This window comes from Garra rufa, chromosome 1, assembly GCF_049309525.1.
Source record: "Garra rufa chromosome 1, GarRuf1.0, whole genome shotgun sequence".
In the NCBI taxonomy this organism is placed as follows: Eukaryota; Metazoa; Chordata; class Actinopteri; order Cypriniformes; family Cyprinidae; genus Garra; species Garra rufa.
The window spans coordinates 55,751,493-55,823,581 of NC_133361.1; the positions used below are offsets into that span (position 1 = coordinate 55,751,493).

At 36.9% G+C, this 72,089-nt stretch overlaps 1 protein-coding gene across 2 annotated transcripts; it reads left to right on the plus strand.

Annotated features, from left to right (window-relative positions):
- The first annotated feature begins 8,972 nt into the window (after positions 1-8,972).
- Positions 8,973-34,827, plus strand: nptx2a (neuronal pentraxin 2a). Of its 2 annotated transcripts, none has more exons than XM_073833822.1 (5): positions 8,973-9,799; positions 12,211-12,427; positions 14,826-15,070; positions 23,898-24,077; positions 32,179-34,827. In XM_073833822.1, exons 1-5 carry the CDS (start codon positions 9,359-9,361, stop codon positions 32,404-32,406), a joined length of 1,311 nt encoding a protein of 436 aa, XP_073689923.1. In that variant the 5' UTR covers positions 8,973-9,358; the 3' UTR covers positions 32,407-34,827. The 2 variants fall into 2 exon arrangements, with proteins under 2 accessions (XP_073689923.1, XP_073689931.1); XM_073833830.1 differs by having other exon boundaries at positions 12,214-12,427.
- Positions 34,828-72,089: the final 37,262 nt, after the last annotated feature.

The following is a 72,089-nucleotide window of genomic DNA, read 5'->3' on the forward strand; positions in this document are numbered from 1 at the left end:
GAGAAAAACAAGAAAGAATTTTGATTTTGTACCTTATGGTTCAAAAGTTACTAGCATAAACAAATTGAAACTTTGGACAAGTGGTGGCGCTAGAGAGTTTGAGATAGAGACTCCAACTTTGCTATGGTTAATGTTGAGACTGTCCTCTATCAATGCTTCAAATTTCACAGCTTTCCCGCAAGCGGTTCTATGGGCTGCCATAGACTCAAGAGTGAAAGAAACGGAAGAAAAAGAATAAGTCAACGTCAACGGATACAGTTTATTTGAATTTATAAGTAAAATTTGATGCTCAAAAACATGTATTATTATTATAATGTTCAAAACAGTTGTTCTGCTTTATAGTTTTTTGTGAAAATTTTTCTGGTTTCACCCAAAAAGAGGAATTAACAGCATGGAATAATAAATGTTCTGTGGTGCATTTTAAGCTGAAACTTGAAATAAGACTTATATTGCGTCTTTGAAAATGGCATAATAGGACCCCTTTAATGTGTCATTGCTTAAAAAATGAAAATTCTTCTATATCCTTTCAAAAAAAATAAATAGTTAAATTTTACTGACTCCAAATCTTTGGGGGTGGCACAGTGACTCAGTGAGTAGCACTGGATAATTCCTGACAGATATTTATTTATTTATTTACATTTTAAGCAAACAGAAGCTCTTTGGAATGCATAAATTGATCAAATGTATACGCTGAATGCAATATCACTTTGGATGAAAGCATCTGCCAAATGCATAAATGCAAATGTAGATTATTGAAGCTGAAAGAACTAATTTATTTATGCTGATGATGTCACCACAAAAAAAGTGATAAAGCATTTTTTCCACAATACACTTCTTGCTGGAAAACAGCAGAAGCAGAAGAGAAATTCTACTGAAACTATTACTACTGAAAAAATGCTAGAGTTACTTGAGCTGCTACTTTTAGTTACTCTCCAACAGTGCATACTATATGTGGAAATAGTAAGCGGCGTATGCTGTTACAAGCACAGCTTTTTCTCTCTCTCACACATACACATGCGCTCAAACACACACTCACTTCAACCAAGCTTGACACACTGTGCCCAAAAGCATTGCATCATGTCTTTGTTGAGATCTCTGGGTCTCTAATCCAAATCTCACCCGAACCAACCCAGCATTTGCAGAAAGGCAGCACCCTCAGGAACTAAAGGGTTATTTGATCTAGTTCTTTCTCAAATAACCCCGAGCAAATTCATATGTATATTGTAGGAGTTCATCTTAAGAGCCAAGAATGAATGTTTGAATACAAATCAGTGTCTTTTAACAGATGAGATTGGCGCTTGAGTATTTACCTAATAAAACTGACAGTACAGCTGCTGGGGAGGATGATTGGCAAGAAATCGCAACAGACAGCTCGTCTCTGTTTACCTGTCAAAGTTTGGATGATTTTTGCTCAAGGGGACACATAGTTCTGCTGTAAATGAGAAAGCATCAGCATGTTGCGTGCATCTGTGAGCCCTGAGTCACACTTGTGACGCGGAGCACTGATGATCATAGGTCGTGACAATACGCACGCGACACCACAGAGCTGTTATATGACACAGCTGAATGCCAATAACAGATTAATGCCGCAGATGTGATGTCAGATGGAAGACCTTGGGACCGCTTTTGCAGAGATGCATCGCTAACTTTAGTTATGTGCTTAAAATAGATTGAAGTACAACCGCAAGTAGCAAACGTTAAAGTGATAGTTGATTTTAAATAAAAGACTTCACGAGGCACGAAAATTGAATGGCATGAACATGAATGTGGAGGAGATATTATGTAATCTTCAGAAGACAGATTGTCACACATAAAACCCTAATTTATGGCATTTTCAGGCTGTTTCTTGGCATTTTGGGGCAGTTCTTCAAAATATATTGGTTTGTTCACAGGAGAAAACCATATACAGACAAGCCCGAAAATTCTGATTTAAAGTTACTTTTATTCAACCAGAAAGTTTTTTTTTTTTTTGACAGGAAATGACACAGGTTTCTCCCAAAAGATAATTCACAAGTTTGCCCTTACAACTAATCTGCTCGAGCAAGTAAAGTGCATATTTTGGCGTGCTGTCCTGGGGGAGGGCTCCGGGCCCGGAATACAGGCCGAACCCAGAGAACTCCCCCATTCCTAGCATGGGATAAAAACAGATTAGAAGTGGGGAGCTGGGGAGGAGGAGGGATGCCAAGAAACAGTCCCTGGACGGAGGTAAGACGGCTGTCTATATATGTTTGTTGTGCTAATTGGATGATTGGCTAAACGAGTTACACCTGTGCCAAATTGATTGATTATCTGATCATGCTCCTCCCGAACCTTGCTAATATAACATCAAGATGATGTACAAGAGGCATCATTGTGGAAAAAAAATATTACTCATCTTTTATTTACATTTGAACAAAAAGTGGCATGCCCAAAATTATTAATACCCTTCTCAATAATCAATGGAAAAGCCTTTATTGGCTATTACAGCAATCAAATGCTTCCTATAATTGCTGACCAGCTTTTTGCATGTCTCCACTGATATTTTTGCCCATTCATCTTTAGCAATGAGCTCCAACTCTTTCAGGTTGAAGGGTCTCCTTGCCATCACCCTGATCTTTAGCTCCCTCCACAGATTCTAAATTGGATTTAGGTCAGGACTTTGGCTGGGCCACTGCAAAACGTTAATGTTTTCGTCTACTGTTTTGGGTCGCTGTTGTACTGAAATGTCCACTGGTGCCCAAGGCCAAGTTTCTCTGCAGACTGCCTGATGTTGTTGTTTTTCATGGTGCCGTTTACTGTGATTAGGTTCCCTGGTCCACCGGCTGAAAAACACCCCCAAAACATTAGGTTCCCACCACCATGTTTGGCAGTGGGGATGGTGTTCTTAGGGTAAAGTCTTCTCCTTTTTTACGCCAAATGAAGGCATCATCATTGGCTACATCAAGACCAGAAGTCTTCTTCTTTGTCCAGATGAGCATTTGCAAAGGCCAAGCAGGCTTTTGTGTGCCTTAGTTGATTACAACAGCTGTTCCCAATGAATCAGGGTAATTAGGATGCTTTAGAACAGCTTGGACTATTTGGAATGGTATAGAACTTTGGATTTTCCCATAAACTGTTTGCAAAGGGTATGAATAATTATGGACATGCCACTTTTTGTTCAAATATAAATAAAAGCTGAGAAATATTTTTTTCCACAATGATGCCTCTTGTACTTCATCTTATTATCTTTTGGGAGAAGCCTGTGTCATTTCCGGTCAAAAAAAATTGCTGGTTGAATAAAAGTAACTTTAAGTCAGAATTTGCCAGGGGTATGAATAATTTTGGCCTTGACTGTATGTACTTAATATTTGCTGGTGAATTTTTACTCAGAAAATGCTAATCAATTGTACCAATAATTATTCAGAAGCAAGTAACACATTGAATTAAACATAAATTTGTGAAGTAAAAAGACTTTCTGCCAAAAAAAAAAAAACTGATTTGAAACAACATTATGGTGAGTAAAATAATAATTTCAGCATAAATAATTGAGTGAACATGCCTTTAAATCGGTAACTGAGAATGAATGGGGGGGAACACGTAAGATAATCATATCGTATCATACACAATATGATTGGATATGACTGATTTTGTTCGGCTGTGATTGGTTCATGCGATAAATCCCGCTTCTTGTGTTTTTGATATAATGACGACTAATTTAAAGTAAGTAAACAACTCACACACTTAGATATAACCTCTTTGTTACTCCAAAATAAGTCTTAAATAGCATGAAAACATGATCTGTGAGAGTTTTTTAAGTGAGTAATCCACTCAGTAAATCTCTGTGGCTGTGACCAATATTGACTGAGCTTTGACTGATGATATGTAAAATTCAAAAATAGATGTAGTTAAAATTTAACTATTAAAAACATAAGTTCACAAATAAAATGTTTAAATCGTTGAGTTATTATTGTAATAAATGTAAAATGCCTAAAAACACTTACTTGATGAGATGCATACTTGGTTTTAATAATTAGAATATTGATTACATTGTTAATATAAAAATATAAAATAGATTTGTTTTTGATTGTCTGATAGTGTAATGTTTATTTAACCAAGAAAATGTGACTGGGACATGAATTTAAATTCTATAAAAAAAAAAAAAAAAATTAAAAAAAAAACACTACACACCAGTGATATACAGATGAGGTCAAAAGTTTACATACACTTTGTAGAATCTCTAAAATGTGAATTATTTTACCAAAATTCAAAACATCTTTTACTGTATGTGAAATATCTTATTCAGGTCAGTACTAAATAAAAAATCCCATGCATTTTGTATGATCTCTCTTATTTTGGTGAAATAATTAACATTTAGCAGATTCTGCAAGGTGTATGTAAACTTTTGACTTCAACTGCATCTAGTGGTGTAAAAACAATTTTTACTCATCTACTTTTAAATTGCTTTTAAATCTCACAAATAATTAGAATTAAGAATAAGCAGGTAACACATTGAATTAAACATGAAAGACTGAAAAGGTATTTTCTTGTACGCTCTCCAATAATCTGTTTAATTTAACTTTGAAAAATCAATTTTTCATTGCAAGCTCTGCCACTGGGACTAATTCTTACACAGGAATTACAATTAATTGTTGCTGCGTTGTGTACACATTTACCAGTCTCTGTCAATAATTTAGTTTTGGCTCAAGCTGAAAGACTTAGTGTCACGAATTGAGTCGTCCTGTCATCATAAACTCTTGCACTACACATCATCCGCTCGTCTCTGACTGTCCCTGTGACACTTAGAGTCCTTTTTGGGGGGGGCTTTGGAGAATAAGCTGTGTTGAATACTAAGCTTCCAGCAGCCACCTGGATTAGAAAGGAAAGACAAGAGCGAGAGAGAAACTCGAATGTGTTTTCCAATTTGGGTGGAGTCACTGGAGAGGTGGCAACCGCCCGCTGCGTGTGTCTCAACGAACATGGAAACTGTCACCAAACCCGTGACCCGAGCCGCCCCCCGCAGTATTACTGCCAGCAACAGGCCATTAAGCCTCTGCCTCTGAAGCCGCATAGGAAGAAGACGGCGGCCACATATAAACTAGGTGTGAGAAAAAAACAACAACAACATCAGTTGTTCATACAGTGGCCCCTAAAAATAATTGGACGCTCAAAAAACAGTTCACCCTACAGCACTCAAGATGATATTTTAAACAATCTACAGATAGGCCTTTTCCATGCAATGATAATACCTGCCTGATCTCATGACAAAAACGTACCTATGGGAACTTTCGCAAGACAGGAAATATATACTAATAAGTACATACCACTGCAGTTTCCAACAGAAATAAACACTAGAGGCTGTAAAACAGCAAGCACTTGTAATCAGTTTTGTACACAATTATGATTACGGCTTCATATGTTTCGCTTTCCGAACGTAACATGTTTTCTCTTAAGCTCAGATGGCATGGAATTGGATTTAGGATGCGGAACACAAACATTTTAAGCAATAAAAAATTCTGGCCAGGACATATCCAGTACAAAGAGCGTTTACAGTAACCGTTTTCTATATAGTTTATACAGTGTGAGAAGTGTGTTCACTCTGAAAATTTCAACAAGAATAAGCATAATAGTTACCAATTTAACATAATACATAATAGTTGAATTCTATAGCATATAGTACATAATTTGGGATGAAACTATTCTTGTTATTTTAGCAGACGTACAAGACAAACAGTTCTCTGTATGCGAAAGTATTCATTTTTTTAGCATTGCTGCTGCCTTATGTTAAACTGCTTTAAAATGGCTTTTTTTTCCCACATTAAACTACACTCTATACACCATAATGACAAAGCAAAAACAGAACTGTCTCAACTTTGTGAATTTATTACAAATAAAAAACTGAAATAAGTACTTTGCATAAGTATTCATACTCCTAACTCAGTACTTAGCTGAAGCACCTTTAAGACTTTTTGGGTATTATGTGACAAGTTTTGCACATCAGCATTTGGGAATTATCTGCCATTCTTCTCCCCACCTCTTCACCTCTGTCAGCTTGGATGGGGGTAGACGGACATTTTCAGGTTTCTTCAGAAATATTTGATTGGGTTCAAGCCCAGTCTCTGGCTGGGTCACTCAAGGACATTCACAGAATGTCTATAAGCCACTCTTGCTGTGTGCCTAGGGTCATTGTCCTGATGGAAGGTGAACATTGTGCCCAGTCTGAATTCTCTGGACTGGGTTTTCATTATGGCTATCTCTATATTTTGCTGTGTTGAGCTTTCGTTCCACTCTGATGAGTCCTTCAGTCTCTGCTGGTTAAAACAGCCCCACAGGATGAGGCTGCTACCACCACACTTTACTGTTGGGATGCTACTGATGCAGGTGATGATCATAGACTGAGGCTCATCAGAACAGAGAATCTTGTTTCTCAGAGTCTGAGGGTCCTTTAGGTGCTTTTTTGCAAATTCCAAGTGTGTTTTCATGTGTGTTCACTGAGGAGAGAATTGAGCTTAACTAGAGTGACCATCAGCTTCTTGATCACCACTGTAAACAAAGTCCTTCTCCATCAGTTGCTCAGTTTGGCCAGGAGGCCAGCTCTAGGAAGAGTCGTAGTTGTTTCAAACTTCTTCCATTAAGGGTAACAGAGACTACATGCTTATGTGAACCTTCAATGCAACCGGATTTATTTCTAAACTCTTCTTCAGATCTGTGCTATGACGCAATCCTGTTTCTGAGCTCTACAGGCAGATCTTTTGACCTCAGGGCTTGGTTTTTGCTCTGATATGCATTTTCAACTGTTAGATCTTTCCAATACCCATTTAATTAAATTTGCCACAAGTTAACTTCACTCGAAGTGTAGTAACATGTACAAGTGATATGAATTTTCCTTTTTGCAACTAATTTCAACTGTCCCAGATAAAGGTATGAATACTTATGCAATGGAATCAATTAAGAGTTTTATTTTTAATACATGTGCAAAAATGTTTAAAAAACTTTTTTTGCTTTGCCGTTATGGTGTACAGAGCATAAATTAAGTCAGCAACATGAAAACCACACACCAATGATATACTGTTGAAGTCAAAAGTTTGCATACACCTTGCAAAATGTTAATTATTTTAACTAAATTCATTCTGTTTAAAAGTTTTCACCCCTGGCTTTTAATGTATTGTCTTTCCTTCTGAAGCATCAGTGAGCATTTATACCTTCTGTAATAGTTGCATATGAGTCCCACAGTAGTCCTCAGTGTAAAAAGATGGATCTCAAAATCATACAGTCATTGTTGGAAAGGGTTCAAATACACAAAAATGCTGAAAAACAAATAATGTTTTTTTGCTCTGATATGCATTTTCAGTTATCATACCTTTCCAGTTCATGCCCATTTAATTCAATTTGCCACAAGTTAACTTTACTTGAAGTGTAGTAACATCTACAAGTGATTTGTATGCTCCTGAGCTAAACTGTCCCAGATAAGGTTATGAATACTTATGCAATGGAATCATTTAAGTTTTTTCAATTTTTAATAAATGTGCAAAGATGTTTAAAAACTGTTTTTTGATTTGTCATTATGGTGTACAGAACATAAATTGATGTGGAAAAAAGTAATATAAAGCAGTTTAACATAAGGCAGCAACTTCACAAAATGTTAAAAATGACCAATTATAAGGCTGAGAACCACCTGACCCAGAATTAAGTTTACTTTTCTAAACCTTTTCACATTTAACCAACTGTTTTTTAAGTGAGTAATCAGCTTGGTAATATTTAGAATAAATCTCCATGTCTGTGACCAATATTTACTGAGCTTTGATGACCGATGATACGAAAAATTCAAAAATAGGCCTAGTTAGAAAGTTAACCATTAAAAAGAATAGCTGAAAATAAATTTGTATTGTTTAACCAAGAAGATGTGACTGAATTATGAATTTACATTTGATTTGGGGAAAAAAACACCACCATACACCTCTGATATACAGTTGAAGTCAAAAGTTTACATACACCTTGAATAATCTGCAAAATGTTAATTATTTTAACAAAGTTCATTGTTCTAAAGTTTTCACCCCTGGCTCTTAATGCATTGTATTTCCTTCTGAAGCATCAGTGAGCATTTAAACCTTCTATAATAGTTGCATATGAGTCCCTCAGTTGTCATCGGTGTGAAAAGATGTATCTCAAAATCATACAGTCATTGTTGGAAAGGGTACAAATACACAAAATGCTGAAAAGCCCAAAAATGATTTATTTATTTTTTACCTCAGGGCTTGGTTTTTGCTCTGATATGCATTTTCAACTGTTAGACCTTTCCAATTCATACCCATTTAATTCAATTTGCCACAAGTTAACTTTACTCAAAGTGTAGAAACATCTACAAGTGATATTAATGCTCCTGAGCTAAATTTCAACTGTCCTAGATAAGGGTATAAATACTTATGCAACGGAATCATTTAAGTTTTGTTTTTGTTTTTGTTTTTTTTTAAATGTGCATAGATGTTTAAAAAAACAGTTTTTTGATTTGCCATTATGGTGTATGGAGCATAAATTGATTTGAGAAAAAAGGTAATTTAAAGCAGTTTAACATAAGGCAGCAACTTAACAAAAGTTAAAAATGACCAATTAAAAGGCTGAGAACCACCTGACCCAGAATTAAGTTCACTTTTCTAAACCTTTTTACGTTTAACCAACTGTTGTCAAGGTGGTTTAACTTGACGTATGAATCATCTTTGGACCCAAAGAACATTAAAGAACGTTATCTCAGCAGAGCATGAGGGTTAAATTGGCCGAGAAGCATTTTCCTGGCTGCAATTGCTGCTTATTAAAGAGCTCTGTGCATCTGCTCAGCGCACTGTTTATTCAACGCGACATTCACAGAGGGCCAGAAAAAGCCACGGCAATATCATTTACAAGCGTGACTCGCATCAAGCGTGAGTAAGTGACGTAGATGAAGCTCAGTCAATCGGCGCGCTCCTCTAGCGGAGCCAAACTGCGCGCTCCTGAGTCTCTATATTAATCCAGTAAAGCGCCGCTGTCCGTTCAGCACCACTGACTGTGTGAAGAGAGTTAAACCGCTGGCATTCGACGTTTAACGGCGGAAAGCTCTGGAAATCGCTCTTCGTTGGGACAGCGACTTGTTTTTGAGTGATTTTGTTCAAGTGACAGAGAGTTAAATGCGTTAGACGCGTCTGTGAGAAGGACTCCAACAGTTTGTTGAACATATCCACTGACTGTTCTCACTCGGACTCGGACTTGGTTCTCACGGGGAAAAGCTTTGCATTTCCACTAACTACAGATAATCTCATGCTTGTTTTGAGTGGTTTTTTTATTTGCGTGTCGTCGAGGAGACCTGTTTTATTGTGGAATTCGCGCTCAACGTCTTTTTTACTCCAATTAACTGATTTTACTCAAGTTTTTGATGATCATGAGAGCTCTTTTTGTGGCACTGCTGCTTATATACGCGTCAGGGAGCGGGAAAGTGGCTGGTGCAAGTGGCGCAAAAGGAAACCGCTTCGTGTGCACAGCCGTGCCCGCGGGCACCGACCTCAGTTGCCCGGTGGAAACGACCAACCGGGTCCAAAGCACAAGTCCCCAGGAGGAAGAGTTGCGGAATACTATCATTCAGCTTCGAGAGACCATCCTGCAGCAGAAGGAAACTATCGTCAGTCAGCAGGGCACCATCAAAGAGCTCAACTCCAAACTGGCGCGCTGCGAGGCGGACGCCAAGTCGCGGGGCAGCCCGCGCAGGAAGGATTATAGTAAAAACACGATGGGCGATCTGCCGCGTGACCCCACTGAGACTGTGGAGCAGCTGGGTAAGACCATGCAGAGTCTCAAAGACCGACTGGAGAACCTGGAGGTGAGAGTTTATTCGTATGGGCACTTAAGAGTCATCTATGATGCTTTTAGGGAAAACTGAGCTCTAATGATGTGTGAAAATTGGTCTTGCCGATTAGTGATGCTTAATTTACGCCTTGGTCAAAACAAGGTCAAGTGAACCATGTTACGCGGAGGGAGGGACTTTTTTCTCTTTCAATTCCCGCTTTGAATTAAATATTAATAATACGCATATATAAGATGGGAAGCAGTGACCAGACACACATCCAGCCTTTATTTTAAGGATGTACTGATGTGTAAAGTGCAAAGAACTTTGCTCGATAGTTCTTAATTGGAATCAATGGCTCGGGAGAGCCTTTGACATCCATGGAACCACTAAAGGTTCTTTTCAGTTCTTTAGATTATGTAAACTAAGAGGGTCTTTGGTGAGCCCAAAATGGTTCTTCACTGGCATCGATGCAAAAACCCCCATTTTAGAACCTTATTTTAACAGTGTTACATGCATTTTTCAAAGACTCATGCACTCATGTAATAGATTACAGATTACAAGGTACCCTATTTAAAATGTATTGAGTAGTGTAACTATTTCAGTTACTTTATTTAAGTAATTTAACTGATTACAACTGATTACTTTTTGATTACTTCTAAATGTAAGTTTCTAAATTTCTACATTTTCAAATATGTGACCCTGAATCAATCTACACTCCATGCACCAAAATGACAAGGCAAAAACAGAACAACTTCGGAAATGTATTAAAAACTGAAATAAGTACATTGCATAATTATTCATACACTTAACTCAGTACAATACCTGAAGCACCTTTACAGCCTCAAGTATTTTTGGGTATTATGCGACAAGTTTTGCACATCTGCATTTGGCAATTATCTGCCATTTTTCTCCTCACCTCTTAACCTCTTAAGCTCTGACAGCTTGGATGGGGCAGACGCACATTTTCAGGTTTCTCCAAAAATATTTGATTGGGTTCAAGCCCAGGCTCAGTCACTCAAGGACATTCACAGAATGTACCTTAAGTAATGTAACTGATTACATCTGATTACTTTTTTGAATCATTTCTAAATTTAAATTTCTATCTTTTAAATTTTATCTAAATTTTTCTAAACCACTAATCATTTTAAAATATGCGACCCTTGTAATATGTGACCACAAATATTAGCTGAAAGCTGAATAAATAAGCTTTTTTAATCTGAGGGTGCAAAATAATCAAAATATCGAGAAAATCCCCTTCAAAGTTGTCCAAATGAAGTCATTAATAATGCATATTACTAATCAAAAATTAAGTTTCGATATATTTATGGTAGGAAATGTACTAAATATCTTCATGGAACATGATTTGTACTTAATATCCTAATGATTTTTGGCATAAAAGAAAAATCGATCATTTTGACCCATACAATGTACTTTTATATTTTGCTACAAATATATCCATGCTACTTAAGACTGGTTTTGTGGTTCAGGGTCATATAATTAAAGCAGGCAGGGTTACTGGGTTACTGTCAGACTTTCAAAATCCTTCATAACTTGAATTACGATATAAAAAATAATAATTTTAAAGCACAGCCACAAAATCTCATTTTAGCATCATGCTTATGCAGTATAATGCAGATTTTGATGTATTACTCAAATGACACATCACTTCTGTTAATAGCCAAGTGGAAATGAATGGTTACAATATAAAAACCTGAATTCATACAGGGACATTGGGTCAAAATGGATATTAATTTTCATTCTGGTAGCTCTACATGAAATAAACCAATTTAACAAAATTACAAACTGAATAACAACCCATTTTGATTAAAAAAATGTACCCACATGGTGGCTTCAGCTACTAAACAGTTGTGACCCTGGATTACAAAACCATTCATAAGGGTCTTTTTTTTTAATTTATACATCTGAAAGCTGAATAAATAGGCTTTCCGTTGATGTATGATTTGATAGGATAGGATATTTGGTTGAGATACAACTATTTGAATCACCTTTAAAGTTTTCCAAATTAAGTTCTTAGTTATGCATACTACTAATCAAAAATTAGTAGTTTTTTTAACCTTACATGCTTCACACCTCAATAGTCGTACATTTTGCAGTACAGCATTTAACACAGTACATTGTACCTACAATTGTTAACATAAATAGATATTTCTACCTGATTTAACCCATAAAAATTAGTTTTGTTGGTATAAATGAATGTAATTAAGTTGATTCAGTGATCTTAAATTACATTTTGATTTAGATGTTACATTTAGATGTTACATACAATGCTAAATAAAATTTGAGCTATGCACATAGTTGGGGACCCCTTTAAAGCATTCAAGATTAATTCAATATCTCACAAACCACCAGCAGTTTCATTATGAGCAATTTCTGGCTGTAACAGCATGAGGCAGATTAATATTTTGGTGTCTTTTGTCCTTCAGCAGCAGCTGCGTGCCAACACATCAGGTGGAATGTTTCCCAACGAGCTGAGAGACCTGCTGAAGCGTCGTCTGACGGACCTGGAGAGCCAGCTGCTGACCAGAGTTGCAGAATTGGAGGAGGAAAAAAGCCAGCTGTACAACGAGACGACCGCTCACCGCCAGCGCACCGAGAACACCCTCAACTCGCTGCTGGAGAGGATCACTGAGCTGGAGAAAAGTATGGCTGCTATCAGACATGAATTATTCAGCCAGTCATGTCAAATGAGATTTTTTCCTTACTGATGTGGTGCCCAACCAGTTCAAAACATTTCTTTTACCTGCTGTCCCCAGTATGGGATAGGTAGACTAGTCAAAGCCCTTTCACAGTCAATGTAAGCGCCATACACCGCTTTGAACTCCACATGAAACCGTTGCAGAAAGCGCCACCGAAGGGCAACCAGCTGGCAAAGAAAGCTAGCATGAGATATACACATATTCACAGCGAAAATATGTATTTGAGCTTGGAAAACAAAAAAATCCCGCCGATTGTTTTGATATACTGTATCACACAACAAAAGCAGTCCTTGAGGAGAATGCATACTAAACAAACATCACATGACAGCAAGGATGAGAACGTACTGAAAAGAAAACAATAAAACAAACTATAAATAAAGAATTAAATAAATACCATTCAACACTTTGAAGTCGGTAGGAGTATGTAATGGTTTTGAAAGATGTCTTTTTTGATCATCAAGGCTGCATTCAATTGATCAAAAACACAGTAAAAATGGTAATAGTAATGTTTTGTTTCTTAATAATGTTTTCGGCACTTTTACTTAATTCAGTGCTAAAAGCATTCATTAATAAAAAAAAAAAAAACTGACCCCAGGATTTGCTAATGTACAGTTGAGGTCAAAAGTTTACATACACCTAATTCTTTAACCAAAATAAGAGGTATTATACAAAATGCATGTTATTTTTTTGTATTTAGTACTGACCTGAATAAGATATTTCACATAAAAGATGTTTACATATAGTCCACAAGAGACAATAGTTGAAATAAATAAATAGTTGAATTTATAAAAATGGCCCCGCTCAAAAGTTTACATACTCTGGATTCTTAATACTTTGTTGTTACCTGAATGATCCACAGCTGTGTTTTTTGTTTTTTAGTGATAGTTGTTCACGAGTGTTCTTGATTGTCCTGAAAAGTTAAAATGCTTGCTGTTCTTTAGAAAGATCTTTCAGGTCCACAAATTCTTAGGTTTTTCAGCATTTTTGTGTATTTGAACCCTTTGAGATCCATCTTTTCACACTGAGGACAACTGAGGGACTCATACAGGTATGCAACTATTACAGAAGGTTCAAACACTCACTGATGCTTCAGAAGGAAACACAATGCATTAAGAGACAGGGGGTGAAAACTATTTGAATTTGAAGATCAGGGTAAATTTAACTTATTTTGTCTTCTGGGAGACATGCAAGTATTTTCTGTAGCTTCTAAAGGCCAGTACTAAATAAAAAAAATATGATATTAAAGCAAAATAAGAAAAAATTACACATCAAAAGTTCAAAAGTTTTCACCCCTGGCTCCTAATGCATTGTTTTTCGTTCTGGAGCATCAGATAGTGTTTGAACCTTCTGTAATAGTTGCATATATATACAGGCATTGTTGGAGAGGGTTCAAATAAATAACAATGCTGAAAAACCAAAGAATTTGTGGGACCTGAAGGATTTTTCTGAAGAACAGCAGGCAGCTTAACTGTTCAGGACTCATGAACAACTATCACTAAACAAAAAAAAAAAAAAAAAAAAAAAAAACAGCTGTGGATCGTTCAGGTAACAACACAGTATTAAGAATCTTTTGAACGGGGGTCGTTATTTTCTTCAAGGTGTTCAGATTCTGCAAGGTATGTGTAAACTTTTGACTTCAACTGTAAATGTAAAAATGTGTAAAATTAGACCAGGCATGGCAAAGACATTGCATACATCATGCAGATTGCTTGTAAATCATTGGCTGCACTTTGAAAGGTCATTGTTAAAACTTTGAATGCTTGACCAGTTCTCAGCACAGCGTCAGGGGAAACCTTTAAATGCCGCTTCACTGCATAGAGTTCAATGCTTTGAGCCATTTTTTATGTTGAAAATGTTGTCGAATGAAACAAAAGTACTATTGTGGCAGAATTTGTTGACTGCGGCAGTTTTAGTTTGGTGTGAGAATGTCTGCATGTAAATGAACTTGCTATTTACAATCATTTGTTTGCCATTACTGCTCCTTTTGGCCTTTCTGGACATGGGATTTATGCAGGCCCCATCTGTTAGCACTCAGTGGCCACATCCTCCTGTTGTATTCAGAATTCAGAGCAGTGTTAGCACAAATCAAGCCATTTTCGAAGCGCCTGATTAGCACCAATGCATCAGCAGCAGCTACATCATTATTTCACCTTACATAGCCCCAGCACGTCATTTCATATTAGTACAATTACATGAGCCTGCATGGATCGCTCATTTCATTAATTGAGCCTGAAAGCCTTACCCAGATTCGATTTGCCAAAATCAAATTAACACAATCTCAGGTCAGCAGTTTGCATCTTCCCGTCCTTCAACGCAAACCTCTCCCTCGATTCTCTTCGCAGGTAACAGTGCATTCAAATCTCCAGAGGACTTTAAGGTGTCTCTGCCTCTGCGCACCAACTACCTGTACGGCCGCATCAAAAAGAGTCTGCCAGAGATGTACGCCTTCACCGTGTGTATGTGGCTCAAGTCCAGCGCCAGTCCTGGAATCGGAACCCCGTTCTCTTATGGCGTCCCAGGACAGGCCAATGAGATTGTGCTGATAGAGTGGGGAAACAGCCCTATGGAGCTCCTCGTCAATGATAAGGTGAGCCTGTCTTTGTTTTTATTGATTGTGTTTCTTTGGAGCAACGTCAGCACTCCCTAGTATTGAATATATAACAATCTCATTAAAGGATTAGTTCACTTTCAAAAATGTACAGATCATATACTCACCGCTTGTCATCCAAGATGTTCATGTCTTTCTTCCTTCAGTTGTGAAGAAATTGTTTTTTGCGGAATACATTTCAGAAATTTTCTTCGTATAGTGGACTTCTACGGTGCTCACAAGTTTGAACTTCCAAAATGCAGTTTAATTTGCTGCTTCAAAGAGCTCCAAATGATCCCAGTCAAGGAAGAAGGGTCTTATCTAGCAAAACGATCAGTTATTTTCTAAAAAAAAATTACAATTTATATACTTTTTAACCTCAAATGCTCGTCAAGAGTATTTCGAAAAACTCCCATCTCATTTTCTCCTCCAACTTCAAAATCGCTTACATCACTGCAGAAGCACTGACCCAGTGTTAACAAAGTGAATGTGCAAAAAAGGTCAAACGGCCTACAAACTACAAACAAAGTGAAACAGTGATGTAGGGCGATTTTGAAGTTGGAGGAGAACATGAGATGGGAGTTTTCGACATACCCTAACTGTTTTGAACAGGAATACACAGATTACACAAATGCATCACAGAGCTAGATAAGACGAGCATTTGAGGTTAAAAAGTCTAAATTGTTTTTTTTTTTAGAAAATAAGCAATTGTTTCGCTAGATAAGACCCTTCTTCCTCGGCTGGGATCGTTTAGAGCCCTTTGAAGCTGCATTTAAACTGCATTTTGGAAGTTCAAACCCGTAGGCACCATAGAAGTCCACTATATGAAGATAATTCCTGAAATGTTTTCCTCAAAAAACATAATTTCTTTATGTCTGAAGAAAGAAAGATATGAACATCTTGGATGACAAAGGGGTGAGTAAATTATCTGTCATTTTTTGTTTTGGAAGTGGACTAATTGTTTAAATTAATAATAGTTTTGCTCATAATGAAGAGGTGTCGTAGGTGTCTTAAAAATAACACTTGTTCAAAAATGATTCATAGAAAAATATGGTAGTTAATTTCAAATGGTACCCAGAGATTTCTCATATAAAAGGTTTTCACAGTCTTATATTAATACAAATTACATGAAGGGGCTTGAAGATCACATACTCATTAAACTGCCGGGTATAAGATGTTAAATTCCATCTAAAACAGCATGCATTGTATCAAATGTATAATTATTGTATGGTTTTCTTGAACTTATGATAACTGAGAGGCTACATTAATAAATTTGTACCTTTTAAAATTCATTTGTCACAGCTTTTTAAAAGAACTTATGTGCACACACACACAAGTACAGTAATACAAAATTTAGCTCAGAGACAAATATAAATTTGGAAAATTGCTCATTAGGATGAACTGGATCTATAGTAGCTTACATGAGCACATCACATGAGCACATATTAGTCACTGCATGAAATCGCTCACCATTTGTTTAATGTTAACAGTAAAACATTAAAAACTGAACAGGATACTCTGAACAGGAACTCTGCTTGTTGATTCATGGCACCCATAGTTAGATGTAGTGGTTTTACCTTTACTGCGGGTGGAAATGGGCAGTCAAAAAAAATGTAATACGACGCCTGCAATCGATTGTAATTTGGCTCATACCAAGAACGTTGGAGTTAAACAAGTGTTTACACGGTGTTTGTTCATACACCGATTATTTGCTTGCCCACTGGTCCCACTGTTGTTTTGCTTTTTAAATAGAAATCAGAAAATTTAAACAGCTATTCAGATGGAAAATGTTTGCTACACTAAACTGACAGCGTCTGCTCCATACAGACAGGGTTGCCAGGTGTGCATGAAACAACTAGCACGTGCCAGTCAAAAACAGCCCGGAGTTGCGCAATGAACATAACCTAATATCAAAGCTCAAACTGACATGTTATTTCCATACCTAAAATCACTGTTTTGTGACTATTACAGTCACTGTTAATGTACATTGATCATAAACACAGCTCAATTCAAGGCTTTCTATGCAGTTGTCAAAACTTAAACTTCACAAAACATAACATCTAGCACAGTTTTATTATACGTAGAATGCAAAATGTTTTAATACAAGCATTTTAGTCCAGTACCCTACCAGTCAAAAGTTTTTGAACAGTAATATTTAAAAAACATTTTTAAAGAAATCTCACCAAGCCTGCATTTATTTGATTCAAAGTACAGCAAAAACAGTAAAATTCTGAAATAGTTTTACTATTTAAAATAACTGTTTTCTATTTTAATATATATTTTAAATGTAATTTATTCCTGTGATTTCAAAGCTGATTTTTTAGCATCATTACTCCAGTCTTAAGTGTTACATTCTAATATTCAGATTTGCTGCTCCAAAAAAAATATGATTATTATGATGTTGAAAACAGCTGAGTAGAATTTTTCTTTTCAGGTTTTTTTGATGAATAGAAAGTTCAGAAGAACAGCATTTATCTGAAATAGAAATCTTTTGTAACATTATAAATGTTTTTTTTTTTTCATCACTTTAGATCAATTTAAAGCATCCTTGATAAATAAAAGTATTCAGTTCTATAATTTCTTCCCACAAATGTTTTATATAAATATACAGACTCCAAGCTTTTGAATGGTATAGTGTATAAGCTTTTTTTCTTTTAGATAATTGCTGATCTTAAGATCTTTCTATTCATCAACGAATCCTGAAATAATGATAATAATAATAATAATAATAATAATAATAATAATAGTAATTATAAATGTTTCTTTAACAGCAAAACAGCATATTAGAATGATTTCTGAAGAATCATGTGACACTGAAGACTGGAGTAGTGATGCTGAAAATGTAGCTTTGATCACAGAAAAAAATTACATTTTAAAATATATTAAAATAGAAAGCAGTTATTTTAAATAGTAAACATATTTCACAATATTACTACTTTTGCTGTATTTTGAATAAAACAAATGCAGGCCTGGTGAGCAGAAGAGACTTCTCTAAAAAAAACTTTAAAATCTTACTGTGCAAAAACTTTTGACTGGTAGTGTGATTTATGCAATATTTCAAAACTGTAAAACTGGAGAAAAAGTTGCACAGACTTGCATGGAGGGACTTGTGTCTACCAGAGACCAGTATGAAATAGAGACTTTTTTTACTGTAAGCCACAGGGGCCCAACCCTGTTCCTCGAGATCTACCTTCCTGGAAAGTTCAGTTCCATCCCTGATCAAACACACCTGTCTGTAATTATAAAGTGCTTCGTCAGATCCTAATTAGTTGGTTCATATGTGTTTGATCAGGGTTTGAGCTGAACTCTGCAGGAAGGTAGATCTCCAGGAAGAGGGTTGGGCAGCCCTGCTGTAAGCAATCCCTCAGAACACCATAGTGCCTTTTGCACAGACACCCATCTTTTCCTTAGAAATTGAAAACATAAAACAAATGAGATTACCTAAAAAGTTGCAATTAGATTGCAGTTGTACAACTTTGACAAACCCGTTGCTTTATAAAAATATTCTGTAGAGATCCTGCTGGCTGCAGAGAGACCCACAAAAGACCACAGACGGTTTTCACATGCACTTTTAATAAAAACGAATGTTAGATGACTAGCTTTCAGAGGCTGTTGTTGCACAAGACCCTCGATGATTTAAAAGTTTTCGTATTAAAGCACACATAAATGAATTAAATATGTCCTTCGTGGTTCTAAATCAAGAATATGAAACTGAGCCGCTTTTCTTTGGGGAAAATTAGCTTCCAATATCTCATCCGCAAATGAGGTTAGCATGTCTCAGTAACCATGAATGCTGTATCTCTGGATCATTGTGGAGGAGATTGCGCCATCGCTGTTTTTTGTCGAGTGTAACCTGAGGGTCTTCAGAGAGCGAGAGATGGGGAAAAGAACGAATGAGCTCTGCTGCCCCTCTAATTCCCCTGATACCTCACTCAGGAAGTGTCAGTTTGGCATCTCGCTTATTGAGAGAGGCATCTTGCCCCGCAGCCCTGCACAACATGCATTATACATGTACAGTGTGTGCGTATATGTATGTGTGTGTGTGTGTACGTCAAGCTGGAAAGAAACAAGAAAGTGACGAGGATCGAGAGAGACGCTGCCATGCTGAATGTGATTACCTGTCGAGTGTGTCTTCAGTGCTTTTTCTCACTCCAGTGAATGCATCACACCTCAGTGCTTCGTTACATCTCTCTGAATGTTGTGTTTTCATACTTTTTGCATACCGCTCAACTTAAGAGCATTAAAGGCCTAGTCTCAGGGTGCAGTAGCTGTCAAACTCAATGTGCATCTAGCAAGATTAAATATATCAACTATTTTAAAGTATGTGGGGCGTCAGATACAACTTCATAGAGGGCAGTTTATGTTATGAGGATTCATCGAGACATTTTATGTCCTCCCTTAAGATGCACTCAGACTAGACACTGAGCATGCAGAATTTCGAAAGACAACGCAACGGTCGTAATAAGACGTCATACTCTAAGGTGTCTTTTAAAAAACATAAAACGCTGAAAATGTAAAAATACGCAACTTTCTCCAATTAACTGCAAAATTTACTAACCCCCAGGCCATCCAGGGTGTAGATGAATTTGTTTCTGCTTCAGATTTTAAAAAATAAGGCATTACATCACTTGCTCACCAATGGATCCTTTGCAGTGAATGGGTGCCGTCAGAATGAGTCCAAACAGCTCATTAAAACATCACAATAATCCAGAAGTAATCCACACAACTTCAGTCCATGAGTTGAAGTCCTGTGCAGTGAAAAGAATGGTTTTGAGATATTGAGCTTCAAAGTTTTTGCATTCTATATAGCAAAAATGAAATGGACAATATCAAAATCCTCTCAAATTTTTAAATGGGGATTTTAGGAACAGGTCAAATGCAGATAGAACCTTCTAATTCTAAAAAGTCGTTTTCTGCTTGGAATTATAAGGTTCTATCTTGCAAAACATTAATTAAAGCAACAATTTTCAAGAAATAAAAGTAGTTTACTTACTTGTTTTAAAACATAAATTACTGTGGTAACAATGTGTCAACATGTATGAGAATTTAATGCTTTAATGCTTTCTTTATCACATTAATTTAATATTTTAGGACAAATATTTTTTCTTGTTTAAGTTAGGTATAAAAGGCAGTGCTGAATATTTTGTCCAGAGCAGATGTTAATTGTATAATTATAGTGGGTAATTAAAGACATTATTGCAGAAATCAGCTACTCTAATCCATTTGACCGAGACTTTATTCCACAAAAAGCCATATTCAACCATATTCGCAAAACTATCGTTTTCAACATCTTTAATAACAACAGTTTGATCGCTATTGACCACATTCAACATCAAACGACAGTGACACTTATATTTCATAATGTACTTTACATTATGCAATTGCTCTGCAGTAATGCCATTCATGCCAGTTGCAGACAATATTATTTGTTTTATGCCGGTAATATATATAATGCCGGTTGCGGAAATTATGAGTAAAAAAAAACACCATCATTATGTTTTAAACACTGCCACTTTGAGGAATAAATGTGAATTGCACTTATTGATTCTACAGACGTGCAATTGTTGTTTTACGTTTAATCTTTCCTGCTGTTATGGAGCAGTCCGGCGACATGACAAAGAAAGTTGATCCTGATTGGTGCTCTTGTTTGCATTCGAAGTGCTGATTGGCTCACAGATAGAACCTTATAGAACCAAGTTATAGTTCGACTTTGTAGATAGAACCTTTTTCTTTTCTAAATAAAAAGTCTTAAAATGTACACAACTTAAAAAAAAACATCACATAATGTAAATAAGTTGTCACAGAATAAGAATATGTGAATAACTCAATTTTGACAAAAAATGTCAGATAGAACCTTGTCGACAAGTCCTCTATTCATAATATTGCTTTCTCCAGTGAAAAAGTTGTCTTGTCTGAATCAGAAGAGAAAAATGCACAGATTAAGCACTGTTTACAAGCAAAACAGTTCTGAACGAACATGTTGATGCGGTTTTTCCAAAGGAGGAAGTGGCATTATGGATTATGGATACATATTTTTGCCAGAAGCAGTCTATTGCCTGTTTTCAGTAGTTGATGTCTGAAGTGCAGATTACACAAAAATAATTTCCAGGTCAAGCAGCTTTCTGTTGGTCAGCATGACAAATTCATGTGATTTACGCCTTCATTTGAAAACGTGTGTTTTTCTCTCCTCTTTGGCCCTTCATCCACAATGAAATTGCATTTTTGACAAGGAAAATTTTGCTTTTTGAAAGCTCTCCAAAGTGGATACATTTGAAAAGAGTTTTCATGTTGTACTGTACACTGAAAATACCACAGTTGTGAAAATACCACAGTTCAGTATAGTGTGTTAGACAGTCACTGTATTCTCATTATATTTCCTGATAATGCAGTAATGTAATGGGTTGCATTTAAAATTTACATAATTTGATTACAGTTTCTAATGTCAAAGAAATTTAATTAGTTAAGTAACTAATGTAGTGTTAAGAAAAAAATTAGTAAAATACATTTTAAAATCATGTTTTGCATGTCAGTACATTCTTAAAAATAAAGGTCCTTTAAAAGGTTCTTCAAGCGATGCAGTAGAAGAACCATTATTGGTGCCAGAAAGAATCATTCAGTCAAAGGGTCTTTAAAGAACCACCTCTTTCTTACCTTTTTATAATCTGAAGAACCTTCTTTCACCACAAAGAACCTTTTGTGAAACAGAAAGGTTCTTCAGATGTTAAAGGTTCTTTATGGAACCATTTATATAAAAAAAAAAGGTTCTTCTATGGCATCGTGAAGCACCTTTATTTTTAAGAGTGTATGCCCTTTGAAGAATCAATGGAGAATGCGAGCTAAAAATGCAGAGGGGTCATACAATGTTTAGATGCAATGATAGTTTTTTTTTTTTTATAATGCACTGAATTTTACATATTTTAGTCTGGGATTGTAGTTTGGGAAGAGTCTAAAAGGGAAAAGAATAAATTATGAATCTTCACACTATTTGTTTACAGATAATGAGCTTAGATGGGAACAAATCTACCTCTCGTTGGATTCATTAGGATTAGTTTATCAGAGAATATTAGTTTTCGATATGACTCACTTCATTTAAAAATAGACACTTCGAGCTTTCTTCAGATATATGTGACCCTGGTCCACAAACCAGTCATAAGGGTAATCTTTTTTGAAATTGAGATGTATAAATCTTCTGAAAGCTGAATAAATAAGGTTTCCATTGCTGTATGGTTTGTTAGGATATTTAGCCGAGATACAGCTATTTGAAAATCTAGAATCTGAGGGTGCAAAATATCTAAATATTGAGAAAAAAGCCTTTGAAGTTGTCTAAATGAAGTTCTTAGCAATGCATATTACTAATCAAAAATCAGTAGGATCTTTATTTCATTTCCTAATGATTTTTGGCACAAAAGAAAATCAATAAGTTTGAGCCATATAATGTATTTTTGGCCATTGCTGCAAATATACCAGTGCTACTTAAGACTGGTTTTGTGGTCCAGGGTTTTTCATGTCTGTGTGTCAAGTATTCTCTGAGATTCTGTTCATTTTTGTGGCGCGTTTCAGAAAGAAGTTCAAGGAGATGGCAGAGAGTGTATCCCGTTAGTTTCCTTTATTTTACAAAAGCACAATGTTTTGTTGATATTGCGAGTGTATACACATAAAAGTAAACCTTTACAGATTCAAATAATGTATTGCTCTTATCAGTATGATCCAAAATTACGGAAGTAATGCAAGTTTTGATACTAAATGTAATTTTTCAGTCAATATTAAATTACTTAAAGAACTGTAAATTTCATTTTGCACGATATTTTTTAGGTTTGATAACTTGAAAGGTAAAGTGAACTTGAAAGTACAATAATCAGTAATCTGATTACTTTTTAAATGCTGTAATCTATAATGCAATCAAATTGCAGTTTTTAAGAAGTACTTAGTCATTTGTAGTGGATTACTTTGGAGTACTTTTTTGCACACTCTTTATATTACAGTCCTGCAAAGATGACAGAAAATGTTCTCACAGTTGTTGTCCTGCAGCAAAACCTGAGGGTAGTTGTGTTTTAGATCAAACATCATGGTGAGTGCGACCTGGGTGTCAATGAATAGTGGGATATTTTCAAAAATAAAATGATCTTGCCAGAAGAATTGCATGAAAACGTAATGTCTGTTCTGTCAGTAGCATCTTAGTGAGCTTTTTATGAGGTTTTACACATTCGCAGTATGACAAATTTACCTTTTTTTTACGTTAAAGACTTTTGGAAATCGTTTGAAAATGCTAGTGCATTTTAAACGAAAACACCATTTTCAAATGAATGTACACATAGCCTAAAATTGCTAATTCCGTGTGAGGAAATTTTTCATCCTTGCAATAATTACTGGTAAAATGAATAGATTTTTTAGAATATTGTATTTACTTATGGTTAGCAATTTTAACAAGCCCCTCTCAAACATCCTGTTTGTGTAATTAGACACATACACTTGGAATTGAGCCATATCTGGGGATGAGAATAGTATGGAGATTTGAAAGCTAGACTTTTCTGACATGGCCAACCACCCAGAACAACCTTAGCAACCACACTACAGCTCAAAACACCTAAGCATTGTGACGGTGGCTAGCACACTTACATTGTATTCAGTAAATCTAGTTATATTCTGCGATGGGAAGTGAGTTACAGTTAGGCATGTCAGCATTATGTCTTTAGGGACACAATGAAGGAAACCAGTGCACATCTAGTGAATAATTACTGTGAAAGCAGTTACTTCCTCTTGAATATGCCCTTTTTAGCATTGGTTTTCACAGTAATAACCCCCTACGGTTTGGTCCTTGCTGTCACAGGTTGCTCAGCTTCCTCTCTCGGTGAGTGACGGCCGCTGGCATCACATCTGCATCACCTGGACAACCAGAGATGGCTTCTGGGAGGCCTATCAGGATGGAGAGAGACTAGGGACTGGAGAGAACTTGGCCCCTTGGCACCCAATTAAACCTGGAGGAGTCATTATCCTGGGCCAAGAACAGGTGAGTGGATGAGAATGAGAGAGAGAACGTAAAAGAGCTGATTCCTCAAGAGGAAGACATACAACGATAATAATAAGTCTTCACACGCGATGATGAGAAGACGTCACCTCTCAGCAGCACTCAGAGCTCAGGGACGTCTTGAGAGAAATGTTACATGTGACACAGACAGCACACAAAATCACATAATCTGGTCACCTGCATCGAGCTACTCTGATAATCGACTGCATTCACACTGCTTAACAGGGCATGAAAAAGCACAATCTATGACCTAAATAGCTCTTAGCTGGGTGGAGTGAAGTCATATTTATTTAGGCAGCGTTTTATACAACCCTGTTGAAAAAACAGCATATGCTGGTTTGAGCTGGTTTAAACTGGTTATAAGCTGGTCCTAAACCAGCATATGCAGTTTTTTTTTCAACAGGGAATACAGATTGTTTCAAAGCAGCTTCACATTAATAAGAAAGAAAATCCAACAGGGTTACTGTTGTATAATTCATCAATTATAGAACAAATTCAATTTCAGATGTAAAGCAGCTCTACAGAAGATAATACTGTCATTATTCAGCTCATTATTCAGTTCAGTGTTGATTCAATTCAGTTCAATAAGGCTCGATGTTGCAACGTTAGTGCCAGTTGAGTTCAAATTTTGTCAGTGCAGATAAATAAATAATATTAGTGAGTATTATTTCTCTTTTAAACCCCCTGGGCCATTCCTGTTGTCAAGTAAAATTGGAACTCTTTTAAAATGTACACTACCAGTCAAAAGTTGGGACACACTTCCCCATTCTCTTTGATGGGGAAGTGTGTCCAAGCTTTTGACTGGTAGTGTATATGCTTGTGTTTTAAACTACATATTTATTTAAAATTCTTTTTTTAAAATAAAGGTTCCAAAAGATCATTTTTCATAGTGATGTCATTGAAGAAATGTTTTTGGTTCCCCAAAGAACCTTTTAGTTAACACTTCTTTCTTTGTGTGGAGAATGTTTTAATAATCTAAAGAACAATTGTCCACTATTAAGAATCTTTTGTGGAATGGAAACATTCCTTGGATGATAAAGGTTCTTCATGGATCCATCAACGACAACAAAGAACCTTAATTCAACTTCATTGCTCTGGGGGACTGACAGTTTAAGAGATAGTTGACCCAAAAATGAAAATTCTGCCATTAATTACGCATCCTCATGTTGTTCCAAACCTGTTAGACCTTCATCTATGGAACACAAATTAAGATATTTTTGATTAAATCCAAGAGCTCTCTGACTCTGCATAGACAGCAATGCAACTGACATGTTCAAGGCCCAGAAAGGTGGTGGGGACATCATTAAAATAGTCCATGTGAAATATTTGCAGGGTTCGTACAAGGTGCTTTGAATTTGACTTTTTGAAATTTAAGGCCTGGAAAACTCTTGAAAATAGCAATGTTCCTTAAGAGGTACTTGAAAGAATCTTTTGTGAAAAGGAAAGATTCCATGGATGATGAAGGTTCTTCATGGATCCATCAGTCCCAACAAAGAACCTTAACTCAACTTCATTGTTCTGGGGGACTGATAGTTAAAGGGATATTTGACCCAAAAATGATAATTCTGTCATCGATGACTTATTCTCATGTCATTCCAAACCTGTAAAACCTTAATTTATCAACGCAACACAAATTAAGATATTTTTGATGAAATCCAAGCGCTTTCTGACTCTGCATAGACAGCAATGCAACTGACATGTTCAAGGCCCAGAAAGGTAGTGGGGACATCGTTACAACAGTCCATGTGACATCTCTGCAGGGTTTGTACAAGGTGCTTAAAGTGCTTGAATTTGACTTTTTGAAATTTAAGCCCTGGAAAACCCTTGAAAATAGCAATATTCCTAAAGAGGTACTTGAAATAATCTTTTGTGGAATGGAAAGATTCCATGGATGATGAAGGTTCTTCATGGATCCATCAATCCCAACAAAGAACCTTAATTCAACGTCATTGCTCTGAGGGACTGACAGTTAAAGGGATAGTTGGCCAAAAATACAAATTCTGTCATTAATTATTCACCCTCATGTCGTTCCAAATCTGTGAGACTTTTGTTTATCTATGGAACACACATAAACACAAGATATTTTTGATGAAATCCAAGCGCTTTCTGACTCTGCATAGACAGCAATGCAACTGACACGTTCAAGGCCCAGAAAGGTAGTGGGGACATCATTAAAATAGTCCATGTGACAGGGTTCGTACAAGGTGCTTCAAGTGCTTGAAGTACTTGAATTTGACTTTTTGAAATTTAAGGCCTGGGAAACCCTTGAAAAAGCAATATTCCTAAAGAGGTACTTGAAAAGTGCTTGATTTATTAAAATTGTATCTATGAAATTAGTGTTATTTTTTTTTCAATAAGCACATATCTTTTTTTAAAAAAAATTCCAAAAACATTATACCTTTTTCGCTTATTTCAGTTAATATCAGAAAACTAATGAGCTAAGCCACAGTAGTACTGACAGTATTGTGTAAGTATGGCTGAAGATGCGAAAAGAGGAACAGATGAACCAAATCAAATGAGTCATTTAAACTGGAACCGCTCCAATTGATGAACTCGTGATTTTGATCATTCATTTCAAGTGATTCACTATTAAAAAGCAAATCAAATTAAAATCTGTTTTTCGAATTTTGACATTGCTTGTAACGATTTTAAAAAGAAGATAGTGAAACTATCTCTGAGATTTTTGAAACTCATTTATAATCAATTAAACCATTGGATCACAAAATGATTCACTGTTTCGAAGTGCTTTTTGCAAATCATTTGATTCAGTTTGAGAAACGTAACAGCAATAATTTAATTTAGATCAGAACAGGTTAATGAATCATTTCACAAATTGAATGATTCAAATCAAATTATTTACTATATGTGGTTTGAAGTCCTTATCTAAATCAAATGATGAGAGAAAAGACTTTGTTTGATAAGTGAGATCTGTGATTGAAGTCCTTGGAAAATACCGCTTGAAAAGTTCTTGAAAGTCTGGGAATTTCATTTTTCAGTATCTGTACAAACCCTGTCTTTGGTTCAACCGTAATGTTATGTAACTACAATAATACTTTTTGTGCATAAAAAAAGCAAAAATAACAACATTATAGCTTTTAACATATTTATAGCTTCAAAACATTACGGTTGAACCACTGATGTCACATAGACTATTTTAATGATGCCCTTAGTTGCATTGCTGTCTATGCAGGGTCAGAAAGCTCTGGGATTTCATCAAAAATATCTTAATTTGTGTTCTGACGGTAAACAATCTTATGACTTTGGAACAACATGAGGGTGAGTAATTACAGAAGTTTCAGTTTTGGGTGGACTATAACTTAGTTCATAGTTCATTTTTATATTTATGCTTTATTATCATACAGATTTCTGTAGCTTTATTAAACAAATGGATTGTTTTAGAACTAAACATCACGAAACATCACAGAATTCATCATCTTCATTAGTAATGCTTTTACTGCTTTTGGCAGTGCACACAGGGTATGAATTTTAATCAGTTCCCTGAGGATTGAACCTACGTCCTTGGCATTACTATTCTCATACTCTACTAGTTCAACTACACACTCTAAAAATGCAATTATTTTGTCATTTTTTTCTCTCCCGCCAGCAAAAAAAAGACCCACCATGGCCAAAGCATAAGGCGTTGAGTGATGCCAAGAAACGCACAGACTGAAAACCTGCAATAAATAATGAAATTAATAGAAAGAAAGAGAAAAAGCTATGTATTGTGGCAAATCGACAAGATGCATTCAAAGCTTTTTTAATCAATCCTCTCAACCGTCAGTCTGGCTTTTTCAAGTCCCGGTCACCGGTCACCACTCAACTGATTCTGATGTGAGAAAAACACTCAGATAAAACCCTGCAGTTTTAAAACAATACAATCCTCATTGCAGGCAGTTTCAAAATCCTCTCTTTTCTCTGCTTCAGTTAGTTTTCTTATATTTAACAAACATTTTCCTCTCCTGAGTGCCAAAAATGGATAAACAAAGTGGTCTCGACACTCAAAGAACCGTTTGAACTTTCCCAACCCACCACCATTGACTTGATGATTATCAACCCAAACTGGGTCATATCAGCTTAGCTTCCTTACCCAGCAGGCCCAACCCATGCATTTGGTTGATGTTGGGTTGACGCTTTAGAGTACAGGGAATCCTGGCATTAAAGGAATATCAGATGTCTGTAGAATTACACCAAATGTGTTTCTTATTCAGGCAGCAAGCTACAAAGTATGTAGACAGATTAACTAACTTCAGGTCTCAGCAGAATTTCCCATGCAGAGGATTTAAGTGTAGTCTCCTGTGAGCTTCTATCAGTTAGCATTAGAAGGTTACATACTGTAAGCCGAAGCAGACAGCAAGACAGCTCATTAGGGTTTGGATCAGAGCAGAGTCCCAGTTTGCTCAGATTTTTAGAAACACTGATAGTCAAAGATTTTAGAAATGTGTAAAGCTGCATACTGTATTTTCAAGCTAGTTACCAATTTGTATTTTGCCTGAACAATTAGTCGATTAATAGACCTTTCCTGTAAGTGAAATTAAGAGGTTCTTGGTTTCTAAGGGTTCGACATAAGAAAACATTATTTATTTGATTAATTGTTTATTAGTATTATTTATTATTTAAATGTTTGGGGTTAATTTTTTAAGATATTGGTATTTTTGTTTAGTTAGGATGCATTCAATTAATCAAAAGTGATAGTAAAAATACTTATAATGTTACAAAACATTTCTGTTTTATATAAATGCTGTTCTTTCGAGCTTTCTATTTATCAAAGCATAATGGTGTCACAGCTTTCACAAAAATGTGAAGCAGTTCAACTGTTTTCAACATTGATAATAATTAATAAATCTTTCTTAAAGGCATAGTTCGCTCAAAAATTAAACTTACCCCATGATAAACTCTTCTTATTCTTCTTTCAGACGAATACAATCAGAGCTACAGTTGAGGTCAAAAGTTTACATACACCTTGCAGAATCTGCAAAATCTTAATTATTTGATCAAAATAAGAAGGATCAGACAAAAAGCACGTTATTTTTTATTTAGAGCTGACCTGAATAAGATATTTCACATAAAAGATGTTTGCATAAAGTCCACAAGAGAAAATAATAGTTAAATTTATAAAAAATGACCCTGTTCAAAAGTTTACATACACTTGATTCTTAATACTGTGTTGTTACCTGAATGATCCACAGCTGTTTTGTGTTTTTTAGTTGTTCATGAGTCCCTTGTTTGTTCTGAACAGTTAAACTGCCTTTTTTTGTTTTGTTTTGTTTGTTTTTGTTTAGTGATAGTTGTTCATGGGTCTATTGTTTGTTTTGAAAGTTAAACTGCTTGCTATTCTTCCGAAAAAAATTTCAGGTCCCACAAATTCTTTGGTTTTGCAGCATTTTTGTGTATTTGAACCCTTTCCAACAATGAATGTATAACTTTGAGATCCATCTTTTCACACTGAGGACAACTGAGGGACTCATATGCAACTATTACAGAAGGTTCAAACTCTCACTGATGCTTCAGAAGGAGATAGGATCCATTAAGAGCCGGGGGTGAAAAACTTTTGAATACATTTTGGTAAAACAATTCACATTTCGCAGATTCATTCTACTACAAAGAGAGCAATAAGACGGCATTATAAAATGAAAAGGCACGCTTTGATTTTGAATGGCGAAGACGTGCCCACACTCAGACATTTACAGGTTCATTGTAAGAGGTATTAGCAAAACAAAAAAGCGACTGCTTTTCACAGAACTGTAATTACCCTTTATACATTGTGATATAGCCTGGTTCATTAATCTGTTGGATTGCTTTCTCAGATTTCATCAAAAATATCTTAATTTGTGTTCTGAAGGTAAGCGAAAGTCTTATGAGTTTGGAACAACGTGAGGGTGAGTAATAAATAACAGAATTTAGAGTTTTGGGTGAACTACAACTTAGTTCATAGTTCATTTTTATATTTGCTTATACTACAGGGCCGTTGAATGCTTGAATCTGATTGGCTGACGAACATTCTAGAGGTGTGCATATTTTCAGGGAAACGCACGGCGAACGTAGTTCCAAGCAGCTTTTGACCGCAGTACATGTCTATATCACTTCGCCACACATTTCAGTTATTTCAAAGGTCCTTACAGCCCAAAACAGCAAAATAACCAAAAGCTACAGTGACACTGGCAAAACTAATACATACGGTAAACAACAGGAAAAAAACGACAGATTATGTCCATGTTTTTTCCACAATATTACGTTTTATTATGTACGGAAAGCACATACTCTATTTCTCTCGCTCTCTCTCACTCACAGACGCACACACATACAGTTAGCACTCGCGCTAATGTTGTTAGCGCATCTCTGACGATAAACAACTTAAAAACGACATGACAGTTCTCATGCGACGTAACAACGGCGTGGTCTTGAAGAAAATGAACTTAAAGTTTAACTGTCAGTAGAGACGATGCTGCCAGTCGCCTTTGAGAGAAACACAGACTTGAGAGAGGTAATTTACGATCTTAAACTCTCTCCCCCTCTCTTGCCGTCCGTCTGCTTGTCTGTCGGTCTGTCTAAACTTCATTATTAACTGCATTAGTTTGCTATCAACGGCTCAAGCGTCGTTACTAGGTCTAAAATGACGTTTTGGAACTAGCAACGAAGCTGTTGGATGAGCTGCGTAAGAAATTAATCCTACGCACAATAGCTTTTGAAGGATAAAAACCGGACGAATGTCTTGAAATATATCATCTGATCGATGTCTTGAAGTGTGGTAACTGTAGTATAAGCGAAATAATTGACTTCGGGCCGTAGAATTCTGCGAAAATAATGCACACCCGAGGTGGTGATGCGGTCACGACACGAAGCGGAGTAAGAATTCTACGGCCCGTCGTCAATTATTCCTTACGTAACCATGCTGGAAGAGTTCATCGAGAGAACCTCGTTCAGGCAATCTCAGACCAATTGTTTTGGCACAGATCCAAGCGCGATTGCCATGTTCACATATGCCCAAACGAACCAAGCTAAGGGGGCAAATGCTTCAGAAGGAGAAACGATGCATTCAGAGCCATAGGTGTAAACTTTTGAACAGAATGAAGATTTTTTTCATATTTTTTTTATTTTGCCTAAATATCATATTTTTTCCATTTAGTACTGCCATTTAGAAGCTACAGAAGATACTTACATGTTTCCCAGAAGACTAAATAAGTTACATTTATTCTAATCATCAAATTCAAAAGTTTTCACCCTCTGGCTCTTGTTTTTCCTTGAGTGTTTGAACCTTCTGCAATAGTTCCATATCCCTCAGTTGTCCTCAGTGTGAAAAGATGGATCTCAAAAACATTGAGTCATTGTTGGAAAGGGTTCAAATACACAAAAAATGCTGAAAAACCCAAAGAATTTGTGAGACCTGAAGGATTTTTATGAAGAACAGCAGGCAGTTTAACTGTTCAGGACAAACAAGGGATTCATGAACAACTATTACAAAGAAAAAAAAAAAACAGCTGTGGATCATTTAGATAACAACACAGTATTAAGAATCAAGTGTATGTAAACTTTTGAACAGGTTCCGAAACAAAGTGCCAGGTGTGAAAGCACCCTCAAAATCATACAGTCGTTGTTGGAAAGGGTTCAAATACACAAAAATGCTGAAAAAACTGAATTTGTGGGACCTGAAGGATTTTTCTGAAGAACAGCAGGACAAACAAGGGACTTATGAACAACAATCACTAAAAAAAACCAACTGTGGATCATTTAGGTATCAACACAGTATTAAGAATCAAGTGTATGTAAACTTTTGAACGGGGTCATTTTTATAAATTCAACTATTATTTTTTCTTGTGGACTACATGTAAACATATTTTATGTGAAATATCTTCTTCAGGTCAGTACTAAATAAAAATTAACATGCATTTTGTATAATCCCTCTTGTTTTGGAAAATAATTAACATTTTGCAGATTCTGCAAGGTGTGTGTAAACTTTTGACCTCAACTGTAAATGCAGCCTTAGTGAGCATAAGAAACTCCAAATGCACTAAAAGCTCTTACCAACTTTTGTTGGTCACCATTGTGACCCATCCCATGTTCAGTGACGTGTGCTGTCATCCCACAGGACATCGTAGGCGGGAGATTTGATGCCACTCAAGCTTTCGTAGGAGAGTTAAGCCACTTCAACATGTGGGACAGAGTCCTGCGTCCTATAGACATCTCTGCTATGGCCAACTGCTCAGCCTACATGCCTGGCAACGTGGTGCCGTGGGTCGATGCCAACGTGGAGGTATTTGGCGGTGCCACAAAAGCAGCGCTGGAGATTTGCGAAGACCGTCTCTTTGATTCCTAAGGACATGTCTGTCAATTTGGAAGCGTTCGTGTTATAGAGATAACCCACGTCCCAATACTGCTCTGGGATACAAAGACAGTTCAAAAAACATGATGGATTATCTCATCCTCTTTTCTGCTTTCTGTTTGTTGAGACTTTGCTGTCAGCCAGGCCAATAACTAAAATGACTGTGATTAATTAGAAAAAAAATCAGTCTGCACATTTCAAGGTCAGAATAGAGTATTTGCGGCTCTGGCTGCAGTCAAACTTTCTTGTTGATATTATATATGCTTTTCTCTGTGTTGCGTCTTTCAGAAACTTCTTCTCTCTCCACAAACTCATGGGTATTTTAAGAACTGCAGTAAATTATGGATTTTTTTTTTTTTTTTTTGCAATTTCGCTTTGAGCTTTTGTCATGTTGTGTATAAGCCGAAGCCCTTCAAACCCATGAAAAAAAATCAATTGCTGAGTTTCTTTATTAAACATTAATGAATGAGCTGTGACGTTGCACTCATAGAGAGGCATTCAGACGGAAGTGTCTTTATGTCTGTGTCTGTGTTCCAGAGATTAGTGGAGGGAACATTCACATTTTCAAAATCTGCTTTAATGATCGCTATCCCTCAGCAGCTGCCGTCTCGAGCAGATCTGACATCCAGAAACCTTCAAGTAGCAAAGCTGCCAAGGACTGACCCACAGCTCTCAGAAGCTCCCGAGGGAAGGTCTGGCTGCGGGACAGAACGGGACGGTCTGGCTGAAGCGGTTCACCTCGTAAAGCTAGATTTCATTCAGTTTGTGAATCTAAAATTGTGGTGTCTTTAGAAAGGTTTTTGAAGCGTTATGAGATTAACTATGGGAACTTGACTGGGAATGTGTGCTATACTTTTTAAAAACACTTTATTGAAACAAAAAAGCATATTTTTGTTCAGATGAGACAGAAATATTGATAAGCACTAATGAGGTTGACAGCGCTTGCGCTTGTTTAAAGCACGAGGTCAGGAAGTTTGATTTATCTGACGATTTGATGCTACAAATGGGTGAATCTCATGAAATCTGTCAAGAATATGCCCAGGTCATATTTTCCCTCCAAAATCCAAATTTTTAGTCCCACTGTAACATTTTCTTAAATTTGTTTAAATTTAAGCACATTTTCCACAGATTCTCATTGCCTAATGCAAAAATATATTTTTTATTGTGAAGTGTTTTTAGTAGTCCTGGTTGCTTTTTTACGTAAATAGTATTTTACTGTAATTTTATTGACATAAAACAGTATTACTGTCATTACAGTAACGAGAATCAACCTAAAAATTGAAAATGTGCTTATTACCATAATAATAAAACAAAAAAAAATGGCAAAAGGTCCTAAAAACAATATTTTTTGACCTGCAGATGTTTTCATGAGATTCACTCGTATGCTTTCAGATTTTCTTTGTGCTTGATCTATTTAGATGACTTGTTCAATTCGTACATTTGTGTTGAAGTAGAGCAGTGCAATATAAATGGGACACTTTATGTAAATGTGGTCCTCGGCATCGTTTCTGTGTTTTCGCGTCTAAATGCACTGGCGGGCCTGTCGCTCTCGCTCCGTCTCGCTGTGTTACATGGATGTTTTCATTTCATCTCTCGACTTGTTGTGCACAAAGGCCAGATCAAAGTCTGTGAAATTCACTGTTGTGCGGCGTTCTCACACAATAGACACTAATAATGCATTAGTGTGTTTCCCTTGTCGACACGTGTTTGTATTTGGGCTACAAGAGCTCTACCGCTCTACCGAAATGCACTGGAATGAGATGAAACTCTTCGGAATACTCGGTTTCTTTCATTTGAATGTAATCTACTGCTATTTTGTGTCATAAATGTACCTAGAGGAACAAAAATCTTGTATGTAAACAGATTTTGAGCTGTTATGCTGCCTTCAGGTCCTGTTGAGATCATTATATGTTGTGAAGACCAATGAGAACCTCTGAATTTGTGAATTTAAGAATCGTGGATGCTAATTGACGTTGGTCATAATTGTTGATGAAGAATAAACAATACAGTTTGAAAAGGAATTAATTGTCCGATGTATCCATGTTATACTGACCTAATCTTAATTATGATTTCCAAACACACACACACACACACACGTTGGACATGAAGGCAGCATTCGGGCAAAATGTTTACTTGTTTATAATCTGATCTGATTTTGTTTCAGAATGTAACATGATATTTTTGTCCAAAAATGAATGGCCTTTTTCTGAGCGCCGACTGTGCTTTCTGGGTTTTTCAAGGATTCAACCCCTAATGTAAGACCACAGCGTGAAATGGCAAGAGCGAGGGAAATAATAGACCAAAAAAAAGGGTTTAATGTGAAATCTCTCTTTCCTCGTGTACAGAGCAACCTGGGGATGTTGTTCAGCATGGAGGAATGGTTGAATGTCCTTCTTCACCCAAATAAATGATTCTGAAAACCACATATCAGAGTTCTGCCTCAGGGAATATTTGAGTCTTTTGCAGTTGCAACACACTTGAGTCTGTTTCTTTGGAGTCTTTTCGTTAGGATAAACAGGATTTCTGTTTATTAGCAGGCTCTCTATCAACTTTTTGAAATACTTTTTTAAATACACTACAACAAGAAATGCATACTGTATTAAACCTAAAAAATCAATTTTTGGTCTAATACTGACACCATTTTAGAGTTTAGAATTTTTACATTTGAGGCAACTTTTTTAATCACCTTATTATTATTTCGACCATATTATATCGTCTTTAATGTCAAATACTTACATTTACCCAATCACTTTAGTCAATATTATGACAAAAATCATTATGGTAGATTATTGCTCTTTATACTGTATTAATAATTAAAATAACTATAATAATTATTGATATCAATATAAAACAAATATAACGTTTTTGTTTCATTTTGGGCATTTTACATTCATTCCGGCGACACAAACATGTCAGTCCATGATGTTAGCTTAGTCTAGCACAGGTTATGCAAAAACTCCAGTTATAATTACTGAAGCTATGAAATTAATCTTTTATTTACATTTTATTTACATCTTTACTGTGTTGTTTAGAATTCGTGAGCATGTGCACTCATCAACACTTCCAGGCATTTTCAGCGCTGATTAATCTGACCACCTCTGATTAGCCAACACATTCCTATGTTCAACAGAAACGCGTTTGATTGGTTGTAAGGCTCAACGCTGCACAAAACAGCACGTAAAAGCAATCTGATGCAGTGTGAGCGAATCTAAAGGTAGTTCTGTTTCATTAATTTTCCATTTTATTTTAATTGCGACAGCTGTAATCTGTTGTTTAATTGCGCAGGGGCATTTTTTGCATCTTTGTCTTTAATTTATGAAGCATTTTTGTTCATTTTTGCCACAAGCCCTCATTAATTTACAACCCTGCAGCATTTACACTTCTTTTCAAAAGTTTGGGGTCGGTAAGATTTTTGTATGAGATTTTTGTTAAAAGAAGTCTCTTATGCTCAGCATTTATTTGTTCAAAAATGCATTTTTATATTAAAAATATAAAAATATTTAAAAAGTTTTAAGAAATAATATATTTAAACTGTGATAATAAAATAAATGAGATCAGGATGTTGTGATCAATTGAAATGCTCTGTTGAATTTAAAATAATTTCTTTTAAAGAAAATTGTCACTGACCTGGCAGTGCATGTTCATCCCTTTTACCTAAACTAAAGTTATCTGAATATGATTATCATGAGTAGGCCTACTCGCTTAAAAAATGCCCAAAATAAATCTGTTTTGGCCTCAAACCAAATAAGTGCCTACAAATATAAAACTCTTTCTGTGGCTTAGCCAGAAATGCACAAATCTACTAATGAATCATTGGTCTCAATTTTCATAAGTAAACAAAAATGTCTATTTTTCAAAATTGGGAAAAAATAAATAATAAATCCATCACTTCATTATTGCTCCTACCCTGTCTGAGCTCAGCAAGCATTAAGTTCATAATTAATTGTCTACCCATTTTATTTAGGCATTATGGTTGAACACTAACAAGGTCAAATGGACACATTAATGCAATATTCCATTCAAGTCATCATAATGGAAATATCAGTGTCTATTCAAAGCTTTAGAGGCTTTAAGACCAAGTTTATGAAAAGCCTGCAACCATTTTAAGGAGAGTAGTGAAGTCTGGCACACTTGAATAGTCCTCAGGCGCATTTGAAGATTTATTAGTCAAACCTTCTAGTCTGAATTCAAGATTAGGCCAATTTATTGATCGCCTCATATGTTTCTTCTCTTTTTCAATTTTGTCTATATATCTTTAGAACAGTGTTGTTTTTGACAACCATCTTAGATTTAGTCTTAGTCTTAGTCTTTTGGACTAAAATGCTTATTAGTTTTAGTCCAATTTTAGTCACTTCTATATGTGATAGTTTTAGTCCAATTTTAGTCGACGAAAAGTCAAAAAGGTTTTAGTCTAGTTTTAGTCAAAAAAGGGGAAAAAGTCTTTTAACAAATTAATGTAGGTCAGTAAGTATTTTGCTGTTTGGTAGTGTCACTTATAAGTTGTGAAAATAGCAGATCTATAGTTCAACACAATGTGAGCTTCCGGATCGACTATTTTCACCAATAAGTACAATAATGAAGGAATGGTTTTAGACATAAAAGACATATATTTGAAATACACCCATAGGTCCTCTCACCGTTTGCGACCACCCTGTGTGCAAACTGCCGCCATCATGGTTAATCGTCTTGTCTGTCTGAGTGACAACAATGTGACGTGTTGAGCGTAACCAAACAAGGATAGAATGCTAAAACGGCTTGCCATACTAGTATGGCAAAGAGTATTTAATGCTAAAACGGCTTGCCATACTAGTATGGCAAAGAGTATTTAATGCTAAAACGGCTTGCCATAGCGGCAGATACTTTTTCGGCTTTAATTGGCATGCACAATAAGCAGAAATGTCATGCATTTTAAAGTCTGACGGACCACCCACTAACATTTTCGTCTATTCTCGTCTCGTCAACGAAAACTCACACACGTCTCATCATGTTTTAGTCGTCAACGAGCCATTTTTATCTCGTCATCGTCTCGTTATCGTCATGAAAAAAAGTGGCGTCAACGAAATGATTTCGTCATCGTCATCGTTGACGAAAACAACACTGCTTTAGAAATAATTGAAAGGGCACCTATAATGCCCCTTTTTACAAGATGCAATATTGGTCTTGGGTGTCTCCAGAATGTGTCTAAGAATTTTCAGCTCAAAATACTCTCAAATAATTTATTATAACATGAGGAAATTTACAGTTTGGGGCGTGTCTAAAAATAGAGCTGTTTTGTTGTCTGTCACTTTAAATGCAAATAAGCTGCATATTCCCACCTAATCTTTAGAAGAGGGCGTATACCAGTGCGGCACGATCAATTAAAATGCTTTGATAATGTACGCACGCAAACATTAGCTAAGCACTATAATGACATGACAAAGCAGTCTGGAGTGAAATTATTTACACAGATATAAACATCCAAACACAGAACACTGAGATTGCTTACTAAACATTGTTAACGTTCCAGCTGCTTGAGCGCAGAGAAAATGGAGGACAGTGTACAAACAAACACAACTCACTGAAGGTGGAAACTATGGCAGTGCAGGACTGTCAGTCAGCGGGGCCTAAACAATGTGATGTCACACTGCTTTGAGAATCAAAACTGGAGAACCCACGGGGTCAAATTTGGCCGCTGTTAATTGCTGCTACCCAAAATGAACAAACAAAAACTAATTTGTCAAATTTAACTTCAAAAGCCCAGAGTGCCACTTCTGGCCCCTGCATAGAGACACCTAGTGGATGAATATTGAACTCACAAGTGCCAGAGTGGTAGTAACAAGATGGCTGACCACATGCTGTTTTGTTGAGCTGGAAACCTACCCAAACAAAATCGTCTTCTCAGCAAACCAGCGGTTGGTAAAATGGTGTATTTTTTGTTAATCTATTTAGTATTAGCTTGCAGAATGCCTAGAAGTATGTTTTATATTCTTTTTGGATAAATTAGGGACTCTGCAGAGGACTCTGCTCACTCTAAAAAATGCTGGGTTGTTTTAACCCAACGTTGGGTTAAATATGGACTAACCCAACTGTTGGGTTAAATTTTTCAATTAAATTTTTTAACCCAACAGTTGGGTTAGTCCATATTTGACCCAACGTTGGGTTAAAACAACCCAGCATATTTTAGAGTGATGAGCTAGTTCAAAAAACGATGGGCCAAAAATGACCCTCTGGGTGTATGGGTTAAAAAAATGTCGGGTCAAAAATGACCCATTGGTTCTTTAAGTGACTTTGATGAAAAATGGTGACAGTCCTGTATTTGGATAAAGCCTTGAAATAATTTATTTGTATAATATATTTTAATAAGTTACCTCAGTAGTACAGGGCCAGAGACTAATAAAGTAGTATATCATTTCAGGGAGTATGGCCGCTCCCTTTTCAGGACGGGGAAAGCACCAGAGAAAGATCACTCTAATACAAGTATTGGAACAGCTTGAAGGTGATGATAGTGACTTTGGCCCTGAATTGGACAGCGATAGCGATTCTGATGAATTGTTTCAACCGCATGAAAGTGATGGTGGTGAATCTTCTGCCCAAGACAGTGACTCGTCCAATGACTGAAATGCACTGTGAAAAATGTGCAGTTCCTCTCTGCATCAACAAAAAAAGAAATTGTTTCAAAGACTACCACAATGTCTAGTGTGAGTTCCTCTCTCTAGCAGAACAGATTTTTGGATAAGCAAAGACCCATGGTGTTAGTTTTTTTCAGTCGTGATTTTGGCCTTGTGTTCTTGTTTCCATTGGCCAAAGTGTTTGTACATTTTAAATCCAGTTCTAACATGCAACAAATAAAGCAAAAAAAAAAAAAAACATTGTTAAATGTAGCTGTGTGGTTGACTGATTATTTTCCTAAATTTAAAATAGATTGCATTGACACTGTTTGTTTTTGTGATTCTTTAATATGCTACGCCTAAAGCCCAATGGGTCAAATTTGGCCCTAATCCTAAATTAGGGAATAAAGGGTTAAAATTGAAAAAGTGGATATTTTGGTGTTCAGTGAATTTATAGCAGTAATTTAATGCATACTTCATAATTTTCCAAAGAAGAAAAGGGTTTTTGGGTTCTCCAGGGTTTTAATGGGGATTTAAAAAAGGAGTGGGTGGATTTGTGTCATTGTAGGGTGTTGTGTTCACACACTGCTAACACACATTTATGTCCTAATACCATGTACAAGTGGATTTTGCATAATAGCAGTGATAACGAGATGATAACAAAACAAAAACTTGAAACAAAACGAAAATCTATTGACATTTTCATCAATGAGTGAAAATGAGACAAAAAGTGTTAGGGGGGGACGATTTGGGAAGAGACTCATTCAGAACGAATCTGCTGCATGGTTTAGGAGCTTAGATGCATACATTCGAGCTGTATCATAGCCTTTTGGTATATCTGGAGGGACATAAGCTAGCTTACATTTGCTGCAAGTCTCATAAAATGACCAAAAATGTCAATATCTGGGAGTGAGAGAAGAGCAGACATGGATAAATTTGACGACGTAAAAGAGAACTCAATTCGGCATGGCTTTCTGAGCGCACACACCGAAGCAGCGCCTCTCACACAGCCCACCTCTTTTGCGAATCTTAAACGGAGAAATACACACAAAATGATGTTGAATTATACATTTTAACGAGTATTCACATAAACACAGTCGATTACGTCTTATGTGAATGTAAACAGTTGGGAGAATATTGGAAGTGTAAAGGACAGCAGCCTAATTTAGTTGCTATTGTCCGAGTCACTGATGTTAATTAAGAAACAAAATAAAAACAGAAAATCACTCACTGCTCTTGACTGAATCACTTGAGTAACCTTAATAAACATGAATCTAAATGTATATATAGAAATGAATATGTCTGCTTGAAAGAATAAAGAATGTGGTAAATAATTTGTTTAAAAAATGCATAATTAGCCTACATAACCATTGGTATTTCATTGAAAACAAGACCATGTTCTTGTTTCTTTATGAAAAGTAGTTTCATTTACTTTCAATATAAAGGCATGATGTGGGTCACTGCAGTTAAATCTGTCTCTATCGTTATAAAACCTTAATATTAAGCCTATATAATGAGTTTTAGAGAAATGCTTAAATGCATTACACTGTAATAAACTCATTAGATTTGTAGATTTAGTCGACTAAAACTTAAGACTAAATCAAAATTTGTTGTCAAAATGAACACGGCATAATAGGTGCCCTTTAAATATGATAAACCATCTTATAACTTTGAAGTATTTTGACCACGTACCTGGTCTCAAACTTCCATGTCTCTTTGACATTTGGCACAGCTGTAGGTGTTGTGGGTAAAGCCCCATACAGTAGGTTATGGGTTCAAACCCTTTCTATGTTGCACCTTTGTTGTCCTTGAACTCTTAGCGAATGAGTGAGTGTGCTTTGGCGAAGCACCTTACGAAGTCTGACAGAGTGAGTTATTACTGGAGCTCAGGGATGACCTGTAATGAAATTGTCTTGTAGACCGTGTGCGTGTCTCTATTCTGGACATGTCTAGACTCTGCTTGTTATCTGACGCATCACTTCTCAGATCACACCGAAGATGGGTTTTCTGGGAAGGCATTGTGTTGATTTTCTTCTCATAATGGAAGCGAGATGCCGGGTCGTTTTGTTCGCGTCCACAGAAGCCTTGAATAGACATAAATGTCAGCTTTTTCCGGTCCTCTGTTTTGGATCAAATTGCTTCCAACAGCTGCAAAATCCCTCATCCTGGCGAGACGCCAGGTGGAAATGAAAAAATCTGCGGATTATGAGGAGAGCAATGTAGGTCGTGCTTTTCCGGGGCTCTCTGTTTTAATTTGCACTCTCGGGGTTGTCGTTGGCATTAATTCATGGGTTTCCTTTTTCCCAAGGCGTCACTGTGTAATTGCTGTAGTGCTTTAACTATGGCAGAATTACACATACAATATAAAAACAAATGACAGGGGGAAGATACTGATGAAGCATGGTGAGTATCTGACAGCGCTATTGTTGGGTTCAGCTGCAGCCGCCCCATAGGAAAGAAACATCGCAAATGAGACGCTTTATATTATCTCCGTTTTTTCTCCTAAAGGATGTTAAATGGAGAATCTTATTAATGCTTGCGTCTCATTAATCTCAGATATTTCTCCTGAGAAAACAACCCCATTAATCACACATTACTGAGAAGTGTCCTCTTTAGTGCTTCAGAAGACATCTTGACAATGTCAAACTTAGCAAATACTAGCCAGTGAATTTAAACAACCTGATCTTATGACGGAAACATACATGGGAACTTTTTGGCAAGACGCGAAATACATACCACAATGTACGTTTTGTAACAAACTTTGATGCGAAATGTTCATTTACCCTGGTACAGATGAACGTACAAATGGTACATTTTATGTGACGTTGGTTTTGTACGTGTCACCGCAGTTCTACAATAACAGTTTAAAATAACATACCATCTGTCCATTGCTATGAACAAAAGCGAATGTGACGTAAAAATGCAGTCGCAAGCATGCCGTTTTACCTGTTTTTGATCTCTCATCTTTCAGCTCTTTCATTGTGAGTCATATTTTTCACAAAATTCGTACCCAAGGATTTCTCATCCTACGTCCAATTCTGTGCCGACTGAGCTACCGAGCAAACTTGTTACGGCCGCAAAGCAAAATATATGAATCTGTAATCATAACTGTGGACGAAAACGATCATGAGATCTGGTAGAATTTAGGACGAAACATTAGGTTGATAATATAACACAATTGTAAAAAGGGCTGTCAGTTTAATGAATTACTTTCTCATTTAACACAATAATGGCTTTAAATAATCTTTTTGTCAGTAATATACTGAGATATTTCTTTTATGTTCCATAGTTTATGTTAGGCCATTGTCAACTAAAAGTTTGTATGTCATAAATATTATGTTGAATCAAAAAAAATATTTCTCTCTAAAGCTACTATTTGTAATGTCTACTTGATACTTTCTCATTTAACACAATAATGGTTTTAAAAAATCTTTTGTGGGTAATATACTGAGATAATTCTTTGAATTATCTTCTTTTATGTTTCACAGTTTATGTTAGGTCGCGTCTCCTAAGAGTTTGTGAAAACAGAGCTTTTGTTTGTTTCATAAACCAACTTTAAAATGTATATATTTTAAATGTACAAATATATTTAATTTTTTTTATATATATATATATATATATATATATATATATATATATATATACTTTGGAGCAAGTTATTAATTTGTTACAGCCAATTTTTTTTAGTTTTTCTCAAATTATATTTACGATTTGGTTCAAACCTTAAATGTCAATTTGATATTAATCAAAAATATAAATTTTACCAAAAACAAATTTCTTTTTACTTTGTTACAAATATTTTTTTTTCCATTTTGGAATAACCAATTTTTTTCTATTAAATCCAAATATGATTTTACTTTTTGAATACAAGTTTAAATATAAGTGACATTAAAAAACACTGAAAAATGGTGTAAAAACTATTTTCACTCAAAAAATGCTGGTCAATTTCACACTTAATTACAAAGAAACTATAACTAACAATAAATTAAACTGGAAATTTTGTAGAAAGACTATAAACGTATTTTCTTGTTAAATCTACTCCAATAATCTTTTTTTTATTTATTTTTAATAATTTAGGGGAAAAAATACAGTGTATGGTTTACACTACTTAAGTGTCCGAAAAACTCTCTAAAATTGAAATAATTGAATTTAATAAACATTTAAACTATAATACATTTTCATTCAATTGCAACATGCAACTAAGTGTCTGAAAACATTACATAGAGTTCACACTTAATCATTTTAAATTATATAATTTCTAAAACATTTTCAAATAAGGTGTCATTTGTTAACATTAGTTGATGTGTTATCTAACATGAACGAACAATAAACAATACATTTATTACACTATTTATTATTCTTAGTTAATTGTAGTAAATAAAATGACGTTGTTCATAGTTTTTTTTTCATGTTCACAATGTATTTGTAATTTTAATAATGCTTTAGTCAATGCTGAAATTAACATTGATCAAGATTAATCAATGAAGCATTGTACATTCTAAGTTCATGTTAACAAGTGTTGAACCTTACTGTAAAGTGGTAAATGTTTTTATATCATTTATATCTGCTATTAACCTAAACCACAAAGCACACAGTATATTTGGAACTTTTTCTGCGATTAAAATAATGCTAAATAAACTATGATATGCACTCAACACTTGGCACATATGGTGAGGTTAAAAATATAAAAATAGAGTGTTATTTCAAACGCAGTTTTAATTATAATTTCCCTTCATTATGTATTCCCTAAGCGGGATTTTCAGCACGGAGAAGGAGCACAAGTTCTTGCTGTTGCCTAGAGGTTGTGTGGAAGCCGAGAGTAGCCGAGTAGCCGAGTAATTAGCACACACAGTTCTGTATCCATTTGGAAAAGGGCAAGTTTCACAGTTGTGGGGGCAAATTAAAATGCCACAGTTTCGGTTCTGCCCTCAGACAAAGATCCGCGAGTGAAAATCTGGCCAGCTAACATGTGTTTCTCTATAATTACAGTCAGAGAGGATGTGGAACAGGAGGATGACCTCTTCCAGGCACACAGAGTCTCCGCTCGACAATCCTGTTCTGTGAAAAACTGCTCACAAAAGCCTTTTCAGCTCAACGACTCTCGTTAAATTATGAAACCTGAATGTCATATCCTCCCTTCCGCTCAAGCCCTACTTCACGTTCTTGCTCATCTCTTTTTCGCATCTCCAAAAAACATCATCTTTGCTATTTTATTTTCCTTCGTTACATAATTTATGTTTTTGAAGTTTGTTGCTCACCCTAGGTGTTCTGTTTAAAAACAGCTTGGGTGGTTACTATTCTGTTTCATGTTCAATTTACCCTCAAAACATCAAGTCAACCCATTTTAGATTTAGATCGGATATATAACATTTTAGGTCTCACAAACACATGACTAAGTCAGCTTTAATGCCAGGATCAAGACCAAATAATTCAAATGAACATTAAACAAAGGAAATTAACCCTATTTTAAGACCAGTAAGGTGTACAAACATTTCTGAGAAAAGAAGTCAGAATTCTGAGTTTTATATCTAAAAATTCAGACTTTATTTCTCAGAGAGTCTTCTTTTCCCCTCAGAATAATACTGTATAACTCACAATTGCGAGTTTATATCTCACAGTTCTGAGGAAAAAAAAAGTCAGAACTGCGAGATATAAACTTGCATTTGCGAGAAAAAATTGCAACTTTTTTATCTCAGAATTGCGTGATAGAAACTTACAGTTGCAAGTTACAAAGTCAGAGTTGCATGATATAAACTCACAATTGCTAATAATAAAGTCACAATTCTGAGACATAAAGTCAGAATTGTGAGAAATAAAACTCAGAATTCTGACTTTATAACAAACAATTGCAAGTTAGATCTGTGAGATAAAAAGTATTTCTCAATTCTGAGAATAGAAGTCAGAATTCTGAGTTTTATATCTCACAATTCTTTTTCACAAGACTTTATTTCTCAGAAAGTTTTCTTTTCCCCTCAGAATAATACTTTATAACTCACAATTGTGAGTTTATATCTCACAGTTCTGAGAAAAAACAGTCAGAACTGCAAGAAAAAAGTCAGGATTGTGAAATTCCGACTTTTTTTTATCTCAGAATCAAAATTGCGTGATAGAAACTTGCACTTGCAAGTTACAAAGTCAGAGTTGCATGATATAAACTCACAATTGCGAATAATTAAGTCACAATTCTGAGACATAAAGTCAGAATTGTGAGATATGAACTCAAAATTCTGACTTTATAACGAACGATTACAAGTTAGATTTGTAAGATAAAAAGGCAATTTCTGAGAAAAGAAGTCGGAATTCTGAGTTTTATATCTCACAATTCTGACTTTATTTCTCAGAGAGTCTTCTTTTCTCCTCAGAATAATACTGTATAACTCACAATTGCGAGTTTATATCTCAGTTCTGAGGAAAAAAGTCAGAACTGCGAGATATAAACTTGCATTTGCAAGAAAAAAGTCAGGATTGTGAAACTGCAACTTTTTTTATCTCAGAATTGCGTAAACTTGCAGTTGCAAGTTACAAAGTCAGAGTTGCATGATATAAACTCACAATTGCAAATAATAAAGTCACAATTCTGAGACATAAAGTCAGAATTGTGAGAAATAAAACTCAGAATTCTGACTTTATAACAAGCAATTGCAAGTTAGATCTGTGAGATAAAAAGTATTTCTCAATTCTGAGAATAGAAGTCAGAATTCTGAGTTTTATATCTCACAATTCTTTTTCACAAGACTTTATTTCTCAGAAAGTCTTCTTTTCCCCTCAGAATAATACTTTATAACTCACAATTGTGAGTTTATATCTCACAGTTCTGAGAAAAAACAGTCAGAACTGCAAGAAAAAAGTCAGGATTGTGAAATTGCGACTTTTTTTATCTCAGAATCAAAATTGCGTGATAGAAACTTGCACTTGCAAGTTACAAAGTCAGAGTTGCATGATATAAACTCACAATTGCTAATAATAAAGTCACAATTCTGAGACATAAAGTCAGAATTGTGAGATATGAACTCAAAATTCTGACTTTATAACAAACGATTGCAAGTTAGATTTGTAAGATAAAAAGGCAATTCTGAGAAAAGAAGTCGGAATTCTGAGTTTTATATCTCACAATTCTGACTTTATTTCTCAGAGAGTCTTCTTTTCCCCTCAGAATAATACTGTATAACTCACAATTGCGAGTTTATATCTCACAGTTCTGAGGAAAAAAAGTCAGAACTGCAAGATATAAACAAGATATAAGCTTGGGTGGTTACTATTCTGTTTCATGTTCAATTTACCCTCAAAACATCAAGTCAACCCATTTTAGATTTAGATCGGATATATAACAGTTTAGGTCTCACAAACACATGACTAAGTCAGCTTTAATGCCAGGATCAAGACCAAATAATGCAAATTAACATTTTACAAGGGAAGTTAACCCTATTTTAATCAATCAATCAATCAATCAATCAAATTTTATTTATATAGCGCCTTACAACAGCCAGAAAGGTGCCCAGGGCACTTTCCAGAATAACATCAAGAATCACAACAGACAACAATAAATACAAGCACAAAAAGGAACATAAAGCAGCAATCGAGTCAGTGGCTATTTTAAGACCAGTGAGGTGTACAAAAAATATATTTTGATATCCAATCATGTTTATTTTGTGTTTTAAGTAAATAAGAAAAGATGATTGAAAGTCGTTTGATCTAATAAGTCAATACAGTTATCTGTCCGGACACATTAAAGAGCCACAACACGGTATTTATTGTTTGAATTTCTGGAAAAAAGACATTTCAAAGCTGAGACCTTGTTTCATATCATAAGTAACCTGCTCTGTCTTGTCTGTCTGCATTTTGTCAGTTTCCTCTTTGTTCTGCATTGTATAAATAAAGCCAGAATTGTGCGATATTAACTCATAATTTTAGATTTTTTTCTCAGAATTCAGTCTTTATCTCACAATTCTGAGGAAAAAGTCAGAACTGAGATATAAACTTGATATGAACTCAAAATTCAGACTTTATAACATATAATTATAACATTATAATTCTCAGAGCATACGAGTATTTTTTTCCCTTCAGAATTATACTTCATGACTCACAATTGTGAGTTTATATGTCACATTTGCAAGAAAAGATGTCAAAATTGCAAGACTTTGTAACTCAGAATTGTGAGTTCATATCTTGTAAGTTTTAAGGTGTAAACTCACAATTTTGAGTTACAACTGTAAGATAAAAAGTCACAATTATCTTTTCTTATTTTTTATTTTATTATATGGCAGATACGGCTTCCATATAAAATAAATAATCACCTGTAGAATAATATCAAAACTTGTACAATGTATGAACTTCAATAGAGTCTTCATGCTTTCGTCACAGCTGCTGCGTGTCATGCTTCAGTCAGCTGTCACAAGAGCTCATCTCTACAAATAGCACGCAGCTAAAAGTATCATAGTCCATTTTCATGTTCCGACTGACATTAATCCTGATTGCCGGATGCAGAATCCGTCCGCTGTGTGATTTCCCAGATGAGAACTAATCAGAAATGTTCAGGGACAAATAAGGACATTACCTGGATTACGGATCCCTGCGAGGATTGAAGCGCTCGTGCTCAGATGAAGCGCTTCTGCGTTTGACCTGTGCCCTCCACGTGTTTAAAGCCTCTGCGGCATGACATTTCACCATCACCAGACTTGCATCAAAGTCTGCCGATGAAAAAGCATTTGTTGTTAATGTCAACAGTGTCAAAGCTGCTCAAAAAAATGTGATCTGCTCTAAAACTGAGCTTTTTTTTCCGCACTGCCATGGTTATTGATTGGATAATACAACAAATGCCACTATAATTCAGTTATAAACATCACATTTTGTCCACTTTTCAGTGCATATCAAAATATGCATACTGCACTTCTTACTACAAATAACGCTGGCTGCACGACGTGGCCTTGGTGACTGAAAGACATTTGTTTCATAACTGAAAAAGCATCTTTATAAAGCCACTCCTTCCTGCAAATTAGATTTAGTCTCTACTGATGAGTGAAATGAGAAGACATGTACTCTAAAATGCACTATTAATGCTTATTGACTCAAATAAAGGCGAAATAAAAATAACTCCTGATTATCAGCGCGTTCTGGCCTCAGGCTTAACCAAAAACAAAGCTCTGGCTATGTGTCATGGGCAATGGGAGTCAAAATGAATTTTAATTGCGCTTAGACATAGTAAATATTTAACGCATTACGCTGTTGTTACTACAGTAACGACGAAAAGCCTGGTGAAGGTGACTTTGTCTCTGTGCAGAGATGAATATCAATGCTTACAGATCACACGAAACGTTCAGTCAGGTTTACTATGACCGTGGGCCTAACATGAGTACCTGCTGTGTACAGCCTAAACATTTCTGCAGCTCTTTCAGATCATTAGGTTGTGTATGTAGTCAGGCTAAACTACTCAACACCTGCTGCCACTCAGTATCTCTGTTGCAGCTGCAGGTCACTATTTCGTATATTGTTCATGATCAAAAGACAAGCCTTTCAAAAGACAAGCTGCAAGCCATATTCAAACTATAGCAGCCTTCAACAAACTTATTTATGGTTTTTATACTTTTATAACCACCTCCAAAAGTCTTCAGGCAGTGATCTTTTAATTCAGTGTCTAATGTCTAGTGTCAAACTCACTTGTGACCCTGGACCACAAACCCAGTCAAAATTATTCATTTTTCTTTTATGTAAGTAAAGATCATGTTCCATGAAGATATTTTGTGAATTTCCTACCGTAAATATATCAAAAGGTAATCTTTGATTAGTAATATGCATTGCTAAGAACTTCATTTGGACACCATTAAAGGCAATTTTCTCAATATTTAGTTTTTGTACCCTCAGATTCAGATTTTCACATAGTTGTATCTCAGCCAAATATCGGCCAAATATTCTAACAAACCACATATCAATGGAAAGCTAATTTATTGTATACATCTCAATTAAAAAATGACCCTTGTGACTGGTTTTGTGGTCTTAATAAGGGATTCACTGATTCATTCATTCAAAAGATTTGTTCAAACTGGCTGATTCATTTAGAAACTAAGCTAGTGACTGTCTTTATGAAAGGGTCTTTGAATCATTGACTCAAAAGATTTGTTCTAACACAAAGATTCATTTAATAACAAAAAACACTGTGTAGACAAATCGTTTTGTTGGTGAAACAGAGCAAAAACAGACAACATTGTTACTAAAATGTAAATTTTTTCGTTTGTTGGACTGTTGTATGAAATCAATTACTTTGTGATCACGCTCAATTAGAGGAAAACAACACTTTTGCTTGATTGATATAATTTAAAGGGATAGTTCATCCAAAAATGAAAATTACTGTCAGGAACAGTAACAAAAACACCGAGATCGTGACAATTACCTCATGATTTACTCACCCTCAAGCCATCAGGTATATATGACGTTCTTCTTTTTAGACAAATACAATCGGAGTTGTATTTAAAAAAATGTTCTGGTTCTTCCCAGCTATATAATCGTAGTGAAAGGGTGTTGAGATTTTGAAGTCTAATAAAGTGCATAAATCCATCATAAAATGTACTCCACATGGCTTTGGGGGATTAATAAAGGCTTTCTGAAGTGAATAAAAGCATTTTTGTAGGAAAAATATCCATATTTACAACTTTATAACTTTGATTTCTAGCTTCTGTCATATGTGTGTTCACAAGAGTTGCGTTCCAGCGGATAACGTAGGACGTAGGCCTAGCATAAGCTCAGGTGAGAAGTGACGGATGCAGAAACGGAAAGGAGAGAGCAAAACAAAACGCCAATCATGAATTAAGTACTAAACAAGGATTTGTAATGTAAAATGACAGGGAAGGCAAGAGGAGACTGGTTTTCCTAGAGGTTACAGGTAATAATAATTTTAAATATGTATATTTTTCTTACAAAAATGCATCAATTTGCTTCAGAAGGCCTTTATTAACCACCTTGAGCCATGTGAAGTACTTTTTATGATGGATGGATGCACTTTTTTGGGCTTCTTAACAGCCATTTACTGCTATGATAAAGCTTGGAAGATCTAGGCCTTTTTTAAATATATCTCAGATAGTATCGATAAACTACAATAAAACACGAAAACTAGAAAAATTGTTGTGCAATGTTGTGTTAGGGGTGTGCTATATTGAAAAATATCTTAACTTTTGTTGTTTTTGTTAACGATAATTAGACCATATTTTGACAAATGTATTTTTGAGATAGGCTTAACCCAATCAAGACACTGTCATGGATAAATAAATATTAAACTAAAACTGCCAGTAGGTGGTGGCAAGTCCCTATCTTAATGAGTGATTCGAACGCTGCGTTCGAAACCGCATACTTCCATACTATTTAGTAGGCAAAAAGCAGTAGGCGAGCAAAAAAGTATGTTTGAATGTTCAGCATTCATAAAAGAGTAGGCGAGAATTAGTAGGCGAGTGCACTAATTCTCGCGAGATTCGGATGAACTTAAAGTGCGTTCGAATATGCCTACTTACCTACTATATAGTGGGAAAAATTAGTATGTGAAGAAAGAAGTATGTTCGAAACCTCAGTATTCATAAAAGAGTAGGCGAGAAATCCTTGGATGTCCTACTGCTTCAGCCCAGATTCTGAAGTGTCCATCTGATGCACACTTTTCAATCCCAGGAGGCCACAGGAGGCCAAAACGTCATCATCGAACGTGATTGGGAACTGCAACGAGAGTGTTTACAAATGTGAGTATTATAAACCAAAACACGGATCCCTGTCTTAAAATCGTATTTGTTGAGCTACTGTATCGTAAACTGCTGATTTGCATAAGGTGTCAATACGTGTAACGTTAAAGTATATTTGTGATTTCGCTGTAAAACACGTTTTATTACGTATAGCGACCATAGACATCTTAAAGATGATTACTAAATGTTTAACAACTGACAGGAACATGTTCTGAGAGAATTAAATGAGCACATCACAACACCAAACAGACTTCTAAATGAGTGATGGACGTTATGCGAGTTTATGTAGAATTCTCTGTTGTCAAGACTGCTTTAGATTAATGTTATGTAAATAAACACATGTACATATAGTAACTAAACATGAGTTAACTATTTCATTTGTCTAATAGTACTGTTGATACATTCAGGAGCATTTGTATTGGATAAAAAGCCAATTAACACAACAGCTACCTCATAAATGTAGTATTGAGCACACGAATCAGAGGGAACTGAATCTTGTGTGGATGTTACAGGGACAGATGAGACAAGTATGCTTGTCTGGTGAAGAGGGATTGATGAAGCAGTGCTGCCATCAAAGGCTTTGAGTGAGTACACTACAGACATCTATTTAAACCTTAAGTTGCAGTTTATTAATAATAATAAAAAACTTTAAGTACTTTTCTGATTCTAGATTTCTGTGCCTTTGTTGCAGATATTTTGCGGTGGAGCAGGACCTAAAAGGAAAGGTGACAGCGGCATTTGTGGGGAAAAAAGTAAAATCTGAAACTTAATATAAAGTTTGGTAATTTTGTTACTTCTAATACAGAGATCTAATGAAATTGTGCTGTTAAAATGACAACTTTTGTATTGTATTTGTGCATCTTTGTATGATCTGAAATGTCTGCTGCAGACTGGTGTGTGCAGTGAGAAAAGAGAAATCCACAGCAGCATCCTGGAAATGGTCAAGTGCCATGGATGAGACCCTCCATCACTCCACCTGCCCTTGGTCTCATCTGGACCAGATGTTGCTGTGGTCTCTTCATCCTCAGAGACCAAAGAGCCAGCGAGAGCATCTAGAGAAAGACTAAAATACCAATATGTCTGAATAAAGCTTTGTTCCATGTGTCTTTATTTATGTTCATGGTTACTTTATTATTTTACTCATATATCCATGTTGTTATCGGTAAATAAAATATAAGTTTCATTAACATATGCATTAATTACTTGATTGAAAAAAAAAACATGCTTGTTTTACTAAAAAATATAATTAATTATAGGTCAGCATTTATCATTATTATTGATCAGTGCATTCTGAGGTAATCTTAATTTCTAAGTAGTAATACTTACATTTTTTGAGTGTAAAATCAACTGTCTTCTCCAAACACAAGATCTTCAAGCAGCTGATCCACGTCTCCTTTGTGCAGATATTGCAAACATGGAGGAAGATGTACTAGGTAGGGTCGTTGTGTTACTGATGCTATGAGGTGTTTGAGCACCTGTTGTGCTTATTTTCTTTTTATTATCATTACTACATAACTTATTATTACAGGCTCAGGGAAAGATGGTATTTATCTTTAACAATGAAATCATAATGAGAAAAACTGAAAACATAACTATTAGGCTTGCTTACATCATAGTATGTGATTATATACACAGGGAAATATGATTAAATATCTGAATAATCCAAATATTCACATCATAGTTTATCAAAAATTGGATTTGTTGTTTTTGTTATTGATAAGCCTCAGGGATGAAAAGAGAAATTCAACAAGAATTTAAGCTATAGATTTGCGTGTGGATAAACAATTTTGAACATAAAACAAAAGTAATAACTTTTGCAAAAAATAAAGAATTTGGGTTTTCCTAACAAAAAATTATTTCTTTAAGAATTAAAAAATACAAAAACCTAAATGAACCCAAAACGTATCCATTATACTACAATCACAATAAAAGAACAGCTGTTTCTTCAACATGACCACAAAATGAACAAATTTCATCAATATCAAAATATTAATAGAAAGATGAATTAAACCTGTCACTGTATGTCGCTATATGCTATATTAAGTTGTTGCACTTGTTATAACGTCGTTGGTCACATGATAACATCAACATGGTGGAAGACGTGCAGATCACATCCATACTCAACGAGATTTGGCTGTAGAGTACGTACTCTTTTAGCGCTCGTTAAGTAAGAACGCACCCATTGACTAATTGTCACATTTATGTCTGTTTTGGTACTTGGTTTCTCCCATTGTCTCCCCCGTTGATCTTTGTACTTTGGTTTAGCCCTCGTTTGTCTGAATTCCCTTCACCTGTATGTAATCATTAGTTTCCCTTTATAAGTCTGTTTGTATCTTGAGTTCAATGTCGGTCCTTAATGATGTATACGTGTGTGAAGATCTTTGTGTTCCTGCCTTGTTCCTCTTGAAGATTAATATTAAATATCATGTTTGTTAGAATCTTGTCTATTGTCTCGTCTCGTCCTGCACGCATCATAACAGAAGGACTGACCGAAACAGTTCACGGCGTTTTCCCCTGCGTGTTATTTCTTCGTTTTTCTCAGTGTTTGTTTTGTTATTTATTTTGTTATGGATAACCCTGCCGTCCTCATCATCCTCCTGAAGCAGGGGAACCGCTCTCTAGAGGACCACACCAGAGACTTTGTGTTCCTCGCCCCGTTAACACATTACCCGGACGTTCTTCCGAAATGGACTTAATAACACCATCAAGGAGCAGCTGTCCGGGGAGGGTCCTCGAGAGAACCTCGCCGAATACATTGAGTGGGTGCTGGCGTCCTGTGGATCATCCTGGACTGTCGGCTTCGTTGAGGGGGACGTCAGCCCCACTCATGACCCAGAGAGCAGCCAACCATCACCCCGACATGCGGGGTATGAACCCGAGCGCGTCGCGGATGAGGGACTAGAGCCGCGAGCGGCAGAGCCAGAGTTCTCTCCGGCTGATCAGGTGCATGAGCCGGTTTCTACTTCTGCGACGGTGGATTGTGACGTGGAGCAAGTGAGGGAAATGGAGAGCCCTGCCCACTGCAACACCGCTGGGGGTGAGATGGATAACTCTGGGGACTTAATTGACTTTTTTTCCGAAGTCTTGGAGAATAATTCTTGTGACTTAATAGACTTCTATTCCGAGATACCTGTCTGTCAAGTTCAACCTGTCTGCTCGAAATTCCCACCCACCCCCCCCATGCTACTCATGTCTCCGTCTGCCTGGCCACCGCTGTCCCCCGACAGCCCCTCTGCTCACCCTCAGCATACCATCAGTGCAGTGGGCTCGCCGCAGGGCTGCCAGTTACCATCGGTGTCATGGCTGGAGGATCCCTCAGCTCCGCCTCCAGCCTCAGAGCCCAGATCTCCACCACGGCTCTCAACGCCCTCATCTCCACCGTCGCCCGTCGGTCCACCAGCTCCACCAGGCTCCATCGTCTCTCCGGCTCCGCCCTGGTCAGTCGTCGTCCTTCCGTCACCTCAGGACTCTGCTCCTCCGGCTGTGCCTCATCACGCCGTCCCACCGGCTCCTACGGACTCCTCCCTCCCTCCGGCACAGCCTCTATCCTCTGTCACTCCGGGTCCGCCGCGGACCTCTGGAACTCCGCCTCCGCTTCGGCCGCTAGAGCCTCCAGTTCCGCCTTGGCCCTCTGGATCCACGGTGTTGCCCTGGATCTTCGGCTCTCCATCTCCGCCTCGGGTTCCTTCGCCAGCTGCTCCGCCTCTGTCGGTCGGACCCCTGGAGTCGGCGGTCCTTCCTCCACCATGGCTCCTCCCTCCGTCGGCTCCACCGTGGGCCGTCGTCATGGCTGCTATCTGGGTCCTGCTCAGTTTCTCCTGCTTCGGGTCCCTCCTGTTTACTCCCTGGCTCCTCCCACCGTCGTCGCCCCCTTGGACTGTCGTTTTTTCCGTTTGGACTTTTGTTCTGGTCCCCCTCCTTCAGTTGCATCCTCCGCCGAAGCCCCCTCCCTCATGAACTCTGTTTTTCTGGTTTTCCGCCCCCTTGTCTGTTTTGTTTTTGTTTTTCTACGGCGCGAGGACACGCCTATTCGGAGGGGGGCGTAATGTCACATTTATGTCTGTTTTGGTACTTGGTTTCTCCCATTGTCTCCCCCCGTTGATCTTTGTACTTTGGTTTAGCCCTCGTTTGTCTGAAATCCCTTCACCTGTATGTAATCATTAGTTTCCCTTTATAAGTCTGTTTGTATCTTGAGTTCAATGTCGGTCCTTAATGTTGTATACGTGTGTGAAGATCTTTGTGTTCCTGCCTTGTTCCTCTTGAAGATTAATATTAAATATCGTGTTTGTTAGAATCTTGTCTATTGTCTCGTCCTGCACGCATCATAACACTCATTCATTCATAAAATTTGTTCACAATGGCTGATTTGTCTAGAAAAGTAGCTTATGACTGTCTTTATGAATGGGCCATCTTTTGAATCATTGACTCGAGATTTGTTCAAAAACAGACGCACAAATTGTCTACACTGACTTCGTTAAAAAATATTTTTGTTGGTGAAACAGACAACATTGTTGACTGAATGTCTTTTTTTGTACTTAAAGTAATAGTTCATCCAAAAATGAAAATTACCTCTTATTTACTCACCCTCAAGCCATCCTATGTATATATGACATTCTTCTTTCAGACGAATGCAATCAGAGTTATATTAAATGTCCTGGCTCTAAGCTTTATAATGACAGTGAATGGCTGTAGAGATTTTGAAGTCCAATAAAGTGCATCCATCCATCATAAAAAGTACTCCACACGGCTCCAGGGTGTTAATAAATGCATTCTGAAGTGAATCGATGCATAATCTCTAGTTTCCACAAACTGTCGTACACGCGTCCATGAGAGAGTGGAGTTCCAGCTCCAGTGACAATATGCTAGTCTCACGAGAACAAAGTTTTGTTTACAGCAAAGGAAAACCAGTCTCCTATTGGCTTATATCAAAATCCTCAGATATTTTTCTTTACAAATCCTCTTTTTGTACTTCTAATTCATGACCAGTGTTTGATTTTGCTTTCTCCACTGTGCTTCCACATTTATCACTTTTCATCTGAGCTCATGCGATGCCTACATCTTTTGCTGGAACAGTTTACAGTTTCTAAAACTTTTAAATATGAATATTTTTCTTACGCCAAAACATTGATTTGATTTAGAAGCCCTTTATTAACACTCTAGAGCCGTGTAGAGAACTTATGATGGATGGATGCACTTTTTTTGGATTTCAGAATCTCAACAGCCATTCACTGCCATTATAAAAGTTGGAAGAGCCAGGATATTTTTTAATATAACTCCAATTGTATTCATCTGAAAGAAGTCATATACAGCTGGCTGAGGGTGAGTAAATCATATGGTAATTTAAATTATTGGGTGAACTATTCCTTTAACTATATTGTGACAAATATAAAAACAAGTCTTACAGGCCATTTTCTGCTTCCATATCTTGAATTATATTATAACTGCATTCTAATAGCCTTCATCCCATAGTGAAAGATGTGTTTTTGTTTGCTTTTTGCAAATTTACATGCCACACAATCAATTACGTGCTGCTCAAGATTGTGGTGCCGCTTTATAACGTAAATGTGTTAAGTATCCCGAGGCATAGCATTAATTCAAATAAATCAGCATCTTGTTCCACTTGTTCTATAAAATATTGTATTGGATACAGTTTATGTAATTTTCAAAACAATGTTTTATTCATTGTTATATATTATTGTTCACATCTTCCCACCAGAAAGATTGGACACCTTTGGGCTGTGTGTTTGACACCCCCGATCTAATGCAACATTACTCCAACCAAAAGTAAAACTTTTAATTTGATATTTTACATATAGAGCACGTTTTCTGAGCACATTTAGTGTGTCAAGATAAATAGTCATGAAAGTATCTCTCTGTAAGTTCACTAAAGTAGCCTTTATTTCATTAATATTATCTCAAAGTACAGGTTTTTTTTTAAATATATACTCAGTTTATACAAGTGCGCTTCTCTTCAGGGGTCCTAGGCATGTATACACACACAGGGGTGCTCAAAATCCTAAAATATTTATTTTTTGAGATCTGTGTTTTAAATCTCTGATTTTCCAGTGTGGACTCAAACTTTCAGCTCTTTGCATCAGTTACACTGTGAATGAGGCTCTCTGAAGCTGAGCCTTTGATCAAAAGCAAAACCATTTCACTATCTAAGTGAATGCATTTGTCCATATACAGTACTCTATAGAAGCAACAGCCAGCCAGTATGCTCCAGTAAGATGGCTCCAGGTCAGCAGGATTGATGGTGCCATGTGTTCTTCATATAAGGGCTCAGGGGGGAGGTCAGTGACGGGTGCTGTTTTCTTGTGACACTCATTGATCTGTCCCTCTTGGTGTCTGATGACTGATCAGTGTGTCAGAAACCCGAGACAACGTGAAGTTTCATGAAGGTCACCTTGGGAAACGTTTCTCGCTTTTTCTTACTCACTGTTTCTCAACTTTGCTTGTCGAGAACCCATCTAGAGACTCCACTGAAGCAGTTGTTGTGAACATGAACCATGTTAACAAACCAAAATAAACCTTGACACAAATTCCCTTGCCAAACAATCCTAAAGGAATACTGAGGAAATGCTGATAAGATTTTTGGAAGGGCTTAAATGAGAAATGAGCATCCAGCTGTTCAGTAAAGCAATGGTGAATTTTCTGACAGAACTTTCTGTTACCACAGGTAAAAACCTCCATAAAAAAAAAAAATCAGACTTGCTAGATCTAAACTCAGAATTCTGAATAAACAAGTCAGAATTTGGAAACAGAAAATCAGAATTCTAAATAAAAAATTCTGAATTGCAAAATGTAAACTCCGAATTCAGAATAAAAAAGTCAGAATTGCAAGATGTAAACTTCAAACTCTGAATAAAAAAGTCAGAAACACAAAAGGTAAACTCAGAATTTGGAATAAAAAAGGCGGATTTGCAAAATGTAAACTCAGAACTCTGAATAAAAAAGTGAGATGTAAACTCATAATTCTGAATTTAAAAAAAGTAAGAATTGCAAGATGTAAACTTAGAATTCAGACTAAGAAGTCCTGAATTGTGAAATGTAAACTCAGAATTCTGAATCAAAAATTCTGAATTGGGAAATGTAAACTCAGTAGTCTGAATAAAAAAGTCTCAATTGCAAAATGTAAACTCAGAATTCTGAATAAGAAATCCGGAACTCGGAAATGTCAACTCAGAATTCTGAATCAAAAATTCTGAATTGGGAAATGTAAACTCAGAATTCTGAATAAAAAAGTCAGAACTGCAAAATGTCAACTCAGAATTCTGAATAAAAAAGTCAGAATTGTAAGATGTAAACTCATAATTCTGAATTTAAAAAAAGTAAGAATTGCAAGATGTAAACTTAGAATTCAGACTAAGAAGTCCTGAATTGTGAAATGTAAACTCAGAATTCTGAATCAAAAATTCTGAATTGGGAAATGTAAACTCAGTAGTCTGAATAAAAAAGTCTCAATTGCAAAATGTAAACTCAGAATTCTGAATAAGAAATCCGGAACTCGGAAATGTCAACTCAGAATTCTGAATCAAAAATTCTGAATTGGGAAATGTAAACTCAGAATTCTGAATAAAAAAGTCAGAACTGCAAAATGTCAACTCAGAATTCTGAATAAAAAAGTCAGAATTGTAAGATGTAAACTCAGAATTCTGAATCAAAAATTCTGAATTGGGAAATGTAAACTCAGAATTCTGAATAAAAAAGTCAGAACTGCAAAATGTCAACTCAGAATTGTGAATAAAAAAGTCAGAATTGTAAGATGTAAACTCAGAATTCTGAATCAAAAATTCTGAATTGCAAAATGTAAACTCAGAATTCCGAATAAAAAAAGTCAGAACTGCAAAATGTAAACTCAGAATTCTGATTAAGAAATCCTGAACTCTGAAATGTCAACTCAGAATTTTGAATAAAAAAGTCAGATTTGTCAATGTAAACTCAGAATTCTGAATAAAAAGTAAGAATTGCAAGATGTGAACTCAGAATTCAGACTAAGAAATCCTGAATTGTGAAATGTCAACTCAGTAGTCTGAATAAAAAAGGTCTGACTTGCGAAATGTAAATTCAGATTTCTAAACAAAAAAGATGTTGACTCAGTAGTCTGAATAAAAAAGTCAGAATTGCGAAATGTAAACTCAGAATTCTGAATAAAAAAATTCTGAATTTCAGAATGTAAACTCATAGTTCTGAATGAAAAAGTCAGAACTGCAAAATGTAAACTCAGAATTCTGAATCATAAATTCTGAATTGTGAAATGTAAACTTAGTAGTCTGAATAAAAAGGTCAGAATTACGAGATATGAACTTAAAATTCTGAATAAAAAGGTCAGAAGTGTGAGATGTAAAATCAGAATTCTGAATAAAAATGTTCATAGAAAAAAATATTAACTCTATAATAATTAAATATTAACAGAATACTTTGAAATTAGTTTGCAAAATTAATGCAATTATGCTTCCATTTTTTTCCCATTATATTTGGTTAACAGGCTTGTTGCTTAATAAAAATTGCATCCAACTGTGCTAACTGTACCTGATGAAATATATATAATATTTGTTTCCCAGTTATCCAGCCATGTGAACTTGATTCAAAAGCAGAATTCTTGTTTAATCCTGTGACAACAGGTTTCAGATCATTAGAGGGTGTTTTAGAACTTATTTTTTGACAACAACATCATTAATTGAGGTTTGTTAGTCTAGGGGTTAAGGCAGAAATTGCCAGTCGATGTTTGTGAAGTGCAGATCTGACCTGAGAAGCTCATGGTGTATCCTGTGAGCCTGGCTCACGGATCAATCAACCCGGCACCGGGAGAAGACATCAGTTAGTTCGAGACACGGCCTGGGCCCTTCTACTCAGGAAAATATATTTTTAAACACGACTTTTCAGCACAGGTGAAGTTATTCCTCCAGCTTGATGCTTCTGTAGCCTTGTGACTATATATCAAGACATGAAACATCAATCCAAATTCTTTGCTTTCCTCGCTTTGGCATTCTGTTGTACCCCTCTGCACTCCCTTGTGGCGGCGTGTTTGTAGATTGAGAATCAGGCAAGAACTGGCTTTGGAACCGGCCCTCGTCTTGCCAGCCAATCAGCTCGCAGACCAATGATCTCATTTCGTCTTATATTTCTGCTCTAGTTGCAGCATTCCCTCCAGAGAGTTCGAGTCCCAGGAAACACACTCAAATACAATTCACACAGACACACACACACACACGGAGGCGGACAGAGAGATCAAACGCGAAAACATGCGAACGTACGGAGCAAGGCTGCGCATGCAAAAGCAGTCTATTGGTTAATTTAGTCAAACTGTGATTTGTGTTTATGGATGGGCTTTGCAAGCAGAAACACCTGCAGTGTCGTCTGCTCCCTTCTGCTCGACACACCTGCACTTCAGTGATTTCACCTCCGACTGAATGACACCTGTGCTACAAGGAGAATATTTCATAACACATCAAAATCAAACATTAAAGGCAAGAATCCTTTTACCATTCTGACATCCTCACATCACTTCTATGACAAAGCCATGTGTATTTCATCGTTTGATGTCTCTTCAGGCTCAAAGAATGATTTGGGGAAGATAAAGTTAATTAAAGCACTGCTTTTTAATTATTTTAGAGGTGAAAGGAGTACCTGAAAACCATAATTGAGTGAAAATACACATTTTTCTACGGTGAAAAATGACTGAGTTACAAATCATTGAGTACAATTCTGATTTTAAAAAGTTTAAGTACTTTACTCGTACCGAATGTAGACTCAAAGATGCATTAGTCCTTAACTGTTGGGGGTAATGCATTACAAGTAACGCAAGTTACGTAATAATATTACTTTTTCCAAGTAACTAGTAAAGTAACGCATTATCTGAGTTACTTTTTCAAACAAGTAATGCCAGTTACGTTTCCCTCCTATTTATTGATTAAAAGCTCTCCTGTCCCCATGTTGAGAGAAATTTTGAGTAAGATGTTACTTTAGTTCTGGAATAAATGTGAAGATGCAATAATTCATCTCACTAACTAAAAAAACAGATACAATATTCTTCAAAATGAATAAAAACAGTGAAATTCAATGCAAACCTGCAATAATTAAATATGATAAATATGACAAATAATACAAATACCCTTTATGTCTTTGCTGCTGACCTTCGATGATCCAGTTCATCCATACTAATAAACAAAAACTACTTAAAGGTTGTATCAGCGATTTCTAGCCTGAAACATAAAGTGTAAAATTCAGCTTATCTTTCATCACGATCCGCTCGCTGCCTGCCCCATAAATTGTCTGTGAAAAAACCGCGTCTCTCTGGTCAGCCTAGGGTCCGAGATATGCCAAAAAAACAATCGGCACTACCAACCTTTCCACACAAAAACAAACATTGTTCCAACCAATCAGCGTCAGGGGTTTGGTGTTGTGGACTTTCGCTCCGCCTCCCTCACATCCCTGCACCAGTAGGAAAGTCCACAACACGAACCCCCTGACGCTGATTGGTTGGAACACGGTTTGTTTATCTGTGGTTATTGTTGATAGCGCTGATTGTTTTTTTGGCATATCTCGGACCCTAGGCTGACCAGAGAGACGCGGTTTTTTCACAGACAATTTATGGGGCAGGCAGCGAGCGGATCGTGAATAAAGGTCAGCTGAATTTGACACTTTATGTTTTAGGCTAGAAATCGCTGATACAACCTTTAAGATAATCCAACATTTGTTTTCCTTTTTTTTTATTGCTGAAGAGTTGACATTTTTTCTTCTACGGTCTACTGTACAGACGTGAATTTACTTTTCTTTAAGCCTGAGGTTTTTGGTGTAAAAAGGTTTTTTACATTTGCCAAAAATAGAACTTTTTTATATTAAAAACAAACAAGCAAGCCCTGCCCAGATTTAAAAAGTAACACAAAAGTAACGTAACACATTTATTTCCTTAAAAAGTAACTATGTAATTAGTTACTTTTTTAAGGAGTAACTCAATATTGAAATGCATTACTTTACTTAAGTAACTTTCCCCAACACTGGTCCTCAGCACTTAAAAGAAAAGCCAGTGAAATTCAAGGTGAATTGTGAGGAGAGCAATCAATTTCCTAAAATTTAAATAAAATTAACACCTTAATATTACAATAAAACAAGAATGACACAACACTAAAAAGTCTACAGACATTGAAGTCTCAGTTAAACTAAAGTACTCCAAAAAAGGCCTGGGTTTAGTTTGTTTCAGTTTGTTCTGTTTCTTCATGTCATTTCATACAGACTGGATGATGTTGATGAGATCAGATCTCTGTGTAGAGCACTGGCTGTTGTCAGACTCCTTGTGCAAAAAAATCTCACTGGATTATTACAAATAATGGCAAAATGAATGCTTGGAAATGTAAACTGACATTTCCTACTGACACACTTCAGCAAAAAATAGAAATAACTGACTTAAAAGGTTAGTTCACCCAAAAATGAAAATTAGCCCATGATTTACTCACCCTTCAGGCATCCTAGATGTATATGACTTCCTTCTTTCAGATGAATCCAATCAGAGTTATATAAAAAAAATGATCCTGGCACTTCCAAGCTTTAGAATGGCATAGGTGGGTGTTTCTCTTCATCAGTCTAAAACAAGACCAATAAAGTGCATCCATCCATCCAAAAAAAAAAAAAAAACTCCCTCACACGGCTCCGGGGTGTGAATAAACGCCCCCTGTTGCGACTCGATGTGTTTTTGTAAGAAAAATATCCATATTTAAAACGTAAGAATCACTTTAATTTAGCTTCCGGCAACTGGTCGTACCCAGAAGCAGGTCCAGGCAGACGACGTAATACATCGGCATTGTGCATGCATCGCACAGAAGTGACAAACGCGACCACGCCGAGGAGAGATCAAAACAATTGGTGCAATTATTCACAAATGGAAGAAACACAAAAAATAACTGTCAAGCACCCTCAGTCTGGGGCTCCATGCAAGATCTCACCTCGTGGAGTTTCAATGTTCATGAGAACGGAGAGGAATCAGCCCAGAACTACATGGTAAGATCTGGTCAATGATCTCATGGCAGCTGGGAACCATAGTCTCCAAAAAAACAATTGGTAACACACTACGCCATGAAGGACTGAAATCCTGCAGCACCCACAAGGTCCCCCTGCTCAAGAAAGCACATGTACAGGCCCCTCTGAAATTTTCCAATGAACATCTGAATGATTCAGAGGAGAACTGGGTGAAAGTGTTGTGGTCAGATGAGACCAAACTGGAGCTCTTTGGCATCAACTCAACTCGCCATGTTTGGAGGAGGAGTAGTGCTGCCTATGACCTTAAGACAGTGGTTCTCAATCCTGGTCCTTGGGGACCCCTGCTCTGCACATTTTGCATGTCTCCCTTATTTAACAAACCTGATTGAAATCATCAGCTCGTTAGTTCAGTTAGTTCATCTCTCTCCTAGCGAGCTGATGATCTCAACAGGTGCGTTAAATGAGGGAGACATGGGCTGTATCCGAAATCGCCCCCTATACCCTCAAATAGGGCACTATTTGAGGGGACAGCCATTTTTAGTGGTGTTCGAAACCATAGTGGACGTTCCCGAGTGCACTCCTTCAATCCCACAATGCACCGCAAAAACGAGTATACAACCGATGTACACTCAACGTCTAGAGATAATCCATAATGCACTGTGAGAGTCGCACGCTGATTAAATTCCCGTGTCTCACCAGAAGATGGCGCCCGCAGCTGAATCATCCATCCGTTCATTTTACAACGCGCTCGTCCACTACAGCGTACAATACAGGTATAAGTTTGTTGTATATTGATTATTAAATTGTATAACTAGGGTTCATACATAATTTCCATGACAGAGTTAAAGATAAATCCCTTAATCTTACTACTGAAACTGTCCGTTTCAAAAGATTAATACACAGCAAGAAAACGCAGCAGTCCTTCCGGTGTCCTTAGTGTCCGAATTCACTCACTCGTTTTCATTCACACATTTAAGTGAACTAAATGAGTGGACTAATGTAGGGAATAGTGAATAGGGTATAGGGGCGATTTCAGATACAGCCATGCAAAATGTGCAGAGCAGGGGTCCCCCAGGACCAGGATTGAGAACCACTGCCTTAAGAACACCATCCCCACCGTCAAACATGGAGGTGGAAACATTATGCTTTAGTTTAGAGGTTTTTCTGCTAAGGGGACAGGACAACAGCACCGCTTCAAAGGGACGATAGATGGGGCCATGAACCATCAAATCTTGGGTGAGAACCTCCTTCCTTTAGCCAGGGCATTGAAAATGGGTCATGGATGGGTCTTCCAGTATGACAATGACCCAAAACACACGGCCAAGGCACGAAAGGAGTGGCTCAAGAAGAAGCACATTAAGGTCCTGAAGTGGCCTATAGCCAGTCTTTAGACCTTAATCCCATAAAAAATCTGTGGAGGGAGCTGAAGCTGGAAAGTTGCCAAACGTCAGCCTCGAAACCTTAATGACTTGGAAAGGATATGATTTTTTTAAATGTTTTTTTTTTTTTTTTCTGTCTCTCGCTGTTCAAATAAACCTACCAAATTATAGACCGATATTTTCTTTGTCAGTGGGCAAACGTACAAAATCAGTAGGGGATCTTTTTTTCTCACTGTATAAAACTATACTAACCTTAACGTAAATGTTATTTTGAGTATCACGTTGTTACTATGTAGAAAAATGTTTACATATATTACCTATGTGAAATAGTATAAAGATAATATCCCAGAGCTTTGCTGAACAGTTTGTGAACATATCCTGAAGACTAACTGCTCAAGTGGATATGCAATTTAATGCCTAGATTTTATTATAAGCAGTTTTCAGGCATTATTTAAAACTGCACTCGTGTTATTATTCATATGAATGCAGAGTTCCGCCTGTGGCATCTCTATGGATTATTTGTCACATTTGATGAATTCATGCTTTGTGTTTGGACCCCAAAGGGCTCTATGAGATTATGAAACTTTAGTGAAAATTATTTGGAATAATACATGTAGTTAGTGTACATTAGTATGACATTCTTGCATTTTTCATTCTTCTCTTTTTGTTCTCTCCATTTTAAACAACTCTATTTTGCGTAGTCGCAATCAGTCAATCTCCACAGCTCACATTTGTGCACTTAGGCTAAATTCAATCAAATGAAGATGTGACGTGGCTAATCAAATTGTTGCCGTACGTGAAGAAAATTCAACACACGACTCCAGCTTTGAAAGCAGTGATTTGTGTTTGGTTTACAGATAATCATTCTTTTGCTGATTATTCTTCCATTCATTTCTTACGTCTTAAAAACAAACAAGACACTTGAAGGCAAAGTCAGTAAAACAAAACAGTATGAAAATATGTTTTTGAGGAAAGTGGGAAGTGCACAGACTGGCTAGTTGTGGTGTCATTACTTGCCAAAAGTTTGGGTAATAATAATGAATATTAATTAGGTCATGCTGATGTTGCTAGGTAACCTTCCTAGTCCATCCGGTCACATAACCCAATTAAAACTAATTCGATTTCAGCGCATCAGTGGGGTGCATGCCACGTGGTCTAATTCATATTCATGAGATGCACATTTACCTTAGTATAAGATTTATATGAAAACGTATGATGATGCAGTTATATATTAGACACACTTTATGTTCGCTCAGATATTGAACAGTACATGACATTTTACTTTTTTTGACAAATAATTAGTCAATTTTTGACCCTTGCCCATAAAAACAGTCATAAGGGTCAAATTTTTTTTTAATTTACAGTGCCTTGTGAAAGTATTCATACCCCTTCATTTTTTTCACATTTTGTTTTGCTGCCTTATGTTAAACTACTTTACATTACTTTTTTCCCCACATCAATCTACACTCCTTACTCCATAATGGCAAAGCAAAAAATAGGTTTTTAACATTTGTGCAACTTTATTAAAAATAAAAAACTGAAAAGATCCCGTTGCATAAGTATTCATACCCTTTTCTGGGACACTTGAAATTCAGCTCAGGAGCATTCATATTGCTTTTAGATGTTACTACACTTCGAGTGGAGTTAAACTGTGGCAAATTCATTTGAATGAGTGTCATTTAGAAAGGCACACACCTCTCAGAAAAGGTCTAACAGCTGAAAATGCATATCAGAGCAAAAACCAAGTCCTGAGGTCAAGATAACTGCCTGTAGAGCTCAGTGACAGACTTGCGTTAAGGCAATGATCTAGGGAAGAGTTCAGAAAAAAAATCTGCTGCATTGAAGGTTCACAGAAGCATAGCCTCCATTATCCATAATGGAAGACGATTGGAACACCTAGGACTCTAGAAAATGTCTGCCAGCCCCCATTCAAGCTGACAGAGCTTGAGAGGTGAAAAGGTGAGGCAAAGATTGGCAGTTAATTGCCAAATGCAGATGTGCAAAGCTTGTCACATCATACCCAAAAAGACTTCAGGCTGTAAAGGTGCTTCAACTATGTACTGAGTTAAGGGTATGAATACTTATGCAATGTACTTATTTCAGTTTTTAATTTTTAATAAATTTGTAAAATATGCAAATCTGGTTTTTGCTTTGTCATTATTATGGTGTATGGAGTGTAAATTGATCTGGGGAAAAACTAGTTTAAAGCAGTTTAACATAATGCTGCAACAAAACAAAATGTGAAAAAATGAAGGAGTATGAATACTTTTGCAAGGCACTGTAGATACATCATCTGAATAAATAAGCTAAATAAGAATAAATAAGATTTCCATTGATGTATGGTTTGAAAATCTAAATATTGAGAAAATCGCTTTTAAAGTTGACCAAATGAGGTTCTTTGCCATGCATAGGCCTATTACTAATCCAAAATTAAGTTTTAATATATTTACGGTAGGAAATGTACAAAATATCTCCATAAAAACATGATCTTCACTTAATATCCTAATCATTTTTGGCATAAAATAAAAATCAATAATTTTGGCCCATGTATTGTTGGCTATTGCTACAAATATATCTGTGCTACTTAAGACTGGTTTTGTGATTCAGGGTCACATTTAAGCACATTTTTTAAGTCTATATATCAAGTCAAGTCAAGTCAAGTCACCTTTATTTATATAGCGCTTTTAACAATACAGATTGTGTCAAAGCAACTGCACAGTATTTAAACAGAACAATAGTGTGTAAGTAACGCATTATTGTAAATAATCAATTTTCAGTTAAAGGCAGTTCATCAGTGAATTCAGTGATGTCATCGTCAGTTCAGTTCAAATAGTATACGATATCGCTGGAAGAAGTCCCCAACTAAGCAGGCCAGAGGCGACAGCGGCAAGGAACCAAAACTCCACAGGTGACAGAGATGGAGAAAAAAACCTTGGGAGAAACCAGGCTCAGTCAGGGGACTAGTTCTCCTCTGGCCAGACGAAACCAGCAGTTTGTACCAATGTCCGACTGTAGAGAACTCATCAGGTTCCCATGGTGTAGCGCCGATGGCTATCTAGGTTGGCGAGGTCTTTAGTGATGATCCGTCTCTGGAGCTCATCTGGTTGACATCCATGGCTATTGAAGTCATCTCTAGGTGGTGATCCATGATCTAAGCTGGTGCGGACTGGATCCGGGGGACTGCAGTGACCATCTGATCCGGATACAGGCTGGGTCTGGTGGCTACGGTGACCTCGGAATAAGAATGAAACAGACTAATATTAGCGTAGATGCCATTCTTTTTACGATGCAACGAGTGCATCAGATGTTATGGGAGGTGTTTTCGGTTCCGGTTGACCTAATTAATGCAGCCTAACAATCCTTTAACGGATTTGAATTATAGAAATGTGTTAATGTTTTATGTGTAAGCCAGGTTAAAGAGATGTGTCTTTAATCTAGATTTAAACTGACAGAGTGTGTCTGCCTCCCGAACAGTGTTAGGTAGATTGTTCCAGAGATAAGGCGCTAGATAAGAAAATGATCTGCCACATATCTTGATATTGATATATCTTGATTTTGATATTCTAGGTATTATCAAATTGCCAGAATTTTGAGAACGCAGCGGACGTGAGGGACTATAATGCGATAGGAGCTCGCTCAAGTACTGAGGAGCTAAACCATTGAGGGCTTTATAAGTAATTAGCAAGATTTTAAAATCTATACAATGTTTTATAGGGAGCCAATGCAGTGTTGACAGAACCGGGCTAATATGGTCATACTTTCTGGTTCTAGTAAGAACTCTAGCTGCTGCATTTTGGACCAGCTGGAGTTTGTTTATTAAGCGTGCAGAACAACCACCCAATAAAGCATTACAATATATACAGTATAAGTCTATACAATGTTTTGGTGTCATCCAAATATAGTTCAAGGTTACATTTAACATATTGTATTTCTAATCTTAAAGCTTTTTAGATCATCACATTGAAATTTAAGAGAAAGTTGTGTATACTAGGTTGTTTTCGAGCAAAAAAAACAACAACATTACCTTTTCCAAGTAAGCTATCAGGTAACATAGGCATGCTATATTACGGTATAAAAATAATGAGAAATATACCAGATGAAATGGACTTGATATTTTACAGTATTAAGAGGCACTCCATGTATTTTATATTACAGATGATTGCATTTTCTGATAGATCTGCTCAGATGGTCATGAGATTTGCAGTTGTTTTCAAAAATGTGCTTTCAAATATCTGATTCAGGCATCTGAGTTTGTGTCTCTAGGTCTGCAGAAAATTAATCGATAGATACAGTCGAAGTCAAAAGTTACCTACACCTTGCAGAAGCTGCAAAATGTTCATTATTTTACCAAAATAAGAGGGATCATACAAAATGCATGTTGTTGTTTTTTTAGTACTGATCTGAATATTTCACATAAAAGACGTTTGCATATAGTCCAAAAACGATCCCGTTCAAAAATTTACACACGCTTGATTCTTAATGCTGTGTTGTTACCTGAATGATCCACAGCTGTGTTTTTTTTGTTTAGTGATAGTTGTTCATGAGTCCCTTGTTTGTCCTGAACAGTTTAACTTTTTAATAAATACTGCAATGAAATACTGCACTGGAACAGTACTGCATAAGGGTGATGTGCATATGTGTGTGTGTGTGTGTGTGTGTGTGTGTGTGTGTGTGTGTGTGTGTGTGTGTGTGTGTGTGTGTGTGTGTGTGTGTGTGTGTGTGTGTGTGTGTGTGTGTAAAAGATCCTGTTCCATCAAATAACACATTATCATAGACGATGCTCACCTTATATAATAGGAGGTCAGGGTCAAACAGAGCCGTTCATGCTGCTTCATCATATGCCGGGAAATTCACAGAAGCCTCCAGGCACAAAAGCACCAAGGCCTCCTTTTATACTGTGATACAGAAACACATATGTCAAAGTTCAAAGACAGAGAAACTCTAGAGACCTTGATGCTTAAAGTATCTCCAGTCAAACAGATAACCAGATTAATGATATAAATATAATAAATTAGGTATTTTTAACAAAGTATACTTGGCATTTAACATGTCAGTTGATCATTTGAGAAACTGCTGTATAGCTTTATGTACTTGGTGGTTCCATGATAGAACTGTTGCAAGTTTTATTTATACAGGCTACGTTACACACACAATTAAACTAAATGCAGTTTTTATTGTTCTAAAGAGTGTTTAGATTTCTGTTCAGTTCAACCAGATCAACTATTCACTGAAAAAACTATGTTCTCATGAATTTACCAAGGATAAGAGTGGACATTAATGGGTTAGTTCACCCAAAAATGAACATTTTGTAATGAATTACTCACCCTTATGTTGTTTCAAACCCATAAGACCTTTGTTCATCTTCTGAACACAAATTAAGATATTCTTGATGAAATCTGAGAGCTTTCTGACCCTCCATAGACAGCAACCCAACTCCCACGTTCAAAGCCCAGAACAGTAGTAATATGTAGTAGGACAATGTAGTAGGTACATTGTTAAAATAGTCCATGTGGCTATTTTGATATCAGTGGTTCAACCGTAATTATATGAAGCTACTAGAAAACAAAAAATGATGACTTTATTAAACAATTTCTGCTCTGCAGGTGTCACGCTGCAGGCAGGAACAGACAGATGAAGACGAGATATAAACGAAATACATTTAATAATCCAACATGAAGTTCAGGAGCAGGAGGGACAGGAACAGGAACAGGAACACAGGGAAGTAACATTTAACATCCGACAAACCAAGAGGGAAAACACATGCTGCGTCCCAATTCGCCTACTTATACTACGCCCTGAAAGTATGTACTCTTTTTGTGAAGAAAAAGTACATACTTTTGAGTTTGTAGCAGAATAGTAGGCAAGCTTTGGGACATACTACTTCGTCATAACTGTGTCTTTAACGGACGCTCTGTTGCTTAGTTACCTTAATCCTGTCACTGTTTAAACTGCCCTGTCAATCATCACAGTTAACATTATTTACATTTCATTTAATTTAATTTCCTACCATATTAGAGAGAAATGAAGAGGCACGTTCCTTCATGAGTCTTTCATGCCGAGAACTTTGCTCTTGTGTTTGCATAATTATGCATTTAAACGTTAACGACCAAACCTATCATTATAAAAGTTCATAATGTTGCTGCACATGAAATATAACGCGGATTACATTTAAAAATATTTTTTTATCAGGTTACACTGATTATTTATCACTCAAACCCCTTTCTCTACCTGTCCGTTGGTCGCGCATATCCTCCATGTTTGTAGTTTTTTAACACTTTTATGCGTGTTTGTAGTTCTAATCGAATCCTCGTTCACCGCGCAATGTGTTCTGGGCAATATTAGCCGTTAGAGTGTGCATTGATCCGCACTTCGAATTCCGAAGTTAAGTAGTAGACCATCCGGGAATCTTTGGAATACTTTTTTAAACGTACTACGATTTGGGACATACTAATTCTATTTTCGAATACTATTTAGGACGGATAGTATGCGAATTGGGACGCAGCAACACTTTATATACACTGACTGATTACAAACACAGGTGTAAGGAATGAGGGAGGAACCAAAACACACAGAGTAGCGGGGGGAGATGATGGGAGAAACCAACTAAATAGTCCAGGGGTGTGACATTACCTCCCCTTCCCGGTACTCGCGCAATATGAACAAAGTCTAGGAGGGGGCTTCGGCAGAGGACGGACTCCTGAGAGGAGGGCAAATGATGTAGTCCAGGGTGGTGACGGAATAATCCAGGGAGGTGATGACGGAGGGAGGAGCCAAGGAGGAGACAGGAGGTAGCTGGAGCAGGAGGAGCCAGGTGAGACCCAGACCACAGCCATGATGGAAACCCACGGTGGAGCCGATGGAGGGAGGAGCCATGGTGGAGAACAGGCTGATGACTCCAGGCGCCAATGATCCTGGGCGACACCGAGGACTCGGAGGGCCAAGGCGGAGCCCAAGGCTCTGGCGACCACGGCGGAGATCCGGAGGTCTGCGGCGGAGCGACAGAGGACCGAGGCTGTGCCCGCGGGAGGGAGGAGGTGGGACGAAGCGACGAGGCGCAGCCGGAGGAGTAAAGTCCAGAGGCGATGATGGGGCGACGACTGACCGGGGCGGAGCCGGAGGGATGATGGAGCCCCGTGGAGCTGGTGGACCAACGGGCGACGGTGGAGACGAGGGAGATGAGAGCCGGGGTGGAGCCGCAGGGTCGGAGGGCCGAGGCGGAGTCCAGGACTCTGAGGCTGGAGGCGACGATGAGGGATCCTTCAGCCATGACACCGATGGAGACTGGCAGACCCGCAACAAACCCACCGCACAGATGGTGAGCTGAGGGTGAGCTGAGGGACTGACAGGAAGCAGAGGTGACATGGTTGAAGTAGCAGGGCTACACGGCAGAGGTAACTGAGGGAGGGTGGGAAATCCAAACAGGCTGACAGTTCAATATTCAAGTCCATAACAGTATGACCCAGGTCCATATTAAGCTCACCCTCAGCGGCGGTGCAGTGGGTGGTGCTGTCCTCAGCATCCTCATGCCCTACTGATACTTCCACCCTCGCAGGCATTGTGGCCGGCTCTCGCACCTGGTTAGATGTACATTCCTCCCGCTCAGCGGCGATCGCTCGCTCTGTCGCTCCAGTTGGCGATGGCTCCTTGGTCGCGCTGGTAACGTGGAATCCGTCTGCGGTGGGCTCGGGCTCGTGCTCCGCGTGTCGGGGTGGTGGCTGGCTGGATTCTGGGTCCGAAGTGGCACTAGCGAGATTCTCCATGGAACAGGCGGGGAACGAGGGTTTGTTTCTTGCCAGTGTCCACTCCACAAATGCGGCGAAATCCGCTCGAGGGCCGTCCTCGGACGACAACGCTCTGCATGACGCATTGAGGCTGGTGTCATAGAACGTGCAGGGCGCGTCGTCCAGGTAGCTGGTGGTGTGAGCTATGAGTTGAAACATTAACATATAGCCCTCGAGCGGTAATTCCCCCTGCTTCAGCCGTAGAAGGAGGAATTCCAGGTGGAGTAGGGGATTCATGAT

Bases quoted from the DNA above. Each gene is read 5' to 3' on its own strand.
- nptx2a (XM_073833822.1), top strand. From the start codon at position 9,359: ATGATCATGAGAGCTCTTTTTGTGGCACTGCTGCTTATATACGCGTCA. The intron at 12,428-14,825 runs GTATGGCTGCTA...TTCTCTTCGCAG, and splicing joins GATCACTGAGCTGGAGAAAA to GTAACAGTGCATTCAAATCT. The intron at 24,078-32,178 runs GTGAGTGGATGA...GTCATCCCACAG, and splicing joins TTATCCTGGGCCAAGAACAG to GACATCGTAGGCGGGAGATT.